The following is a 71494-nucleotide window of genomic DNA, read 5'->3' as shown; positions in this document are numbered from 1 at the left end:
TTTCCTACTTCATATACATTATCTAATTTAGTTTACATACTAATTCTTGCAGAAGAGGTATTCTTATTCCTAAATTATGAGGCATAGAGAATTAGTAAGAAACTTGAGATCTAAGATTAAGTCTGCAAGAAATTATTAAATAATAAGTGAATGGTTCTTTAGGTTGTCATATTTAGTTTCTAAAATGGTGTTTTCTGTAGATTGTGGACAAAGCCCTAGAAGAGCCAAAGTATAGCTCATTGTATGCTCAGCTATGTCTGCGATTGGCAGAAGATGCACCAAACTTTGATGGCCCAGCAGCAGAGGGTCAGCCAGGACAGAAGCAAAGCACAGTAAGTGGTAGTGCTTGCTTTGCCTATTTTAAAGTTGATTTGAAAGATTTCATTAATAAAACTTGCTAAATGTCTTTTATTTCTAATAGACATTCAGACGCCTCCTAATTTCCAAATTACAAGATGAATTTGAAAACCGAACCAGAAATGTTGATGGTAAGAATTATATTTGGTGCTAAGTAGTTCTGTACATTTTCAACTTAATTTTGAATGTTAACTTTACTCTTTCCTGTTTTTTTCCAGTCTATGATAAACGTGAAAACCCCCTCCTCCCTGAGGAGGAGGAACAGAGAGCCATTGCTAAGATCAAGATGTTGGGGAACATCAAATTCATTGGAGAACTTGGAAAGCTTGATCTTATTCATGAATCTATCCTTCATAAGTGCATCAAAACAGTAAGTGTACTTGGGAGTTTAGGCTTAGATAATAACTGGGTACACATAATTATTTGGGAGAAATGAGTTATCTTTTGCTATCTGAGAGAGGTAGTAGGCTAACTGAAGTATTTTAGATGGTCAGCAAAACTTGTTTCAGTGTTCTGAATATGGAAGTATGCAGTATAGTAAGGTAGGGGTAGAACTGATTACCTACCTATATAATTGCTTGATTTGGAAGGATTTTTTCAACACAGACCAAATAGAAAGGACTATGTTAGATACTGTGGGAACCGTAAGTCAGTGCAGACATATAAAACATTTAAATATAAGATTTTCATCATCATGGGTTATTTCCCTTGGTAGCTTTTGGAAAAGAAGAAGAGAGTCCAACTCAAAGATATGGGAGAAGATTTGGAATGCCTCTGTCAGATAATGAGGACAGTGGGACCTAGATTAGACCATGAACGAGCCAAGGTATGCATGTTACTAATAGATGATTTAAGTAGTGTGTATTAATATTCTAATCAGATGACTTTTGGGATATAGGGGATTGTCATATTTAGTCATTAACCTTGATTATAATCTAGAAGTCTTAAAATCCTTAAGTAGTATACATTTGCCATATTATTTCGTTTTGACTATTTTCTTTTTCTTTTATTAGTCCTTAATGGATCAGTACTTTGCCCGAATGTGCTCCTTGATGTTAAGTAAGGAATTGCCAGCAAGGATTCGTTTCCTGCTGCAGGTAAAACTGGTTTCTTTAATAATGTTTGTGAGCTCACTTTTTCTGTTCAGATTACTAAAAGTAAATTTATTATTTAATTTAAGGATACAGTAGAGTTGCGAGAACACCACTGGGTTCCTCGCAAGGCTTTTCTTGACAATGGACCAAAGACGATCAATCAAATCCGTCAAGATGCAGTAAAAGTAAGATGATCTTTTTTTTTTTTTTTTTTTTTTTTTTTTAATCAAGTGTGCTTTAGGATTATAATGGCCAAAAGACTGTCCTAAAACTTGAGACTCTCATCGTACTTGGTGGAGCTCAGAAATTATATAAATAGCACTTTGATACTCGACAAGTATTTCTGTTTTCTTCCCCTGTTGTAAGAATTTTAGTTTTGCACACAATAATGTCTAAAACAAGTATTTTATTTACTTTGTTTCTAAAGGATCTAGGAGTGTTTATTCCAGCTCCTATGGCTCAAGGGATGAGGAGTGACTTCTTTCTGGAGGGACCTTTCATGCCACCCAGGATGAAAATGGATAGGGACCCACTTGGAGGACTTGCTGATATGTTTGGACAAATGCCAGGTGATTTTGAACAAAGTAGTGGTTTGGTTAAACTAAAAAATCAGCATAGCATAGTAGTAGATGTGTAAAAAGTTGTCCGTGTATATATTTATAGGTAGTGGAATTGGGACTGGTCCAGGAGTTATCCAGGATAGATTTTCACCCACCATGGGGCGTCATCGTTCAAATCAACTCTTCAATGGCCATGGGGGACACATCATGCCTCCCACACAGTCACAGTTTGGAGAGATGGGAGGCAAGTTTATGAAAAGCCAGGTAAGAAGACACTTAAGAATATTCAGGTAACAAGCACTAAATCCTGTAACGTTTGTTATTTAGTTTTGCTTCTTAAAAAAATGCAGATACTATAGGGTTGTATATGTTTTTCTAAACCAAATTTATATCTGTGGCACTTATTTTAAACTGGGTGGAATATTTAATCCTTAAGATTAGTAAAGTGTTAGTAAAATCACATTGTAAACTTTATTTGACAGTTAGGTTAGATTTTTATTCTTCCCTGTTTCATCTTGTACTTTCTCTGGGAAAATTCAGTTAAGCTTTTCTTATGTCTTGGCTCATCTTTTTGGTACTTTATTACCATAATTTGTGGACTCCTTTTTATCTGGACTTTCTTTCTCCCTTTCTGAAATAGGGGCTAAGCCAGCTCTACCATAACCAGAGTCAGGGACTCTTATCCCAGCTGCAAGGACAGTCGAAGGATATGCCACCTCGGTTTTCTAAGAAAGGACAGCTTAATGCAGATGAGGTACATTTGCCTATGTTACTTAATATGCAACAGTTTGTTGATTTAGAAGTCTATTGCCCAATGATTATAAAAAGATGCGTTAAGAGGACTTAATGCTGGAGTTCTTGTCTTTCTCTTTTTTCTGTACTACTTTTTCTTTTCTTTTCTTTGTATATCCAGCGTCCTGTGAGCAACGATTATGAGATATGAGGGCAAGTCTTTAGTGAGAGCAAGAAAAATGTCAAGGTTTTGATTGTGATTTCCCTCCAAATAGAATGACTTAATTAAGAACAAAGCAAGATATTTTCTAAACTAGTGCAATTTTATGGTTATTTAAGTGATGTTAATCCTAGGAGAGTTCTGATACAAATGCAAGATTTAACAATATCTTACTCTTGTGTGGATCAGATCTTTTAATTTTCTTCCCAGAAATTGAACCTGTTCACATGGAATACTTTTTTGGTTATTAAAATTATATTCCTATCTGAGATTATCACGTTTGTGTAGGCTGACTTAATTTTAGGATTTGAGAACGTTGCATTTAGATCTTACCCAACTGCATTTTGTTAACTTGGATATCTGTTTTAATTGGTTTGCAATTCTAGATTAGTCTGAGGCCTGCTCAGTCGTTCCTAATGAATAAAAATCAAGTGCCAAAGCTTCAGCCCCAGATAACTATGATTCCTCCTAGTGCGCAGCCACCGCGCACTCAGACACCTCCTCTGGGACAGGTATTTGACCATAGTTTGTCAACTTGCTCTATTTCAGTACTTTCTGAAGATTTTTAAAAAATTTGTTATTGAACATTCACACTTACGTTGCTTTTTTTTAGACACCTCAGCTTGGTCTCAAAACTAATCCACCACTTATTCAGGAAAAGCCTGCCAAGACCAGTAAAAAGCCGCCACCCTCAAAGGAAGAACTACTTAAACTAACTGTAAGTTTCAAATAATGCCGTAGTCTAATTCATGGAATACTTTTGAGTTTTTAGGAAAAACATTGAAGACACTTGGATTGTGTTCTTTTCAGGAAACTGTTGTGACTGAATATCTGAACAGTGGAAATGCAAATGAAGCTGTCAGTGGTGTAAGAGAAATGCGGGCTCCTAAACACTTTCTTCCTGAGATGTTAAGCAAAGTAATCATCCTGTCACTAGACAGAAGTGATGAAGATAAAGAAAAAGCCAGTTCTTTGATCAGTTTACTCAAACAGGAAGGAATAGCTACAAGTGACAACTTCATGCAGGTAGAAACAACACTTCCCTGATGCTGTGAGAATTCTTTTTATTCAAATTTGACAACTAATAACCTGACCCTGTATATATTCCTTTTAAGGCTTTTTTGAATGTATTGGACCAGTGCCCCAAACTGGAGGTTGACATCCCCTTGGTGAAATCATATTTAGCACAGTTCGCAGCTCGTGCCATCATTTCAGAGCTGGTGAGCATTTCCGAACTAGCGCAACCACTGGAAAGTGGCACCCATTTTCCTCTCTTCTTACTTTGTCTTCAGCAACTAGCTAAGTTACAAGATCGAGAATGGTTAACAGAACTTTTCCAACAAAGCAAGGTCAATATGCAGAAAATGCTCCCAGGTAAGAGAATGCTCAGAATTTTGCTACTTAAACAAAAAGTCTGGATTCCTTGATACCTGAGTGGATTTGTGTGGGTCATACATACAGTGTGATCGTCCTGTCCAGACAGTGACCTGCATGACCTCCCACAAGTAGATTGCACTTTCTTTAAAAGTTAGTTTTTACCTGCCTTGATTTGCTTTAACTGTCAAGAGTTTCATGAATCTTGAACATTTGTAGAATTACTACCTGATGATGCAAATGGTTTTGTCTCTACAGAAATTGATCAAAATAAGGATCGCATGTTGGAGATTTTGGAAGGAAAGGGACTTAGTTTCTTATTTCCACTCCTCAAATTGGAGAAGGAACTATTGAAGCAAATAAAGTTGGATCCATCCCCTCAGACCATATATAAGTGGATTAAAGACAACATCTCTCCCAAACTTCATGTAGATAAAGGATTTGTGAACATCTTAATGACTAGGTAAGATAAAGTTGGGTCTTCCACCAAAAAGTCTGTAGGGGAAAGGATCAAGATTATTTCTTAAAAGTAGAAAATTGGCTTTTGGGTTCTAATAAGACCTCTCTCTCTAGCTTCCTACAGTATATTTCTAGTGAAGTAAACCCACCCAGTGATGAAACAGATTCTTCCTCTGCTCCTTCCAAAGAACAGTTAGAGCAGGAAAAACAACTGCTTCTTTCTTTCAAGCCAGTAATGCAGAAATTCCTTCACGATCATGTTGATCTACAAGTAAGTGCCCTGTATGCTCTTCAGGTGCACTGCTACAACAGCAACTTCCCAAAAGGTGAGATGGCTTGTGTCAGAAAGAGTGGCAAGTGTGGGCTGCTTTTTTAAGCAGCATACGAAATAATGAAACTGCATTTTGTCTTTAGGCATGTTACTCCGCTTTTTTGTTCACTTCTATGACATGGAAATTATTGAAGAAGAAGCTTTCTTGGCTTGGAAGGAAGACATAACCCAAGAGTTTCCCGGGAAAGGCAAGGCTTTGTTCCAGGTAAATCTTTTGCGGGAGATACTCGGTCTGCTTTTTCCAGTTCACTTGGTATTACTTTAACGAAGAGCCTTTAAAACTGAAATACAAGCAAAGTCATTATAGTGGTTTGTACATACCATTCTGCACTGTTACACACCACACTAAAGGAGGTCACAACAGAACTGAGTGAAGCTGTGAATGAAAGGCTTTATCCTAGTGCTAAGTTACGTGTGTAAGACATTTGAGGTAGCTAATATTTTTTACTAAAGTCATTTACAAAGATTGGGTGATTGTGCAAGATTGGGTGTTTTTTATGCCAATAAAGAGGAGATTGCTCCTAGATTTCTTATGGCTCGATTTTCAAACTTATGAAGTGCAGTTTTGCCCTAGCGGTTTCTAAAATGGCAAAGCAGGTTCCAGTCCTAATCCCACAGATTCTGATTTAATAGTTCTGTGGTACAACATCCAGGTGATTATTAAGACCAGTTTTCCAGGGGACCAGGCTTTGAGAAACACTGATTTACTACAATGTCTTGTCTTTTACTTCTTCACAAACTAGTTTTAGTCACCCATGCAGCATTTATACGTAGCTCTGTTCTTAAGAGAATATGATTGTGCAGTTTTGGAATAGAGCTGGAAATCTATTTTGGAATCTTGCATTCTTACCCTGTCCTCCACAGTACTGCTATAACACACAGAGGTTTGGAAAGAGCCACTGTTGCATACGGAAATGATCCTGAAGTATATATAACTGGAGTGGTGTCAAAGAACAGCATCTGATAACATATACACAGCTTACATGTTATCCCATATCTAAATAGTGAATACTTTTAAAAAGTAACTTCAGGGCTAATATACAAGTAATATATTTGCAGTATGTCTCGGAGGCTACTTGCGATTATAAAATGCATAGAACTTGAGTGGGTTGCTAGTTTGGTTCTGAATCAAAGCTTCTGCTTTGAGGTTTTCTCTGTAAGTACTACCTATTTTTTTAAAATTACAAATTGATTTACAGGTGAATCAGTGGCTAACCTGGCTAGAAACTGCTGAGGAAGAAGAATCAGAGGAAGAAGCTGACTAAAGAACCAGCCAAAGCCTTAAATTGTGCAAAACATACTGTTGATATGGTGTAACTGCATTTGACCTAACCACTGCGAAAATTCATTCCGCCGTAATGTTTTCACAATATTTAAAGCAGAAGCACGTCAGTTAGGATTTCCTTCTGCATAAGGTTTTTTGTAGTGTAATGTCTTAATCATAGTCTACCATCAAATATTTTAGGAGTATCTTTAATGTTTAGATAGTATATTAGCAGCATGCAATACTTACATCATAAGTTCTCAAGCAGAAGGCAGTCTATTGCAAGGATCTTCTTTGCTGCCAGTTATCATAGGCTGTTTTAAGTTAGAAAACTGAATAGCAACACTGAATACTGTAGAAATGCACTTTGCTCAGTAATACTTGAGTTGTTGCAATATTTGATTATCCATTTGGTTGTTACAGAAAAATTCTTAACTGTAATTGATGGTTGTTGCCGTAATAGTATATTGCCTGTATTTCTACCTCTAGTAATGGGCTTTATGTGCTAGATTTTAATATCCTTGAGCCTGGGCAAGTGCACACGTCTTTTTAAAAGAAACATGGTTTACTTGCACAAAACTGATCAGTTTTGAGAGATCGTTTAATGCCCTTGAAGTGGTTTTTGTGGGTGTGAAACAAATGGTGAGAATTTGAATTGGTCCCTCTTATTATAGTATTGAAATTAAGTCTACTTAATTTATCAAGTCATGTTCATGCCCTGATTTTATATACTTGTATCTATCAATAAACATTGTGATACTTGATGTAGCTGAGTGTGACTAAACTAGCATCCACCAATCTATGGGCAAACAAGACTTGGAACGTTTAAAATCTTACCTATTCTAATTCCCTTTCCATGAGGAGAGGGAATTTCTCAGGTCAGATTGTTGGAAGTAACCAATAAACAAACAGCTCCTGTGACCAAAGGCAGTGCTGAGATCACAAGTCTTGTGAATTTGGAGTACATTGCTAATGCATAGCAACAAACTGGATGACATTTATCTTTTCATTGTCATGCTGAAATACATGGTAGCCTCAGAGAGGCTAATAGCCACCCTCATGGCCAAGACAGCACAGCTTCAACCTGCGGGTATTCCCAGCAGCAGCTGCTGTGGAGTCCTAGGTACCCTCTTAGGGGAGAGCCTCTCCAGACAAAGACAGGAAGAAACCATGCTGTACTGCTGTGCCTGACAGCTTTGATGTGTGAAAGGTCTATCAGGTTCATCTCCAAGACAAGTAGTGAGTGGAACCAATATGTCATCGATTCAGAAAAGCTAGTCCTCTCTATTTTAGCAGTCTTCCTCTTCGTGGAAGTTCTCACACAAGTAACATTCATAGTTTTTGGTGGATTATGCTGAGTACAATTCAGGCCAAGCAGACTGCTGCAAATACTTCATTTCAGATAAAAGAGAACTTTGGGGAAAGGGCTAGGTTGTGGAGATAAGCCATAAATTGCATTATTCCTAGCCTGCCCAACCACCCTATCAAGGAGGGGAACAGTTTAACCTAGCAAGTGCAGTCAGTATATGGTTAGAATTCTGTTTACAGCCAGAATTATTCCAATTCAGCTAAGAAATTGGGCCAGTCTTAGGCCAGATGTGCATTTGTCTCACTGGTTGCAGAAGCTAGGTTTTCACCAGTGCCCACCCCACGCTTCAAGAACAACTTAAATACGACCCCTGGAGTAGCATTCTCATCTTGTTTTAGACTCTGAACAGTGTATTTCACAACCTACCATAGTGTGGAAAGTTTGTTATGTACCTGACGAGCGCTTTGTATAAATAATAATGCCTTTAGCATCAGTATGGAAATTTGTAGTGACTTGTCATAAAAATAAGAGTCCACATCTTCAATGCCTCTTGGGAAGAGTTGCCTACTCACATTACCTGTTCGTTCTTCATTCTCAGACAAACTGTAAACTGAAGCTTTCTCAAGATCCATACCCAGTGCTGTAGCCATAGCTTTTCATTCTATTTGACAGTAAATCATTTCTTGAGACTTCTTTCCAGGACAACAAACTTCGTTTTCTTTCCACCTCATTGGCTGTTTCTTAGTCTCCAATGGCAGATGCCTCATCTCAAAAAACAAGACACTTCAGTTACTTAACTGTCAAAGTATGCCTAACCTAAAGTCAACTCTCCGTCCAGAACTAGAAATCAGCGTGTCCTCTCTCCAACTGCCACTCAGATACTACCATATCCTAAACTGGAACCTATGCTTAGCCCTTTGCTCTCCTTTCAACACAGCAGCCAGAGGAAGAGGAGTCCTTTAAAAAGAGAAACAACACAACCCAAGACCCACCAAATGGCTTTCCACCTAGTTAGATTTTTAAGAACATAGTTTGCCGTAGCCCGGTGGCTCAGTTGGAGTACCATCAAAAGGTTGTGGGTTCAAGCCCCATCAGGACACACACCTAGGCTTGCAGGTTCACTTCCTGGTTGGGGTGTGTAATGAAAGCAACCCAAGTTTCTCACATCAATACCTCTCCTACCCCCATCCCTGTCTCTAAAATCAAATATATTTGGTGAGGATAAAAAATGAAAAAATATGTTTGGTCTGCAGAGCTGTCCATTGATCTAGTCTTTCCCCACTCCTTGTCCTTATTCCACACCCCATTTCTCTGGGCTAATTTTCTGTGGCTCCCACCACACTGGCCTAGCCTCCATTTGGCTCCAAGCATTGACGGGTATACCAAGCATTGGAGGTTTTCTGTTCCTAGTTAACCCCCTGGATAACTGGATGACTGGCTACCTCTGCTCCAACAGGTCCTGGCTCACATGTCATATGTACTAGGAAGGTCCCCACTGTCCTATTTAAAATGTAACCCTCTCATCTGCTTTAGGAGTCTCCATGCCTACCATTACTACATGACATACTGCCATGTTTGTATCTGACCTCCTACAGAATGTGAAGAAGTTTAAATTTTTTATTGTTTACTACTGTACCCCCAACACCTAGAACAGTACCTAGCACACAATAAACTCAATATTTGTTAAACCCAATCACAAATTAATAAAATTATCCTACATGGCAGGATTTGCACATAGGAGAAGGAAGTGGTTGTCGAAAGAACCTGAGTTGCAGATAGATCAAGGATTCATCCCTACCACTTACTAGTAGCATGACGTTGGGCAAGATACTTCAGTGGAGTCTTGATTTGCTGTTAATGGGGCTGGTGGTTAAGGGTTGCCGGGAGAACTAAATAAAGCGGCATGTGGGTCACTCAGCTCAGAGCCTCGCCTCCAATGTCCAGTGTACAGGGTGGGGCAAAAGTAGGTGACAGTTGTTGGTATGAAAAAGAATACAATTAAAAAGAAGAATAAACTCTGTTTCATGTACTCACAACTGTAAACCTACTTTTTCCCCACCCAGTATGTAAATTCACACCTTCTCAGTTGGTTTTCCAAAATGTCTCTAAGAACTTCCATCTTGACCTTCCAATCACCAGCTAAGGTCTAATGGGCATTTCTTGGTCTTCCTGTTTGACTTCTCAGGGCTTCTGAGTCTCCTTTGAAGGCTCTCTTCTCCTGCCTGGCTTATGAATGTTCTGTTTTCCTCCTTTGGCTCTTCTCACTTAACTCTTGGAGCTCCAGTCACCGTCTGTATGGTGATGATGCCTGTGTCTTGGATCCAAACCTCTTTGCAGAATGTCCAACTTGCACATCCATCCAGGTCCTGGACATGCTCTGAATGTGCCGCCAGCACTTAAAACAACATGTCTCACGAAATGCTCTACCCAAAAACCATTTCCTCCTCTCCTGGTTCCCAACGATACCCTGATCCAAGCTCAAAACATGAGTCCTCCTTGTCCCTCTCAACCAATCACTGCATTCTACCTGTTTTATTTACATTGTAGCTATTGAAGCAACTTGCTCCATCTCTCCTCCACACCACCCCAGTCCCAGCACCATCATCTTGTGCCTGAATTACAGCAACGCACTTTGAGTTGGTCTCCTGCCTCTCATCTTGCTCTCCTAGCTCGTTCTCCACGTTGCAATCAGAGTGGCTATGCCCTTCAGTGGCTCCTGGTTTTCCTCAGAATAAAACTCAAGTTCCTTAATCTAACACGGCCTCGAGTCACCTGCTGTTTCCCACTTTTTACATTTTACTTTTTCTTCATCTCGTCTCTGGGCCTTTGCACAGGCTGTTTCCTCTGCCTGAATCATTGTTCTTCCTACTCTTCCCACCTCTTCACCCCACGTCTTCATCTAACTTATTCTTACTCACCTTCAGATGTTAGCATAGATGTTCTACACTTGGAAAGCTTGCCTTCCTCTGCCAAGGTTGAATTAGGAGTCTGTTCCAGTCAGGGTTCTGGTTGCCAAGAAGAGAAACGTACTCTGGGAAAACTAAGTAGAAGGGGAATTTATTGGAACGCCACTTAGGGATCCACGAGAAGCCCCGAGGTCCAGGTTCAGAAATGAACAGGGGTTAAGAGAAGCTGGAGAGCCTAGACCACAGAAATAACCCAGCTGGGACAGTGATGTAACCGACCACGCCACGAAATCCCAGAGCTTCCCCTGAGTGAGCTGTCCAGTGACATCAGGTCCAGGCTCAGAGTCCCAGGCAGAGGCCCACAGTTAACTGAGCGTACATTGTCACGTGTCCACCCCAGGCTGCCTTGCTTTTCTTCAGCGAGCACGGATCTGGACCTTTGGGCCCTTGCTGGATCCAGCAGGCCCAGGCTCCCACCAAGACTTACAACAAAATTAAAAAATTTCATAAGGGGTCTGAATGGACAACCCAAAAAAAAGATAATTGTCCACTGTGAGACTGCTGTGCCTCGCTTCCCCACCTGGCACCCCACTGTGCCAGGACCGCCTGCTCACTGCCCATCTCTCCGCGGCACTGAGAACAGTTCCGAGAGGGTCAGGAATGTCTCTTATTTGTGGCTCTATTCTCAGCACCTCGCACAGTGCTGGGCACATGTTAGGGGCCAATACACAGTAATTAAGGGCAACGGTGAATCCAGATTTTTGTGGAACCTGAATTTGATACCACTGGGGGAAGAAGGCGTGGCTCCTAAAGAACACAAAATTGGGTTTGGGGTCCAGAGAGTCCCGCGAAGGGGGTGGCCTTGACATTTTACCAACTTCATGGTAACTCTGAAAGACTGACCTTAGTAGATCCAGTACATTGTGAAAATTTGTGTACCTGCCTGCACCCGTGCACTAGATGGATGCTTGTCGATGTGACTTGAGTCTTTTCACTTATTTGTGCTGCCCCGGCCTTCCCATTTTCCAATGATTCCAATTCAGTCACAAAGCACCCAGTTTCCTACATTAAGTTAATTTATTCACTTGTACATGAAAACGTGCCAAGGGCTGGGACACAGCAAGGGTAAGACAGTGTCTCTTCTCCCAAGGAGCCCGCCCTTCAGCAGGGGAGACAGAAGCAGATCATGTGGACAGGGGGCAGGTGATGGGACGCACTAAGGTGTGAGCAAGGTGTCCGCTGAGCTGAGAGAAGGCAACATCCTGGAGGAGCGGAGACTTCAAGGAAGTCACTTTCCCAGCAAACATTCAAGGAAGAGCTTTCCAGGCAGTTAGGAACCCAGCTTGGCTTTCTCCTGGCTCCACAGAGCTCCTGTCCCCCTTCTGCTTTATACCAGAAACACAGGGTCCAAGTGAGGGGACATCCTTTGCCTTCCACTGGAGGTGGCTGGCTGTGCAGAGTAGCTTCGGATGCCAGCTGTGAAATGGGGCCAGGAGGACTTACGAAGTGTTTCCCACCTATCTCACTAGATTTAGAGACAGACTTCCAAAGGTAGTGGTCCTCCAAGGAAACAGAGCTCTGGCCAAGGATACGCCTGAGCACAGGGCAGAGAGGAACAGAAACAGGACACTGAAGTCCACCCGGGCTGCCCAGACCCACAGGCTGTCCTTCTCCCTACCTTGCTGGAGTAATTCCAAGAGGGTGGGGTGGTGTTTCTCTAGCGCCCTCTGCTGAGAACCCAGGAGCAGACACCCCCACCCCTTCTTGGCAGGAGAATACAAGGATATTTGTCGAATACATCCCAAGGGAAAAAAGACCAAGACCTATTGGGCATGCTCATCGCTGAGGGGAGAGGAAAGTGAGAATTTTGGCTTCAGCTCAATCCCCCTCTCCACTGTGCATGATGCAAAGATGTGATCAATAAACAGTGAATGTTTGAGGACTGCTCAGTTCTGCATGGGACATGCCAAGTCACAGACCAGAGCCCGAATCCCAGCTTCCCCATTACTCAGGGTTCCATGAGCTTAGGCCGATTGCTTCACCTGCCTGCACTTCATTTCCTTATCTGTGAAAGAACCCTTGGTTTGTCTACCTCCCAGGGTCATTGCAAGGAGTCAGCCAGACAAGTAATGAAAAACAGTGTTGGACAGGTGTGGGATTGCTTAACAAGTCCCCTCACCTCATAAATATTTACTGAGTGCCAACTACATGCCAGGCATCATGGCAGCACTAGGGATGTGGCAGTGAAGGAGACAAAGCTTTCTAATGGGGCGAACATTCTGTGTGATGGGAGGGAGAGAAGGAAAGAGAGAGGAGAATAAATACACAAATATAGGTAGTAAAAAGTGTCATATAAAACAATAAGAGAGTGGGAGAGATGTGAATGCCATTAGAAATGAGGTGTTCACAGATAGCCTTCGGAGGAAGTCTCGAGGAAGAGCCTTGGGGGCAGAGGGGGGCAGACAGAAACACGTGACTGTCTGAGGAACATGGGGGGGGGGGACGTGTGGCTGAGCAGAGAGGGGGGCCTCAGGCTGGTGAGTGGCAGGAGTGACAGGTAGAACTAGTTTGACATAGTAACGACTTGGGCTTTTTTTTTAATATATATTTTATCAGTTATGCTATTACCACTGTCCAATTTTTCCCCCTTTGCATACCTCCACCCAGCATCCTCCACTCCCTCAGGCAATCCCCCCACCATTGTTCATGTCCATGGGTCATGCATGTAAGTTCTGTATACTGTAAGTATACTGTATTTTACATCCCCGTGGCTATACTGTAACTACCTATTTGTACTTCTTAATCTGCTCACCTGTTCACCCATCCCCCACACCCCCTCCCATCTGGCAACCATCAAAACTCTCTTCATGTCCATGATTCTGTCTCTGTTCTTCTTGTTTGCTTAGTCTGTTTTTTAGATTCAAGTTGATAGGTGTGTATTTATTGCCATTTTATTGTTCATAGTTTTGATCCTTTTCTTAAATGAGTCCCTTTAACATTTCATATAATAATGGTTTGGTGATAATGAACTACTTCAGTTTTTTCTTCTCTGGGAAGCTCTTTATCTGCCTTTTGATTCTAAATGATAGCTTTGCTGGACAGAGCAATCTTGCTGTAGGTTCCTGCCTTTCATAACTGAGTATTTCTTGCCAGTCTCTTCTAGCCTGCAGAGTTTCTTTTGAGAAATAAGCGAATAGTCTTATGGGAACTCACTGTAGGTAATAATCTGGTTTCTCTTGCTGCTTTTAAGATTCCCTCTTTAACCTTTGGCATTTTAATTATGGTGTGTCTTATAGTGGGCCCCTTTGCATCCATCTTGTTCGGGACTCTCTGTGCTTCTGGGATGGGCACGTCTATTTCCTTCACCAAATTAGGGAAGCTGAGGCTACTGCTTAGTTGAGAGAATTTAGAAAGTCATGGAGCATGGGCCAAGACCAGCCATTCATATGGAAAAGCCACTATCAACAGCTTGGGTGGGTCTTTAAGTTGAGTGGAGCAAAGCTTCACAGGATCTCCAGGGCAATGTAAACAGTGTTAGCCAGGTTGAGGGAGTCTCAGGTATGGTTCTCACCTGCTAGCTCTGTGTCTCTGTGGGGGGAGGATTCAGAAAAGGAACAGTGGTCTCTGCCACCTTTCTGTCTCCAAGCTTCCACCTTGATGCCAGACACTTCACGTCTTCCCTGCACACCACTGGTGCCTTTCAAGCTGCTACCCCCGTGCTCAAGCTCAGAGGAAGTGAATCTGAATAAGTCCGTGTGCGGGTTGTTAAGAGGAACTGCTTGGAACTCCAGAAGTTTCTTCCACTAACTCAATCCCCACTGGTTTTTGCAGCCAGAGTTCTGGGGACTTATCTTCATGGCACTTGAAGCTGGGGCCTTGTGTGAGGCTGGAACTACTCACTCCGGAGATATCCCTCCTGAATTTTTATCCACCACATGTGGGTGTGAGACCAGCCTGTTTCATGTCTGCACCCCTCCCACCAGCCTGGATGGATGTGGCTTCTTTAATTCCATAGTTGTCAAACTTCTATTCAACTTGATTTCTGAAGATTTTGTGTGATGGTTGTTCTATAGCTTAGCTGTAATTTTGATGTGGTTGTGCAAGGAGTCAAGCCATGTTTAACAGTGTGCCTCCATCTTGACCAGAAGTCTCTTGGGCTTTTAGTCAAAGTGGAATGAACAGTCTTTGGAGGATTACAATGATTATCTATTAATCGTGTTAATCATTCATTTATCCAGTGCTTTGTTATCCCGTATTATTTTTATTATTCTAGCTAACATCTCCTGAGCATTTAGTACAAGCCAGGCTAGATTAATTACATTAGTTTAGTCATCTCATTTAATCTCCCCCCTCTCCTGGAGACAGGAACATTATCTCTATTTTACCAATAAGGATGCTGTGGCTCAGAGAAGTTAAGCACCTTGCTCAAGATCTTTCCTTTATTCAACAAGTAGTTATGAACACCTTTTGCATGTTCTTTTGAAGGCACATGGTTTCAGGTCATGGGGTCATGATTCAGACCCTGCACTGCATCTCAAGAGCCAGTACTCATCACCACTATGCCAAACTGCATGCTGGGGAGAGAGAAGGAGAGGGAAGGAAAGAAGGAAGGAAGGAACGAAAGAGAGGGAAAGAGAAAGACAGACTCAACCCAGAGGCAGTGAGCGCCTCCTGGGTGCTTGTTAGAAATACAAAGTATCTGGTGTCACTCCAGACTCACTGGATCAGAACCTAGGCTGTTCGTTAGCCCATTAAAGCTTGATGAGCCCTGATACAGGACCCCTTGCTGACCACCAAGGATTGCACTGTGGACCCAGCCACAATGTCCTGGGACTCAGCTTCCATTTCATCAAGAATTAGTTCTATCCCCTTCGTTTCTTCCTACCATCGAAACTACCAACTTGCCAACAATTCCCCTGATGTGTGACTTCCCTCTATTTTCTGTGGATGAGAGGTCCTAGCTCTTTCCAAAGACCGGGTTCACTGGGACTGAAAAACTGTAAGGCACGTGCCACCCCCGCTGCCAGAAACACAGTGCCACTGGCTAGAGCATGACGGTCACTGGGAGCACACTGAAAGCTCAAGGGACAACTGAGAGCTTCAAAGTTGCCTTGAATAGGGGCTGTGGCGATCAGCTGCTTGCAATGTGAAATTCCCAGCAGGAAGAATCCCTGAGTCCTCTTGGACGATCAGAGAGCGGAAACTTGATTTCTGTGGAAGGGAACACCTGGTTCCAATGCCAGCGAGTTCAGACTGGATCAGCAAGAGAGTCGCCGGTTGCTGAAGCAAGGTTACCCATACCCATTAAACTTCCGACCCTCGTGTAATTGCTCAAGGCCAAGAAATATAGTGGTACTCCCTTCTCCTACCTCCTTGGCCCAAGAGCGGTCCCTTGCATTGCTTCAGCTGCCACTCCAAGCAGCAGCAGGAGAGATAAGTGAGGAGTGTGTCTGCTGCACACAGGCACGAGCACACACACACGTGGGCCAAGACAATTCAGCAGCAGGCCGAGGCAGGAAATGAAGTCTCCACTTCTTTCCAGTTAAGGAAATTGAAGCACCAGCTCCCATTGGAGAAGTCAAAGCAGCATTGTTTCAAAGAACAAAACAGTCCAGCAGAGAACAAAGGTTTTGGCATTGATCCCTCTCTGGAGAAGATGCTATCGTAGAGACTCCACCCCACTCAGTTGAATCCAGCCTGTTTGGGACTGAAGACCAACTTACAAGTTTGTTTATTAGGATCATGCTCAAGAGTAGTGACCCTGTGGTAATTTGAGTAATGCTCACTGTCTTCACAGTTGTCAAAAGGAGAACAAAATCTGGTGAGCAGCAAGAATGGTTTCTAAGAAAGAGCAACCTGAAGATCTTGCAGCCACGTGGAGAGTCTGGCAGCACCTCTGAGTGTCACCATGCTTGCGACTCACCAAGTGGCCACATTGACACCAGTGTACCCATCACTCCAACAAAATGAATTTTCTCAAACACATTGGAGGCGAGAAGGACGGAGCTACCAGAGTCCGCAGTGTGGAGAAGCCAATCTTTTCCTGCAACCTCTATTTTTAGATAAGAAATTTGGTATTAAGAACAAAATACAAATTAACATCCACTTGCTTGCCAAGTCTTATGCTTGGCTGTTGAAAAATAGGTGAAAAAGATATAATCCATGTCCTTGAGCTCACTGTCTGGTGGGGACATAGGAATAGATCGCTTCAATCAATCCATAGTCTGGGGCCACTTAGGGCAGAGGCTCACACACCTCACTCTCTGCAGCACACACAGCAATAACCAGTGTCCCAGTTATGACCCTGAATCATCAAGAGAGGGTTAAATACTTCACTCAGAAGCATCATAGATGGGAATGGAGAGGGGTGCAACTGAGAAAGGGTACACGGGAAGCTTCTAGGGGGATAGGTGTTGCATTATTGTCACATTTTTAAAATTACATTTCATTGATTATGCTATTGCAGTTGTCCTGTTTTTCTCCCCTTGACTCCCCGCCACTGTCACATTTTATTACATCACATATTCTCCTATATGCGTGACAAAGAGAAGGAGTGAGCCAAACGTGACAATGCTGAGTCTTCGGACTGAGCTGTACCTCCTCTTCCCCAGCTGCCCCCCGCCCTCCGTGTCCAGTGCAGGATCTTTCCATGTTGTTAGCTCAGTTTGAGACAGTTTTCTGTGACTGCCACCCAAAGCATCTTAACTGTGATAGGGCTATAGAATACAGCATTTGTCTAACCCATTTGGCCATCACATTCTTTTTTTACGGAGTATCTTTTGGGACTAAGGTTTCAAAGACAACACTGGGGAGCCCTGGGTTAGAGATCTATTCAGGAGATAGAACTGACAAGAACTCGAAATTTAGCGATTTCTTGATAAGGAACTTGAACATCCAGCCGGATGTTTGCACCTTAATGTTCTCGTCACTACTTAGCTGTGGACAGAACAACACAGATTTGCTCCCAGAATGTCGGCGCAACAGCAGCCTGCGGTCGTTCAGCCAAGTCAAGGAAAACACAAAGTTGAGACATTTTCCAAAACCGAATATTCCCAACATGACAAATGTTACAATAACATTTTCACTGTAGTAAGCAAAATAAAGATAAGCAAAAGGCACGAGTAAATATATATATTTCATGAGCAAAAAATGTAACTTACCTGTATCTTTGAAAATACTAGGCCTCAAATAGCAGACATGGTTTTCAATTACCTGCAACAGGAAGACCTCGGGTTACTAATGCAGTTGAGACAGACCAGACAGTCCGTTTAAAATTCTCTGCTACAGAGACAACAGACTAAAACCGCAAGCCGTGCAGGGGAAGCAGGTGCGGAGGACAGAATGACCTCCAGCTGCACTGGAACCAAAGACCCTCCCCAGGCCCACCCATGGAACCAAGAGACTGGGACAGGAATGGATCTTGAACACCAGACCCTTTCAGAAACGAAGGGTCTGTTGTCGCAGGTGAATCCAGTGCTGACGCCCCCTCACCACGCACGGTACGTTCCCAAGTCCTGCCGGGAAACTCCCACAGCACCTGCGCACACCTGCTCCTCCTAAACCCTTAAAAACCCTGAACCCAGTCCAACGAGCAAGATGGGTTTGAGGCACTCTCTTCTCAGTTGGTGCCTTCTCGATCAATAAACCTTTCCTTACTCCCCCCAAATAAATAAGTAAAATAAAATAAAATAAAACTCTGCAATGACCCTGAAATGTATAACTTAAAAGCATCTCAAACAACCTGTTTTATAGACAAGAATACTGAGGTTGAAACGCGAAGCGTTTTGTCACTTCGGTGCGAGTGTCAGAGGCCAGGGCAGCCTTCCTATCACCAGGGCCTGTTGCAAAGTGAGACTCTGACGACAGGCTGCAGCCTGCTGCCTTGCCCCGCTCAAATCCGAGGACACACTGCGATCTGCGTGAACTTGACCTACCCTTTCCCCTGTTCCTGATATATGTGGCAAGCACCACGACTGAGGTGAATTACTGCTCTAACACATCCAAGAAACAAGAGCATCAGACACCTCCTTTAGGAAAAATCTGCACTGGCCTGTGCTCCACATTCTACTTTTAGGAGCTCAAACTAGTCTCCTTTAAAATGTCTTTCTTGCCTCTACTGGCTACTTACTCCCCCAGGAAAGAAATTGTTCATTAGTGGAATCAAAACAAAGGATGCTTAAAGAGCTCCAGGAAAGTTATATTGCTTGGAGATAAAAAGTACTTTTCTCCAGCCCTGGCAGAGTAGCTCAGTTGGTTAGAGCATTGCCCCAGAAACGCCAAGGTCGCGGGTTTGACCTCCCATCAGGGCACACAAAAGAAGCAACCAACAAAGGCATAAATAAGTGGGATCAAATCAATGTTTCTCTCTCTCCCCCTTCCTCTCTCTCTCTAAAATCAATCAGTAACTTTTTTTTCTTAAGGGGAAATAGGAAGAAGCAAGGGTTTTTAAAAGAAGGACCTAGGAAGGAGTAACCGACCCAGTCCTCAGTTGGTCTGAACAAGACTCAGTGAGCTGGACGACCACTGCTGGACGTTCAGAACCGATTTGACCCGGGAGAGGACTTTTCTGGGAACTTGCCACATGCTCACCACTGAGTCTACCTTCACAATCCTCGCAACAACCCTATGAATTAGGCAGAGACTTCTGCTATAATGGAATAGTTGCTCGCTTAGGAAAACTTATGTTATAAAAATAGTTTAATGTCAGCGGAAGAAGTGATTTAGTTACAGAGTCAGAATAACAATGTGGTTTTTCTTGCCTAAATTTAGGCAAAATTTATTATAAAATTTAATAGTTCTAATTATGGTTGTGGTACGTGGTCTAGTTCTGAATTAACATCAAAGCCAATGCAATTCACATCCTCTAATTGTGACAGATCCAACTGAGGCTTTCAAAACTTACAGTGTAGTGCTCTTCTCAGCACAAATACGAAAATTGGAATGACATGAGAAGATTAGCATGGTCCCTGTGCAAGGAAGACATGCAAATTCGTTGTGTTCCATGTTTTTAGTAAGAAGCACAAACTGGTAGTTACAAAATAGCCATGGGGAAGTAAGTAAAGCATAGGAAATATAGTCAATAATACTGCAGTAAATATATACGGTGCCTGTAGGGGTACTGAAAGTATCAGGGGCACACTACGTATATGATTGTCTAAGCACTAAGCTGTACACCTGAAACCAATACAAAATAAAAGGGAAAAAAACGTACAGTGTAGGAGAAATGGCTTGTTTTAGATGAGGAAGTGACTTGTCCAAGGTCACATCGATGCAGTGAGATCTGATCAGGTTATGGGGAGAAGTAGGGAGGGGCCATAGGAGGATTTTGCCTGAGCCAATGGTGAACACTCTAGGATAGGATTGGCTGAGAGCTCAAAGCCTCCAGAATGCATGGGAATAAAACGAGGGCCGGCTCTCTGGCTCTCTCCAGTGTGGATGATTGTGCTACAGCTGCCTGCATTTCCCAGAGGGTAGTATTTGAGTGGGAAGGAACTCCAGGTGCAGCCTAGGACTGGGCTGGCCTGGCAGAGGGTGGCAGGGTTATTCTTCTCTGGGTGTCCTAGAGGGGACAAACTCTGAGGCAGAAGCCTTCTGTTTTTCCAAAATTGTGTAGCATTTGTACCTTCTATTGTTTTAGTTTGTAAGCTAACCCTATAGAAATAAGATAATTAAAACGTATAAGGGGAAAATGCTAGAACAACTCAGGTGTTAAAGCTTTAGCTTTTAATTGATAGGTTTAAGTGATTAAAGCTGTAACTAAAGAATTACAGAGTTTAGCTTTAATTCATAAGCTTAAGGGATTAGTGCATATGGAGAGCAGTTATTCCAAAATTGTGAAGCTTTTGAATAAAGACGCCTTTATCACTAAAACTTTGCCTCTGGAACTTTGCCTAGAGGGATGGTGGTGGGCAGCAGGCCCCCACCTGTGTTCAGTAACAACAGGGCTTATCGGCATCACAAAGTGAGATTTTTGGGACGATTCCAGGGACTTCTGGATTCCAGTGTGTCTGCTCTTAACCAGCTATTCAGGTGTGGCCGCCTTCTCCTGCTCACACTAACCCCACGGAGAAGGGGAAGGCTGAGGTTTTGAGTCAAAATGGTGACAAGATCCTGAACTCAAGTCCTTGGAGGAGGTACCAAAACTACAGCTATGTGTGGAACAATTTCCCCTAACAAAAACAAACAAACAAACCCGTCCTAAAACTGACTCCTTCAGTTCAGGCAAATGAAGGGGAAAAAGCACATCAAAGCTGGTAGGAAAGACTGGCATAACCTTCCCATAAACCCCACTCCCACCCACAATCAGGAGGGAACTCACAGCCCAGAGCTTCTCCGAGGAGCAGAGTTTATACCCCACGTAGGACACCCCAACTTTTAAGACTTGCACCTGAAAGACAAGCCCCCATAACAGGTAGCTGTGAGAACCAGTGGGGCTGGTGCCCAAAGACCCGTGGGCCATGGCGAACTGAGAGACAGGCTCGCGGGCACTCGCTCACCCAGCGTCCAGTGCAGAAGCAGCCTCGGAAAAGTGCTGGCTCTAGCCCTGACCTGTGTGGCTCAGTTAGCTGAGTGCGTCCCACGCAGCGAAAGGTCACCTGTTGGATCCCAGTCAGGGCAATGTGCCTGGGTCTGGGCTGGGTCCAGAGGATTCGTAGGGTAGTTCTCTCTTTCCCTGTACTCCTCTCTCCGAAATAAATAAATAAACAAAATCTTTTTAAAAAAAGAAAGAAAAGTGCTTACTTTAAGTGAAAGAGGCTCAGTTACTAACTTTAAACCCTCGGAGGAGGGGAGACTGTCCTGCAAGCTGGCCCACAGGTGCCATCTTCTTCTCCTGGGGCTGCCGTCTTCATGCTCCAGCCAGCTGGTGCCATCTTGCTGCTCTCTGCCTTTCCGAAGCCAAAAGGCTTTTCCCGTTCTTTTTATTTTCACCTTTTGGGGTGGGTGCCATTTTTGCCTTCACCATTTTCATGTGCCCTCAGCCCATCACTGCCCTCCGGAGCCCCAGTATCTTCCAGACGGCCGGGAGCTTCTCTGTGGCTAGTGCCCTGGTTCTTACATTTGATGGCCCAGTTTTTGTGGTTGCTGTGCAGGGGACACCCCCTGATCTCCTGGCTCTGAGAGAGGGGCTATTTTCCTTGGTTTCACAGAACTGTAATGTCAGAGATAGTTCTTGGCCAGCTAGCAACCCCTGGGCACTGCATGGATAGCAGGACCCCTCACTCCCTCACCCCGCCCCAACCCCTTCTTCCTGTGAAAAAGGCCTGTTTGCTAGTCTGGAGCCTTGACCTGAGGGGAAGGCTTCTGGTTTGGCACACCTCTAGGGCTCCATGGAGCTGGTCTCTGAGAAGAGGCTGGTGCGTGCAATCTCTGCATCCTCCCTCTGACTTGACCCAGGGGTGTCTCACATAGCTGTCACCCTCAGGGCACAGCAAGGGGTAATAGGCCAGGACCTCAGTCTTTCTGTGGAAGAAGCCTATTAGCTTATCACCGTTAGTGCTGCATGAGTCTGCCTGCCAATGTGTCTCTCGTTTTCTTTAGCCAGCCCACCCTCCACAAGCATTTAGGTTTCCATTATTTAGATTGTAAACAATGCTGCAGTAAACACAGGGGTGTAGATAGATATCTTTTTGAGTTAGTGTTTTCTTTCTATCTGATAAATCCCCAGAAGGGGAATTGCCCAGTCCTATGGTAGTTCTGTTTTTAATTTTTGGAGGAAACTCTGCATTGTTTTCCATTTTTGTAACTGGTGACGGATGTTATTTAGACTTAATGTGATCATTTTGCATTATATACAAATATCAAATCATGTTGTGTAACCTGAAACTGTTCTACATCAATTATACTTAAAAAAATCAAGGAAGGCTAATCCTGGCGTGCAGGCTCCAGGGCAATGAAGCTCCTCTGAGTTCCTGAGGGCAAGTGGCAGCAGAGCTAACAGGTCAGTCAGGTTTCCTTAGCCAGACAAGGGACCTTCCCTTCCTTAGTGGGACATCGCCCATCCCCATATCCATGGTATCTGTCATCTCGTTTGCCAAACTCTGGCCAGAGGGGAGCTGCAACCATGTGACTGGGGAAGACCACTGCTGTTCTGCTAACCCGAGGGCACGCCTGAGAGAAATACCCATAGTGATGTGGAACTGCCTCCGAGGTTGCAAGTGAGGACATGCACTCAAAACACCTTTGTAGCCCAACCTGGAGCAGGCAGTGAAACGCTAAATTACTATTGGCATCAGGTTAAATCCCTCCGTAAGTACCTCTCCAAGGGACCATCTACCAGTGAACTTTTGTTTAGAAAAGAACGTTTGTTCAAAAGAACTCAGTTCAAAAATGCTTTTTAACTTTGATAGAGTTTTGTTATTTGGGTATGAACTAATTTCTCTGTGACACTGGAAAAAGCAGGTTGTTTGAACCTCACCTTTCACAGCTGCACGAACTTCTGAATCTCAGGCTCTTCCCCTCTCAAAGCCTTGCCTCCCTCAGTTATTCCCGTTCCTAGAGCCGCACACGCGACTACCATGGCCTATAACACCTCCCTTAATTCTCCACGTGGCCGGTCCTTTGAGTCATCTCAGGCCTCCCGCCCATCAGGAAACTTGGTCTTGACCTCATCCTCCCTTGTGATCCCTCAACCTGTGCAAACATTACCCCATTTTTCACACCATAGGGATAATGAACTTATCGTCCCCATAAGATTTTTCAGGACAGGAAAGATTTTTTACCTCTCCATTCCCAATACCTAATAATGTATTCAATACTTATTGACTACATTAATTATAGCTTTTATAAACGGTAATAGTGCTAAATAAAAATTTTGCTCCTAAATTGTTAATGACTAAATTATTGAAAATAAAACTCATACTAGTACCTTTGTTTTCTTGTATCTTTAAAAAAACTCCACAAATCTACAAAGAATTACAAATGTTTTGAGTAAACAACCTTTAGCATAGTTCAATTTCTTCCAAATAATTTGTGTAGTTTATTTATGCTAAATTTTCATATACAAATGTACTGAGGAAAAAAAAACAGAGTTACCCAAAAAAGTTGGTAAAAGAATTTTATTACGTAGCTTAGGTAGCTTTTTGCATTCTACTACCAGAAAAGCATTTTTCTACATCTTATCCAACCCAATGAAGTATACATTTGCAATTTATCTACATGGCTGCAGGATTACACTACTGAAGAGAACCTTCCTTTCATTTGTACTTTGGTACAATTATACAGTAGATACCGCTTCCTCCAGCAAATAAAATTCTCTCAATCTAAGAGTAAAATGGTACACAGACATTAATGCCAAGTTTCTTGCACCACTTGGGAAAAGATAGCAACGAAAGTCAAAACTGGATGCTGCCTAATACACAAAGAAGTTGAGACTTCTGCCACAGGTTCAAACCTCTGTAGGAATGATTTAGCAGCTGGGTTTATCTTTACTGCAGTTTTCACATATGATAGGTGGAACTGTACCATAATGAAGAAGAGTCACATTCTTCATCTGCACAAGAGATTCAAATATTGGATTCTAGCACAGGAAATGTCTCGTGGGGGCTCAGTAATATACAAACGGATAGAAAAAAAACTGCCTTAGGAAAAATGTCACAACTGTCTGACTAAACATTTGAAACGTTTATCACAGCTTTCATATATTAAAAAAGTTTCCTCCAGAGATGAGGCTTACGTATGAAATACAGCCTAGTCACTATCGTCTGAGCCGTGCTCTGAGCCCCGATCTGAGGCCTCGTTGTTGGATCCCTCTGGCTCCGACTCGTTCCCAGAGCCTGGCCCAGAGCCCTCGTTATCAGACCCTCTCTCCGACTCCCGATCGGACTCGGCGCTCGGGGAGGCCGGACGCGAGTCAGCCTCAGAGCCGCCAGAGCGGCTTCGGCCGGACTGCAGCGACTCGTTGTCGGACTGCTCAGAACCCGAGGGCCTTCTCTTCCTGGACGCCTGGTCACTGTCCGAGTCCTCGTCTGACCCCTGTCTCCGGGGCGTCCCGGGACTGCCGGCCTCGCTGCCAGACTTGTTCTGGTTGTCATCTGAATCGCTCTCCGAGGAGGCTCGTTTCTCCCGCGGTTCGCCCTCATCGGAGTCGCTGTTGCTGTTGCGGGGGTGTCTGGGGAAAAGATGGACACTGGTTAGACGCCAGGGCTCCGGCCCACGGACAACTCGACCAGCAGAGAGCGCGCTTGTAAGAAATAATGGCATTTGACGTTCCATTTCTTGACCCGAATGTTCATTTTGTGATATTTGTTTTGTGTACTTTTTAAAATGAATGTGATATAGTTCATAATAAAAAAGTATTAAAAGGAAAAAAGTATAAGGCACTTTAGCTATAACACAATTAAACAGTGAAGGACGATTTTCACTAGGCTTTACTAGGTATCTTTCAAGAGAATGAAGAATTTCTCAATTTTATATATAATATTATGAAAAAGAAAGGATGTTTCCATTTATCTTCGTAAACAAATTCATGGCAGCAAAGGTGAAACCCGGGATCTCACTTGGCTGTAGAAGCTGTGAGGACCTGACTTGCTCAACCTCGGGCTCAGAGCTCTGCAGCTGCTGGCCTTTGCTCCGAGCCCCCCGCTTCTCGGTGGTTAGATGGAAGGGAAGGTGCTCGTGCTTACGCCTGAAATGGTGCTGGCACCCAGGGAACCCTGGCTTCCTGGATGCTCCGGAGGAAAGAATATTCCTTTAACCACTCACCCCCCAAACTTTGGAGAGGAGGACATACTTCTCCTCCAGCATATTCTTCAGTTTTGGTTCCCAAGACAGACACTCCAAGAAAGGAATACTGAATCCTGTAGGGTCCAGTCTCAGAAGGTGAGGGGGTAAATATATGACTTTCTTCTGAAACCTACATTACGTAACTCAGCTCACTCTGAGAGACTACGAAGAGTGACTAGGAAGAGGACACTATATATTCACTCTGTATATACACTGAAGGCCAGTGGAGCCCCTGGGATCCCACTCTCTCCATTCCATCTGAATTCTCTCCATTCCATCTGCCCAAATAAGCAAGTACTTCACAAATGTCAGAACAAAGTTTAACTGATGAAGGTGGCTCAAACCGACTTGGCCTTGGCCTTGGTCTCAGCCTCAGGTGTAGGTTCTGCAGCAGCTCAGGCTCTCACACTGGACCTTTCTGGCTACACATATCAACAACGCCCATTCTACACCCACGCATTTCACTGCTCCCGTCACATACGCCTCTAACCAAGGGACCAGGGCAACACTGGGCGAGGGCAGAACGGTGCTGCAGGTAAGGGCGTAAGGGCGACCTCACTTTGTGTCAGCCGGTGCCTTCAGAGAAAGGGGAACTGCGAATCCTCACAAGGCTCCCCAGAGAGCTCTGCCCCAGGCCAGCCTCTCACCACACCCTAGCCCCGCAGCGCGCTGACCTCTCACTTCTGCTTCACCTCTAACCAACCAGGACTATCTTCTTGTAACACTCAACTCAAAGAGCTGCTCTTTCAAAAAGACACCTCCTACGACTTCCCCACCAGGCCAACCTCAGATTAGATGGTCCCTGGAGAACAATAAATGCAAAATCTAAATGATAAAACTTAACCTATTATAATATGTTTTTTAGTTTATCTGTGATTCTCCACTTCTTCTAAAGCACACATTCCTTGGAGGCAGGGCCTATGTCTTTTTCCTCTCTATCCCAAGCCCTTAGCCACTACCTCCTACAGCGGTTGTTCAAATGTCTGTTGGATGGATGAGTGAAATGATCGCCTTCAGAAGGACACGGTGTAGTATAGCGTTATGAGTCCTATTCTTCTGATTCCAAATAGGGGCACCTCAAGCTTGATCAAACACTACGGCACTGGCGGGCTGTCAGGAGAGTGCTGGACAAGCAGGCAGGGCTGAGTCACCCCTGCCCAACTCGGGAGGAAAGGTCAAGCAAGTCCCTAGCTCCGCGTGACGAGGATCGGGCTACTCATAATCCTTTTAGCCAGTCAACACGAGTGTAGCAAAATAATATATTTAGGAGAGTGCCATGCAGAAGCTTTCAGGTAATATTCACAAAGAAACGAGGTTACAAAATAGGTGTTCTTCCTTCGGGTACATATAGTGGGACAAAATCACAGGGTTGGAATCAGGTGGGTGTGAAGGTTTCTTCCGATTATAAGGTTCTAAGAGAAGACATTTTGGTAGTGACCCCTCACTTTTCATTCCCTCCCTACCTCCTTCTTTCCCTTCCAGCCTTTTTATTACTTAAACAAACTGCATTTTTTTAAATTAGTTTTCTGACTCTGTGCTCGTGCCTGCAACACCGTCACACGATGTCCTGCTCCTCAAAGAGAAAAGCAGCCTGACCCAGGCATGGGCAGAGCTTAGCACACACGGCCGCTCAGGCCCTGCCGACGTGGTTTTTCATTTCAGACAACCACCTCGTCAGGGCTTCAGGCCTCACAGCGTGGACTAGGCTGTGTGCCTGGGCACACACCGCATGTGGATTTTGGTGTTTTTCCATCCTTTTTGGTATAAAGATAAACAACTCCATTACCAGGGGTCTGGACCAGCCTGCGACGGTGTGTCAGACGCTGGCCCATTCCGAGTGCCTGCAGACACCACCCCTGGAAGACTCTGGTTTTCTTTCACTCGAGGAATGTACCAAGGGAAAATTTCCTACCCTTCATCAGCAATCTTCAGTTTATCCTCATCCGAAGAATCATCACTCGATGATATTATGGCTTTGGATTTTATTTTTCCCTTCATTGAAGGAGGCAGACGTTCGGGCTTGGGCTAGAGAAAGAAGAGCAAATGTAGCAGATTAGTCAAGACTCTTGTGTCAGAACAGCTTGTTCGGCTGGGTGTGCTCTACGAGGACATAGTCGAACAGCAACAAATAAATTTCAAAAATAGACTCTGTGCTCGAAGAAACTGCGGGGAAAGAAGGTACTCTAGTGTATACGACCTTTATGTGGTCACTGAAGACCCTGTGCAGGGACAAGACGCCCAGAGCACTACACACGTACCGTCTTCTTCTTCTCCGCTCTTGGTGGCCGGCGCTTTTTCGGTTTGGGGCCATTTTCCGTTTCTTCATCATCGGACCCTTCTTCTCCCTTTGGAGGTCTTAAGTAGTGAACACCAAGGAAAGGTTTTGTCAAGATTCATTTATACACATAAAAGTCTAAGACTACCTGCCAATAAAATGTTATTCCTCCGAATATCCTTTACAGGTGCTGCCCTCACCTGTAACAGAAGTCGTAACTTACTCTGCCGCAGGTGGGTCAGGGGTCTGTGAAACCCACGTATTTATTTATGCAGCGTCTGCGAACGCAGTTGTGAGCCCTCTCACTAATCAAAAACAAGTCTGAACCCTGCATTTGGTACAGTGATACAAGGAGGCGAGAAAAGGCCCAGGTTTCAGACCTCAACATCACCTCCTCCTGCTTCCTTCCCAACTACTCTTGGCAGGTGTCCTATTAGCTTCAGTTCTACAGGTTTGTATTTGAATAAATTCATCAGGTTCTTTCCCAAGCACAGTCGTCCAAGGGTCGGGAAGAACAGGCCCAGGTAAGACAGCCCACTGTATGTTCCTGGACAGGGAAACACCACGGGGAGGGAACAGCTTATGGGCGCCTCCAGGTGAAAGATGGGCAGGGCACCACTTATCTTAGTGGTGGACGGTACCGGGAGGATTAAAAAGTCCTTCTTTCATATAACTCACTTTGCAAACAGCCAGCAAATCCATGAGGTGGGTGTCACTGTGGCCAGTACAGAGCGGAAGCAGGCGTAGTGACTCACCATAGAACCTCACATGGACCGGCAGCATGGACAGACCGGATTTTCTCACTCTACACTGCACACCTCTTCCAACATACATTACAGTTTTAAAGACATGAAAACCCCGTTAGTTCTGACTAACTCTCAGAAGGAAAGCTGTGGAGATCTGTGGTGATTCCGGTGTGCAGGGGTCTTTGTAGTGGGGTCTATCTTAAGATTAAAGTAAGAAGTGGGGTATCAAGGGGCTTTACTATCTGAAAGAGCAAGTGATTTCTGTGAGTTTGCAAATTCTAAACATAAGCAAGGTTCAGAAAATGAAAGGTCTTCTGCCACCTTTCTAAGGCTACTTATGACACATTTATGATACCTTCTCCTCTTCTTCTTCTTTCTCTCGCCACCCTCCTCTTCTTCACCTTCTTGCTCACTACCACTGCCCTTTCTTCTTTTCTTCTTTTTGGATATTGGCAGGTCTTCATCAGAGTCATCATTGACAAATTCATCAAACTCTCCTCCCTTCTTAGAACGCTGAAATCCAAATAAGACTACAGTCAGCTCTTTCCTGGCTGATGGAATGTGGCTGGAATTCTAAGGTGTAGAAAGAGGCCATATCCTCTCAGCCCGTGACAAATGGAGGATCTTATTATATACCAGGTCACCCGGAAGAGGTGCTTGGTGAGGCCCATATTTTAAAGACTTTTAATTAGGATAAATGTCTCAAAAGGAAAAATCATCAACTATAATACTTAGGTACCCACAAGGTAAACTGTACTGGACTAACGCTGAGACGCCTTTCTAAACACTGGATGCCATTTAAAGAATCCATGCTCAGAGACTGTCTTTAGCTAAGGACTAACTAAGTGCAGAGACAATGTGATCATCTCCGTCTTCATTCCTGAAAGTCAAAGACGGGGCCCAGGCCCGCAGTGTCAGCGGGAGGCGTTTCTTACCCGCCCACCACCTCCACCTCGTTTCTTTTCTTTTGTTGCTTCAGTCTCTCCAGTAAACATAAGAATGTTTTTGGTCTTCTCAACATACTGGGCCCGCTGTTCTAGAAGTTTCTTTTGCTCTTCCTTCTCTTTGAGACGTTTCTCTTCCTATGAGAAAAGAAGGGCAGAACAAACCCTCGTCAGAGTGTTCTCATCACAAAACAGACCACAACCATTGTCAGGTGTTCTCTCTGCCACCGCGCACAGCACAGGCACGCACACACCGTGATTCTTTCATTCTCGCGGACGTGAACAGACAATGAATACCTGTTCTTTGAGAAGTTTTTGCCTTAACAGTTCTTTTTCTTGCTCTTGCTTGGCCCGTAACTCCCTCTCTTCTTCGTCCTGCTTGCGTGCCCGGGCCACGTGGTACTGAGCCTGGCTCAGTAAGTCCGAGCACTGCCTAGAACAGTTCAGATCGCAGAGACACATGAGTGCAGCCAGTGTACTTTCTGTTCAGAAATGGAGAGCATCTGTTTTCCTTACACACACTGAAAAGTCTGAAGCAGGATCATTAGCTGATATCTACGGGAAGTGTTACTTAGCAAAATTAACTTCATTTCTAATAAGCCAGTACTGTCAACAATGTTGTTCCAAAATTAAAGACGTCCACCCAAGGCAAAGCTATAAGGTTTCCAATATTATCTTCACACATGACTCAAAAAGTCGGTAATCATATCTTGATTCTGGTGACACAGCTGATGTAGTTTCCTAAACAATCTGAAGAGGACCCTGAAGGAACCCTTTGCAAAAAGCCTTGGCCCAAGCTGGATATGTGAGCGAGGAGTGAGAAAGACTGACCCCCGGGAGACCAGGACCCCATTCACCACTGGGTCCCTCTCCCAGCCCACATCGCTGCCGCTGCCTCACCCCAAGTCGCCATTCACAAACAGTAATTACCTGGCTTCTGTGGCGGCCAGGGCCAGATCAAATCTCATTTTATCTCCCACTTTACTCAAGTAACTGAAGTATCTAAAGAAAATGGAAAGATAAAATACTTAAATTTTTTTAATGAAACAGGCTTTTTAGATTTGTTACCGTTGTACAAAAACAGTCTGAGAAAGGCTTCTATATTAACTGACTTACATGCACATATTCAATACACGAAGGGCTAGCATCTCAATAGGAAAATTACATATGCAACTCACTTAGAAAAACTCTCATCAATATGCCACTCAATCTGTTTAGTAAAAAACAAGTTCATTAAGAAAAGCCAAGTTACATTTAGTTTTATCAGTAAATTAGCACATAACGAAAAGCCAGTTCAAACAACAAATACTTACTAAACACTAAATTTACCAACTATGTCAGCATGGAGGTTAGGAGGTTCAGGCCATAAAAGTGCTTATAATCTACCAAGCAAGGCAAGTAACACTTAAACAAGATTTCAAGTAAGGTTGGACAAAGCCTGAAGAGATGTCAGGTTTTAATTTGACTACACACAGAATTACTATAAAATTATATAAATTTTAAGCTGAATAAACCTATTCATTATTTAAGAGGGAAGGCCTTAATCTTAGCACAATGAAAATTAGTATCACATACAAAGAGACACTGGCATAACAAATAAAACCAACAAAAGTGGAATCTAAATGTTTTAGGTGTATAAAATGCTGGGTCATATTATTATCAGGTTAATGAAAAATCCAGGACAAGCTTGCAAAACTTCTTAGAATGGGGATCCATGATGCAAATCTGGCAGGATCCTTGCTACGGTTTAGCGCCACCTGGTGGCAATATCTGCTCTGGTTTAAAAATCGAGGGAACGGTGAGAATAGATTCCCTTTTGGGATTCCCTTTTTCTAATAGATTCACAAGGAAAGTGACTTTTGGCACTGTTTGAGACACATGAGTCTAAAGAAATAAAGCACTTCAAAGGTTGTTTCTATAAAATCTTTACCTATGTGCAAGTTCCAGTTCTTTCACAGCATTAAGTACTTCCTTCAGATTACTCTTCTCATCTTTGAGGACAGAGGTAGCTAATCTTTGTAGGACCAAAGCCACATTAAACATGAGAACTGTATCACTGGGTGCCACGTGTCTAGCCTGTAAATAAAATACAAGGTGAATACTGCATATGATCTAATGACATGAAAAGAATTTTAGTCAAATAGAGTGGCAAGTTTGTGAACATGCATAACTCAGAATAAAAGATATATGTAACAGAGCACAGAATTAAATGTGAAAAAAAAATGAATTCTTCTACCTTCAGCAAAGTCTGCTTGCACTCCTGCAGCTTGCCACACTTGAAGAGGGCGCGGGCCAGATAGAGCACAACTTCAGTGTTCTGGTGCTTATAGAACTTTCTGAGGCAGTTTTCATACTACAATAAAGGAGAAAGTTAAAACACAGCAAGGATTAAATAATATTGTTATTTTGTAACAAAATTTCAAGCAATTTAAAAGTTAGATAAAAAGGTATTTTATCCTCTGGATGGTTGATTTCAAAGAATCTGAGGATGATTTTTAATATTCACCAGGATACATTTTCACAACAGAAAAACCTGATCAAAAGAAAAATTATTACAATAGTTTTTCCATTTGAAATTTGGACCAACAAAGAAAGGCTAAGCAGATTGGAAGGCTGTTTTCATCTTTCGGCAACACTATCTAAAATCAAGCCACTGACTACTCATTGGAAGTCATATACCTAGCTCCTTTTGAGTTATACTCTCTACCATTTCTTTTAAGGATTGGTGGAACCTCCTGGCAAAGGGCACGAGAAGCCTCATACTTCTGGCTGTTACCTTTTTGGTAAAACCAATAATATAGCAATATCATGTTAATTCTACCATGAACATGTCACTTTTTGACCATGGAACATATCTTGCATAGGAAAGATCTTTTTCATTAGACAGTTTCCCCCTGAATATCACTAGTAATTAATTTGCATTTTAAAAGGCCACATTATCATTGTATGGCTCAGGAAGGCTCTTCTGCAAAAATACAACTCTGAGACTATCATATGGAACTTGGGTCCTGTAAGCCCTTGTGACTAGAGCCTTTCTTAATATTCTATAATATAGTAATAGTATCTACCTTTCTCATCTACCTTTAGTATTAATAAGCTTGCTTTTTCTGACCCTAATATTTCTTTTTTTTTTTAAGAGGGGAAACTTTTTAAATTTATCTTCAGAGGGGAAGGGAAGGAGAGAGGGAGAGAAACATCAATGTATGGTTGCCTTTTGTGCATTTCCTGCTGGGAATTGGCCTGCAGGGAACAGGTCTGCAACCCAGGCATGTGCCCTGACTGGGAATCGAACCGCGATTGTCTGGTTCGCAGGCCCGTGCTCAATCCACTGCTAATATTTCTTATATAGTCCAAAAGTCTTTTAACTTTTTATAGTAGTACGACTCTTTTACTTCAAGTTTAAACACTCAACAAATATGAGGTAATTACTGGTGGACCCAGGACCCATATCTCTGAACACCAAAGACAGGCCTTAACATTATACAATTATAAACCTCTGACACAGTAAGTATTATAAGAGATAGCATATCACTCCATGACAGACCCAGAGTGGTTAAGAGACTATCTGCTCAACAATAAACAAGACATATGAATATCTTGAGAGACAAAGCGTTACCATCTGAACAGCACTGATATACTGCTTCTGCTCCACGTAGATGTGAGCTAGGTTCAACCACACATCACTGATATCTGCTGTTGCTTCTCTCACTTGGGCAAATACATCACGAGCTTCACGGAAATACCCTTTGTGGGCCAAAACAGCTCCTAAAGTTAGAAAAAGGTTCACAGTGAAGAATTTTCTAATTGTGGCCAGAAAAACAAAAGTCCATTTGAAAACAACCGACTTCATTATATTTAAGGGAAAATTCTGATCTACAAACATCCTTCCAAAAGCATTCATTTCACAAATACAGATACCCAAAGCTTATAATCACCTATTCCATTAGCAGCATACAGATTCTTGGCATCATTTCTGAGTACTTGCTTGTAGATGGCCAGAGCACGATCTTGATGACGCTTTTCCTATCGAAAAACCCCAAACATTATTTTAAAAATTCAAACAAGAATAAAACGAGTATCAGTTTTGTGTTAAAGAGACAAGAAGAAATTACCTTTTCTCGGTCTCGAGTGGGCTGATGCAAAGTTTGGAGCCAGACATTGCCGAGGGCCAACATAGAGTAAGTGTCGCTCTGCGTAGATGGTTGTTTCAATATCCTCTCAAATTTCTTCTGGCCTGGACCCCATTCTTGCTTCGCCAAATGAAGATTACCAATCAAAGACCAAGCATCTGGATGGTCCTGGAAACACACATACAAACAAAAAGAAGCAAAATCTGTCATTTAGAATCAGAAACCAATCATCTTTCCATAATAGCTGATTACTGAAGAGGTTTACAACCTACATTTATTTACAAGTGTTGTTCAAACTGAGAGTTGAGATGGACTAGTGAATCGTAAAATCAATTTCGTGTGTAATTATCAGTAAAAGTAATGCAATAGAGTGGGATACAATAAAAGTATCAGTATCATTCACATGGCAGAAGCACAGAATGGTTTCTAAAACTTTCATTTGTTTATACACACACGTGCATGTACTAAGCTATGATGTGAAACCTATTTCTTTTATTTATTGTTGTTCAGTTACAGTTGTCCCACCTTTTCCCCCATTGCTCTCCCCTGCGCCATCCCCCCATCCACCCAGTCAATCCCCCCACTGAAACCTACTTCTTACTATAATAATCAAAAAGTATGAATGAATTCTGTACTCTTTAATATCTTCAACAAGAAAATGAAAAAAAAATCAGGGAGATGCCAAGATATTAGAAATAGGATAGCCATTGAAAGGAAAAACTGATTACTCAAGGGGGGGGGAGATGAAATAATTATTTTTCTTTAAAAAAATTTTTTTGTTTAGGCTTTTACAGTTGTCCCAATTTTTCTCCTTTTGCCTCCCTCCACCCCATGCCGCCCTCACCATAGTCAGTCCCCACACCATTTCCCATGTCCGGTGTCCTGTGACTTACCCCTTCCCCTTCTTTTCACCATTATCTCCCTCCCCTCTCCCCTCTTACGGTCCTCAGACTGTTCCATGTTCCCATGCCTCTGGTTCTATTTTGCTCATTAGTTTACTTTGTTCATTAGATTCCTCTTATAAGTGAGATCATACGCTACTTGTTTTTCACACGTAAGAGTTAATATTACCAACCTGATTGATCTGAAGAGCTTCCTTAAACCAATCTGAAGCCTCATAAAAGTTTCCTTTGTCTCTAGCCATGGCTCCTAGGCGCAGATAGCCTAAAAATATACATGTAAGAGTTGGTGTTTAAAATATTAGCTACAAAGGTCATAATTTTAAAGTCCTACTTTGACACAATTGTTTTTTGTTAATACGTACATACAATGAACAGAGAAAAGTCCCACAGGTGAAAACATATTAAGTATCAATATAAATAATTAATAGTCTAACGAGGTACGGGAACTCAGCCGCCATGAGTCTCACTGTTGGGAGTCCTGGCTGCCCGTCCTCCACTCCACCCCAGCACTAGCACCCTCTTCCCAGTGCTCATGTCAAGCTGCATTATTTTAAAGGCTTAGGGCTATTCTGTTTCCAGTTTCTGATGCATAGCACTGTCAAGTTACTTTTTCTTAAAAATCTGCTTGTCATACAGCTAAGTACATAGACTACTAAAGACTGCTCGCCAGAAAACCTGGGCTCTCACTATGGCTTTTTCTCAAATAACAATAAAAAAGTGCCAAATAAATGTAAGTTATTTTCTCCAGAAAATGTCACTCCTCAAGAAACCAGCCATGGCTTACTACTGCCTGTCAAATCAATTCAAGTTCAATCTGACATCGACTAAACTCTCTCTTATTTATTACTGCATCTATTACATGACGTCAGGGGCCAAGTTTATAGCTCCATATTTGACCTGAGTCAAAATACCAGTTTTAGATTCTTTTAAGGGAAGTACAGTAAGCAAACAATTTTTAATTAAAAACTTTCCAAACTGTACAATGTTTAGGTTGTAAAAATTCATGGTGGAACATTTTTAGTAAAGATTATTTCAAGAAAAAACACTGCTCTTTGTCACTATTATAAATATTGCAAATATATATCTATGTATGTATGTGTATATATATATATTTGTATGTATGTATATATATGTGTGTGTGTGTATATACATGTATATGAATGATACAAAAGCAGGACCATAATTAAGATAAATCCATCACCAAGGCACTGTTAAACGTCTAATAAAGGTAGCTCACCTACTTCAAGTAGCTACGTCTATGAAGTATGGTCTGATTAATTTTTAGTTGTTTCAGTTTCTAGCATAAATTTAAGTAAAGCTGCATCTTTTTTTTTTAGGCCACAAATTTGCCTTAAAGAAAAGGGGACATGATAACCTTCAAAACTTTTTTACTATTGGTTCTAAGAAAGATTTTTTTAGGCTATATTTTTGTTGCTGTTGTGGGAATTTTAATACATTAAAAGTTTTAAATTCTTACAGTCAACATAGTTAGGGTGTTCTCGTAAGATGTTTTTATAAAGTTTTTCTGCTTCATGGAATTCACACATCGCCTCATACAGCCTGGCTAAATTGTATGATGTTGTAACAGAAATGGCATTATAATAATGTTCATCATGCTCAGCTTCTGCCTTTGCACGATCCAATGATGCCAAAAAATATTTCTGTAAAAAAAGAAAATTATTTTGTTAAGGGACTTAGTTGATACATCTAAAAACGTGTGCATTCAACTTAATAGCATAAAAGATGGAAACTTATATTTTCCTACCTTTGCCTCTCCTAGATTTCCAAGTCTAAAATGGAGGGCACCCACATTGTTCAGAATCTCTGGGGGGACATCAGCCTGTACTTTTTCCTGAAGGATCCGTGTTGCTGTTCCATAGGCTGAAAGGGCACCCTGTAGTTTCAAGGTGGACAGAATAAGGTATAAGTGAAAGTGAGAGAAAGACACAGGGCACCAGGCTTACAAAAAACATATTAGGCAGATGAAAACAATGCTGAAATACCTGTATATCAGTCTGTTCTAAGATTTGTGCCAGTTCAATCCAAGCTTCCACATCATCAGGATACTGTTCTGTGACCTTTTTCAAATGGCCCTGGGGAAACAGAGATCATGAAGCTAAAGCATTCCAACCACAAGCTGTCAGAGTAGAAAGGGGTGGCCACTCCACCCTGTTTAATATAAGTCAACTGTTATTTCAACTGAAGCTAGTTGGGCTAACAAAAACCACTTTCATCATATCTCTACTAGCAATAACAAGAACTAAGGAATGAGAGTCCAGGTAGGAATAGCTAACAGAAAGATTTTTTTAAAGTACCTTGGCAATATCTCGCTTTTCTTGATCTTCTGAGGCAGCATACAGAGAGCCAAGAATTTTCATAGTTTCATAATTATTAGGATAAGCTTTCAAAACTTTCTCAAAGCACTGAGATGCATTTTCTTTGTCACCTCGATAAATGTACATTTGTCCCAAACCAAAAAATGGCAGCACAAAAGAGGATGAGGCAAACTGTGTGGCCTGATAGTAGTATTGGAAAGCTTGGTCGTAATCTTCCTAAAAAAGGAAAATCAAACAAGACCAACAATACATACAAAGTTGTTCAAAGACTTGAAAAACTATAAAATGATCCAACATTTAGAGAAGGATCCAACATTTAGAGAAGGCTGACAACGATCTTACCTGAACGTGGAATGACCTAGCCAGCTGGTAGCAACTTTCGGCTTGCATGGCCTCCACTTCGGTGTTATGGAACGCGTGCAGGGCCAGGTGCTGGACTTTACTATAATCCTGAGCAGTGAGGATCAGAACTCAGTTGAATGGATTCAGACAACTCTAAGAGTCTCAACTCCAACGCTTCTTTTAAAATGTTAACTGAATTAACAATAACAGCTCTGTATCCAGAATTACTAATCATTTTTCTCAGTTCCCTTGCTGATAAATTTGGGGCAGATAGGAACTAACATTTACCCAGTATTTACCATTTGCCCATTATATCTATTACTTTGTTAAATCCCTACAACAATCCTTTGCAGTGATCAGCCCTGTTTTTGTGATAAGGAGACCTAATAGAATTTCAGTCCCTTATTAACAGTAATGGGAGCAGTTAGAAATTATTAAGAACTACTAAATGCCAAGCCTACACTGGGTATGCTACTTACATTAGTTCCAAGTATACACAAAACCCTCCAAAGATTATCATTATTATCCTTTTATGATGGGGAAGTGGAGGCTTAAAGAGATAAAGTGTGTTGTCTCAAGTGGAGTTAGAATCTGAATTCAGGTGTTTCTGACTATAAGGAAATGTATCACAGGAGAATAGCCACTGCTGAGTTGGATTTGAATTCAGTTCTATTTGAATGCACAGGTCATGATGCTCCTGATAGAACCAACTTTCATTTGGATTATCCAACTAATCTCCTTAAGAGTCCCAGAGTCAGAGTTTCTACTTCAGGGGTAGGAAAACCACCTTCTGCTTTTAATAGAAATGTATTTTATTCACTCAACTAGAAATCGGGTCTAAGTACAGCTTTTGTTTGATCAATGGCCAGTTTTGACCTTTTTTAAACATTAGGAATAATAATGTGATTGCAGTCTTTAACAGCAACTGAGTGCTTCCCATTAGATAAGTATTTAATGTGTATATTACATTTAATTCTAACTCCCATCCTCAAATGCTACAAAGTATTATTACTGTTTTAGAAATGAGAAAATTAAAGTTTAAGGGAGTTAATTTGTTCCTCCAAAGCCACATAACTATATAATGGTGATGCCTGAATTTGAACAAAGTGATTCAAATGCCACACTTTAATTATGTTATATAGTCTTTTAGCTAAATTTATACATTTATTGTTCAGCTGAAATGAGGGTATGGGCTAAATGTCGGGTTTGTCTTGCTATGGAATCTACTAAAATTTTCCTATTTTTTATTATTCCATGACTCATGACACATTTTTAGAGAATAAAATAGTTCTATTTGAACTATTAAAGATTAGATTCTATTTTAAATCCTTATTCATATCTTTTTTTGCAAAACTGATACTTCTCTTTTTTAGTGCCCCCTTGCCTCAATTTTTGTGTATAATCCACTTTGTATTCTAGCTGTTTCTCTTTCCAATCAAAAGATCTAGCTCAAGTCTCAGCTCTTCCTGAGGAGGTCTGTGTTAACTGCTCCAGGAGTCATGGTAGCTCTTATCAATAAACCCAATATACCATCCAATTATTGATATGTCTGTGATATTAGTTAATAATATCTTTTCATCCAGGTAAATTATTCTTCTGTATGGGAGGCAACGTAGTGTGATGGGCAGAGAAGTAAAAGATGACATAACAACTGCAGTATCTGCTAGCTGAGTCAATTTGGCAAGTGATATTATTTTACTTTGCGGAGTCTCCATCTTCTCATCTATAGAAAGGAAAATAGAAACAGCCTGCCTACCTCCTAAGGCTGCTAAAATGACGAACTGAGAAAACATACATTAACATGCTCTGTAAACCTTCAAGAAATACATTCAGTGCAAGATGACCTCACATCACCTTGCACAATGCTGATCACAGACCAAGGATCCAGTAACACTTGGACTGGCTTGATTTACCTATTTCACTTAGGAAATCTGTGAGGTTATGTATGTACTGACTATGTTAAATATAAGCAATTTTTTTAGTCCTCACCTGAGGATATGGTTTAATTGATTTTTTTTTAAGAGAGAGGGAGAGGGAGAGAGAAAGAAAGAAACACCAACCAGTTGCCTCATATACGTGCCCTGACTGGGGATCAAACCCACACCTTTTTGGCGTATAGAAAGATGTTCCAACCAACTGGGCTACGGGGCCAGGGTTGAATACAAGCAGTTCTTTATCTTCAGCAGTGGAAGGTGACTAGCAATGAAGATGAAAAACTGAATAATTCTCTTTTCGTTCAAGGAACCTGTCCTAACAGCTGAGAGCACTGTTATTATTAGATATGCACTCAAATATTTAGAATCTATCCTTTGTTTTTTCCCAGTAAAAACCAAACTAACACGTGCAATTGTTTTGTATTAAACAGTATACTTCATTTGTTTATAAGATACATTTCCATCTTCTCCCTAAATAGTTGCCTTTTAGTACCATTACGATGATGGCATAAAGCTTCATTAATAATTCGTTACAAAAGCGCAGTATGCTTCCATAGCCAGAGGAAGTAAAGCATCATGGTTAATAGCTGTGTGACCTTAGGTTATCAACTGTCTCAATTATTCATCCATGAAATGGGGATAATGCTACCCTACACTTCATAGAATTGTTGTGAATATGATATAAATTAATGGAATGTACTTTTAACAATGTTTGGCATTTAGCGAGCATCGAATGCCTATTAATAGCAACAATAACAGTAACAGTATTTACTAATGAGGAGCAATACAGTTTTGTAAACTTTTTACCTAAACTGCTATTTAACTAGTTTAAAGTTCTTAGTATAATTTAGTACCTGGTTTCCATACGGCAGATTTCATGCTTATGGTGTAACTTTGCCAATGAAATCTTGGCTTTAGTACCTAAGAAACCTAAAATACTACCATTTCTATAGTCTTAGTGGTAGCTTTAAAAATTGTATCATAATCAATATGCAAAAATTCCAATGAGTTTTGTTGCCTACATAAGGAGGCACGAGCTCCGTACATTACACAAGCGCCCACTCTCGATCCCATGCATCACCTATCATGAGCCTGCTGTACGCTTATGTGGTTACGAACTGAACTGCTAGGACTATTTCACAGATCTGCGCCTTTCCTCTTTTAGCTTCCTCGTGACCTCCTCGTAAAAACCCAATTCAAGAGATTTTCCTTCTTGGTGAGAACCCTCTTTTAACCAGGTGATCACTTCTTTCAGTTCTCTACCACAGTAGGGTAAACACCTTTAGTTTTACATTTACATTACTTCACATGGCGGTTTTCTACAAAACTAAACTCCTCGAGTGCAGAAACCACGTCTTACGACTTCTACATCCCTATCAGGGTTGGGTACCACATAAACAGTCAGTAAACGATAAATGAATAAATAAATTAACAAATGTACCCACCCCAGATACAAATCCTAGTTTGAAGCAACTTCTATGGAAAACAGCATGGAGGTTCCTCAAAAAATTGAAATAGAATTACATACAACCCAGCAATCCCACTTCCGAATATTTATCTGAAGAAATACAAAACACTAACATGAAAAAATATATGCACCCCTATGTTCATTACAGCATTATTTACAATAGCCAAGATATGAAAGCAATTTAAGTGTCTACCAATAGACAATTGGATAAAGAAGATGTGCGACATATATGCAATGGAATATTACGTGGCCCCAAAATAAAATACCATTTGTGACAACACGGATGAACCTAGAGGGTATTATGCTAACGAAAAAAGTCAGAGAGGAAAAAAACAAATACCATTTAGATTTCATTTATATATAAAATCTAAAAAACAAATGAACAAACAAAACAGAAATAAACTCGTAGGTACAGAAAAAAAGCTAACGGTTGTCAGATAGGAAGGGCCCTGGGGAGCTGGGTGAAAAAGGTGACGGAATTAAAAAGTACAAGTTGCAGTTGCAAAACAGTCATGGGGACATAAAGTACAGCATATGGAATATAGTCAATGATATAATAACTATGTATGGTGTCAGGTGGGTATGAGACTTATGGGGAATCATTTCCTAAGTTATATAAATGTCTAACCACTATGCTATACACCTGAAACTAATACAATATTGAATTTCAAATGAAAATTAAATTTTTCTTTTTTTTAAATTAAATGTATTGAGGTGAAATTGGTTAATAAAATCATATGGGTTTCAAGTGAGTAATTCTGTAATATATCATCTGTACATTACATTGCGTGTTTATCAGCCAACATCCGATCTCCTCTTGTTGCCATATATTTGACCCTTTTACCCTTCACTGTCTCGCTACCCCCTTTCCCTCTGGTAACAACCATACTGTTGTCTATGTCTCTAAGTTGAATAAAAATTTTTTTTAATGTAAAGAACTTGAGAAAGGACTTTTCCTACCTTTTTGAAGAAAAAGTGATTTGCCAAGTGGTTCAATACCATAGGGTTGCTAGGATCAATAGTATAGGCTCTGGAAAGAAGCTGGACCCCATTTTTGATGGAATCAGCCTAAAAGAAAACCAATGATGTCAGGTTTGAGTGAAAATATTACTTAATTAGACCTTTTCTGTTTTCTTTCTTTATAATCTGAAGAAATAAGGTTATACAAATCCAAGTTCAGTACCAAAATATAGCTCTTGTTTTAGTTGACCTTCACCAGGGATAAAACATTTCAAGCAGTGAGTTAAATTCTGAGAAATTAGTTTTCTTAAAATTAATTGCATAAGCACCTCCACTGGAAGCCCTGTCTAGGCAATCCCACACAGGGGAAGCATGATGGAGAACTTCGTTCTCAATGCAGGATAGAACTTCTCTAATAGGAAGCGCTTTATTCTCTCCCTTTCCTTCCTCCTTACAAGGATGAAGTAATGAAATGCCTGGAGATGTGACAGCTATCTTGCAACTATGAGGTGACGGACAGGAGCAGGAAAGGCCATGTATTAAGGGAGGAGAGAAAAATATAAAACCCTGAGTTTGATGACACTGGGGTACCAAATCCAAGTTTAGCTGGTATAGTATACTAAGTTGCTTATAGTGCGTGCTTTTTGTTTGTTACTCGCAATAGAAAGCACCCCAAACTGATACACATTCTACAATCCCCTATCTGAGATTCTGAAATCCAAAACTCTCTAATAAATAAGGGTTTTTTTGTTATCTTGGAGCAAGCTCACTTGGTGGCAAACTTTACCTGAATTGTGGGTAAAGTTTCCTGTTAATGTAACTCACTCATTTTGCCACAGAAATATAAGTCTGCATGGGGCTTATGTCCTAATAACTGAGTGCTCTACATTATGCAGTGCAGGCACCACATTACATTTCTGTAACCTGAACTTGATTTCTAAAACACTCTGGCCTCAAGAGTTTTACATAAGGGACTGTGAGCCTGACAAATCAGCCAGGATTATTTCACTCCCGTACCTCTTTATTGTTGAGCTCTAGCACAGCCAGTCCAACCAATGCTCCCACACATTTGGAGTTGAGTTCCAGTGCTCTGCTGAATGCGAGACGAGCTTTCTCCAATTTGTTAAGTTTCACAAAGCAATGGCCCATTCCTAAACGAACTTCCGCTAAAAAAATAAAATCAAACTTGAGCATTTTTAGGATTTAAATATTTTTAAAATGCTGTGCTTAAACATCCTCCATTTATGAGTTGCAAAAATTCCAAAATTAGCCTCAGTGTAACTACATTGTGAATCTTGTAGTATATCATAAACTTGATTTCACTGAAGGTTACTATTCTTGCTGTCTCCCCAAACCTGACCCTTCTTCATGTACACACCCTTATCACCATAGAACAAAACATCTATAACACAGGTGCTTTTCTTGTCTTCCAACACTACTGGCTACACTGGATCTTCAATATCCTAATTTTTGAAGAGCAGTTTTAAAATAGAGAACAAAAAAACTTTCTTAAGACCTTAAATAGTGTGACGAACTACATGCACATACTATCATTCCCTTCATAGCTGTACTTATACACGCTACCCAATTTCAAGGCCATGCCAAAACACACATGTGCCAACCTATGGAACCTCTCCTCTGGTCATTAGATCCTACCCCTTCTCATCTATTTAAGGACACTGCTCCAGCAACCCTCCCCTATTTTTCCTTCATCATCAAATTTCCCTTCTCTACTAGATCAGCCTGATAAACATCCACCCATCTTTTAAAAAATCCTTTCTTGATTCTATTTCCCTTTCCAGTTGTCAACCCTCCCCTTTCCTATTCTTCCCTTAATAGCAAAACTTGAGATCTATCTACCTTGCTACCTCTAATTCGTTTCCTTCCTTTTTTTCTTGAATCCACTCTGAGGTCTCACCCCTACCATTCCAGTAAAAGTGCTCTTTTTAAAAACTTTAATTTAATTATTGTTCAAGTACAGTTTTCTTTTACTCCCATCCCAGCCCCCCCCATTGCTCCCCACCTCCCTCCCATTTCCACCCACCTTAGTTGTTGTCCATTTGTCCTTTATACTTATTCCTGTAAATCCTTCCCCTTTTCTCCTGAAATTCCCTCCCCTCTCTCTCCCCTCTGGTCCCTGTCAGCCTGTTCTGTATTTCAGTGTCTTTGGTCATATTTTGCTTGCTTGTTTGTTTTGTTGTTTAGGTTCCTGTTAAAGGTGAGATCATATGGTATCTGTCTTTCACCACCTGGCTTATTTTACTAAAAGTGCTCTTTTCAAGGTCACTAATAATTTGTATGCAGCAAAATCCAATGATCAATTCTCAATCTCTATTTTACTTTGCCTAACATCAGACACTGTCTGACACGTTCTTCTCCTGAAAACATTTAAAAAATCTTTCTATTTTTGGCCCTGACAACCATGGCTCAGTGGGCAAACCGAATGGTTGTCAGTTCAATTCCCAGTCAGGGCATATGCCTGGGTTACAGACCAGGTCTCCGGTTGGGGGAGGGTGAGAGGCAACCAATCAACGTTTCTCTTGCATGCTGATGATTCTCTCCCTCTTTTTCTCCCTCCTTTTCCCTCTCTCTAAAAATAAATAAATAAAATCTTTAAAAAATAACTTATTTCAAAAGTTTTTACTTTTCAATTAAGCTGACATTAAATATTATATTAGTTTCAGGTACACAGCACAGTGGTAGACATTTACCTAACTTGCTAAGTGATCACCCTGATAAGTCTACTACTCATCTGGCACCACACGCTGTTATTACATTATTATTGACTATACTCCCTATGCTGTGCTTTACATCCCTGTCACTAACATCAACTGCCAATTTGTACTTTTTTAAAAAATTTATTTAATTTTAGAGAGAATAGAAGGGAGAAAGAGAGGTACAGAAACATCAATGTGTGAGAGAAACATTGACGGGTTGCCCCTTGGCCCGCACCCCAGGCATGTGCCCTGACTGGAATGCAAACCAGCAGCCCCTTGGTCCATAGGCCAGTGCTCAATTCACTGAGCCACACCAGCCAGGGCCAATTTGTACTTCCTAATCCCTTCACCCTCTTCACCTAGTGCCCCAGTCTCCTTCCCCTCTGGCAACCATCAGTTTTGTTTTCTGTACCCATGAGTTCATTTCTGCTTTGTTTGTTCATTTATTTTGATCTTTAGAGTCCACATATAACTGAAATTATATGGTATTCGCCTTTTTGTCTGACTTGTTTCACTTAGCATAATACACTGGTAGGTCCATCTATGCTGTTGCGAACGGTAAGATTTCATCCATTTTTGTGGCCAATACTCCATTATAAGTCTCATTTATTTTTTTTTCTTTTGTTTCCCTTGCCTGATGAAACATATCATAAAAAATATTGCTAGAGAAATGTAAGAGAGTTTACTGCCTATATTTTCTTCTAGGAGTTCTATGGTTTTGAGTCTTATGTTTAAGTTTTTAATCCATTTTGAGTTTATTCTTGCAAATGGTATAAGAAGGTGGTCTAGTTTCATTTTTTTGCATGTGTTACATTTAACTTTTTAATTCATTTTGAATTTATTGTAAATGGTTTAAGAAGGTGGTAAGTTCCATTTTTTGCATGTCTGTCCAAATTTCCTAATACCATTTATTGAATTTACTGTCTTTACCCTATTGTATATTCTTGCTTTCTGTCGTATATTAATTGTCTATACAGGGTGGGTTTATTTCTGGACTCTTTATTTGTTCCACTGACCTATGTATTTGTTTTTATGACAGTACCGTGTTTTGACTACTATAGTCTTGTATTTTGATATAGGTAGTGTTGACACCTCCAACTTTGTTCTTCTTTCTCAAGATTGCTGTGGCTATTCAGAGTCTTTTGTGGTTCCATATAAATATTTAATTTTAATCCTACCTGAGGATATGTTTACTGATTTTACAGAGAGAAAGAGAAACATCTACATAAAAGACAAACATTGATCAGTGGCTTCCCCTATGCACCCGAACCAGGGATTGAACCTGCAACCTTGTGGTGTATGGGACAATGCTCCAAGCAACCCAGCCAGGGCTAAGTTTTTGGATTATCTGTTCTAGTCCTGTGAAGGACACCACACCAATTGCTATTTTATTAGAAATTGTAGTGAACCTATAGGTTGCTTTGGGTAGTATGGACATTCTCACGCAGTCAATTCTTACTATACTTGAGCATGGTAAATGCTTCCGTTTATTTGTATCTTCTTCAATGCCTTACAATTTTGCAAGCATAGGTCTTTTACCTCCTCGGTTAAAATTACAGTTTTGTTGTTGTTGTCTGGAGTAACTGTAAATGGGATTGTTTTCTTAGTTTCTCTTTCCAATACTTCATTATTGGTGTATAAAAATGCAACTGATTTCTCAGTATTTATTTTGTATCCTGCTACTTTACTGAATTCATTTATCAGTTCTAGCAATTTTTCAGTGTAATCTTTAGGGTTCTTTCCATATAGTATCATGTCATTGGCAAATAATGATGATTTTACTTCTTCCTCTCCATTTGGATGCCTTTTCTTTATACAGAATTCTTTGGACTTCTTCATCTTGTCTGTTATTGCTAGGACTTCAAACACTGCATTGAATAAGAGTGGTGAAAGTGGACATCCCTCTTATCCCTGATCTTAAGAAAAACACTTTCACTTTTTCCCAGTTGCGTATGATAGCTGTGGGTTTATCATATATAGCCTTTCTCATGTTGAGATATGTTCTCTCTATTCCCACTTTGAGTTTTTATCATAAATGGGTGCTAGATTTTGTCAAATTAATTTTCTGCTTCTATTGATGCAATCGTATCACTTTTATCCTTCATTTTGTTTATGTGGTACATATATCATGCTGATTTCCAGATATTGAACTAAACTTGCATAGCAGGAATAAATCTCACCTGATCATAGTGTGTGATCTCAAACCAGCTGCTGAATCTGGTTTGCTTATATTTTGTTCAGGACTTTTGCATGTATGTTAATTAGGAATGCTGGCCTGTCATTTTCTTTTTTGTAATGTTTTTGTCAGGTTTTGGAATCAGGATACTGCTGGACTCACAAAATGAGCTCAGGAATCTTCCTTCCTCTTGATTTCTCCAGAATAGTGTGAGAAAGACAGGTGTTAGTTCTTTGAATGCTTGGTAAAATATATTTGTGAACCCATCCAGTCCAGGACTTTTGTTTGTTGGAGTTTTTTGATTACTGAATCAGTTTCATAGGTTATTATCAGTCTATGCAGATTTTGTTTCTTCTTGATTCAGTCTTGGAAGGTTGGATGTTTCTAGGAATTTATCTATTCCTTCCAGATTGTCCAACCTGATTGCATAAAATTGTTCGTAGTACTATCTTATACTACTTTGTTTTTCTGTGGTGTCAGTTGCTAATTCACTTTCTTTTCTGATTTTATTTGTGTCCTCTTTTTTCCTGAGCAATCTGGTTAAAGGTTTAGCGATTTAGTTTATCTGTTCAAAGAACCAGCTCTTGGTTTGATATTTTGTATGTTTTTTAGACTCTATTTTATTTTCACTCTGATCTTTATTATTTCCTTCCTTCTATTCACTTGGGGCTTTGTTTATTGTTCTCTCTCTAGTTCCTTTAGGTGTAAGGTTGTTGAGAGTTTTCCTGTTTCTTGAGGTATCCTGATGCTATGAATTCCTTCTTAGGACTACTTTCACTGTGTCCCATAGGTTTTAGGTTGTTTTCTTTACATTTTCATTTGTCTCAAGCAATCTTTTGATTTCTTCCTTGATCTCAGTTAATCCACTCACTGTTTAGTAATGTTATTTAGTCTCCATGTGTTCGTGCATTTTTCAGTTTTTTCCTTGTAATTGACTTCTAATTTTGTAACACTGTGTTCAAAGATGCTTAGATATAATTTTGATCTTCTTAAATTTATTGAAATTTGTTCTGTGGCCTAACATGTGGTCCATCCTGGAAAATGATCCATGTGCACTTGAAAAGAATGTATATTCTGCTGCTTTAAGATGTGAAATGCTCTAAAAATCTATCCAGTGTTTTCTTCAGGGTATTGAAGTCCCCTACTCTAACTGTACCACTGCTGCTCTCTCCCTTTATGTCCATAAATATTTCCTTTATATGTTTAGGTGCTCCTTTGATGGGTGCATAAATGTCTACAAGAGTTATATCACCCTGGCTGGTGTGGTTCAGTGGAATGAGTGCCGGCCTGTGAACCCAAAGGTTGCAAGTTTGATTCCGGGTTAGGTCCCATGCCTAGGTTGCAGGCCAGGTCCTTAGCTGGGGGCATGCAAGAAGCAACCAATCAATGTATCTCTCACACATGAATGTTTCTCCCCTTTCTTTCTCCCTCCCTTCCTCTCTTTAAAAATAAATATTTCTTTAAAAAAGGGTTAACTTAAAAAAAAATAAAGTTTATTTTGTCTAAGTATTGCTACCCAAGCTTTCTTCCCGTTTCCATTTGCATGAAATATCTTTTTCCCATCCCTTTTCTTTCAGTCTGTGCTTTTCAATCTGAAGTGGATCTCTTGTAGGCAGCATATATATGGGTCTTGTTTTCTTATCCATTCAGCTGCCCTATGTCTTTTGATTGGATCATTTAATACAGTTACATTTAAAGTGATTTTTGATAGGTACATAGTTATTGCCATTTTAATATTCATATTTATGTTCCTTTCGCTCACTTCTTCTTCTTAATAAAAATTCTTTTAATAGTTTTCATAAGATTGGTTTGGTAGTGAAGGACTCCTTTACTTTTTTCTTGTCTGTTCTATGAAGCTCTTTATGTCTCCTTCAATTTTAAATGTCATCTTTACTGGGTAAAGTAGTCTCAGTTTACTGGGCAAGGGTATAGGTCCTTTCCTTTCCTCACTTGAACATTTCATACCAATCCCTTCTAGCCTGCAAAGTTTCTGTTGAGAAATCAGCTGTCAGTCTTACAGGAGCTTCCTTGTAGATACCTTTCTCTTGCAGCTTTTAAGATTCTCTCTTTGTCTTTAACCTTCAGTATTGTAGTTATAATGTGTCTTGGTATGGGCCTGGCTGGGTTCATCTTGTTTGGGACTCTGCACTTCCTGGACTTGTGTATCTTTCTTTTTCATCAGGTTAGGGAAGTTTTCAGTCATAATTTCTTCAAATAGGTTCTCAATCCCTTTCTCTTTCTCTTCTCTTTCTGGTACCCCAAAGATGCTAATATTGTTATATCTGATGTTGTCCCAGAGGTCCCTTGAACTATCTTCATTTTTTAAAATTCTTTTTTTGCTTCATCTAATCTGTTATTGATTCTTTCTAAAGTATTCTTCATTTGTTATTGTACTCTTCCTTTCTGACTGGTTCTTTTTATGGCTTCTATGTCCTTTTTTATGCTTACTATCTCTCTGTTGAAGTTGAGTTCATCTACTCTCCCCATAAGTTCCATGAGCATCCTTATAGCCATTATCTTGAACTGTGTATCTGATAGAACACTTGCATCCATTTAATTTAGTTTTTTCTGGACATTTCTCCTGTTCTTTTTAGGGCATATTTTTTTTGTCCCCCCATTCAGGACGTATTTTTTTTGTCCCCCCATTCAGGGCGTATTTTTTTTTATCTCCCCATTTAGGTTGCCTCTTTGTGTTTGTTTCTGTGAATCAGGTAGGTCTGCTATGTCTCCCAGTCCTCACAGAGGAGACCTAAGTAGTGTCTTGTGGGACCCAGTGGCATTCTTCCTGATCACCTGAGCTGGATGCCCTGGGAATATACCTGCTGTGAATTATGTGTGCTCTCCTGTTGTAGTTGAGCCTTGATCACTGTTGGCACATCCACAAGGCAACTGACCCTCGGGCTGGCTTTAAGAATTGGCCATGCCCACAGTGAATGAGCTGCTATTTGGGGGCTTGCCCCATGTAGTGGAATTTGCCCCAGCAAGGGTCTTGGGTCTGCCAAGATTTCCCTTTGGGTGTGTCACTTGTGAAACCAATTGGTTGGTGCTCTGTGGTTGTCTAAAACCAGCCCCCTGGCATGTTTTTTCTGGGGTTTCTTGTGAAGGACTTGGTGCAAATTGATGTCAGATGCTGCATGTAACTGGCCCTGGGCTACATGTTAGGAGCTATTATTGAGTCAGAATTAGTGGCTGCCTCCACTGGGTCTTGGTGCGTACAGGAGAATCTGAGCTGTGAACCATGACTGGCCGCCACCAGTACTGGGCCTGGGGCAAGAGAGCAAAAGAGCCAAGGCAAACTGAGACCTACTACCACATCCAGCTGCCAATTAGCATAGCTACTCAAAGAGCCTCAGGGAGTAGGTGAGTATTCCCCAGGTAAGGGCAAATGGTGCTTACCAGGTTAATAAAGTTTCAAACTTGGCACCAGCGCTGTGTCTGAAGCCATTCAGCAAAGGTAGCAGAGTACATACAATGAAGCCAGCTGCCATCTGACTGGAGCCTTTGTGGTGGGGGCTGGGGGGCAGGGTTCGAAGGGAGTCGTCATGGTGGAGCTAACAGAGTTCATCAGGCTAAAGCAGATTAAGATCTGGCCAATGAAGGGAGGGTTCTGCACAGGAAAGGTGGTGCCTGTTGGCCATGTGGAAAGATGACACTTGCCCTAAAGTCACACAACTTAGTTTCTCCCTGTGTGTCTCTGGCACTCTATGAACTTGACTGGCATTTCTGGAGAGCTCTTCAGGAAAGACTGCAATACAGTACCAGGCTGGCTGCCTCTGACAAAGCCCCCAGCCATGAAGGAGTTGGCCAGGGTGGGGTCCCAGGGTGAAGCTAGTGTAGTTCACCAGGCTAATGCTATGTGAAGGGAGTGCTTAACCGAGGAAATATGGTGCCCATGGACCACGTGGTAGGGCTCAACACAGAAGCAACACAGAGGCTGTCCCTCTAAGCCTAACCCTAAAGCCACATAGCTCAGTCTCTTTCTGTGTGACTATGGCACTCCCTGAGCCACCATCCCTCCACTCAGGGTGAAACTCAGGGTAAATGGCTGAGAGAATGAGTTTGTGCATTGTCCCTTTAAGAGCACACCTGAGTTTCTGGAAAATTTTTTCCTTCTCTATTTCTGGCTGCTCCTTCCCAGGCTCCTTTGTCCACTCTTCCTCATTTCCATAACCTCTGAATCTCAGAGTGCCCATCCTTAGACCTCTTTTCTAGCTATTATCACTCCTCTGGGTACTGTTTCAATGATGCATTTCACTGGTTAACCTTTCTGTGCAACCCACCTTCAATGCTTCTCATATTCCTTTTCTGCTTTGTTTTTCTCTCTAGCTCTTACCAATATCTTATACAGTATGTATTTTACTCATGTTATATTCCTCACTGGAAAATACATTCTGTGAGTGCAGTGACTTCTGTCTCTTTGGTTCTTTGCTGTATTGCCTAGGTCTAGAATAGTGCCTGGCACATACTTGGTACTCAGTAAAATTTGCTAAAATAACAAGATTTTAGAAAGAAAAGTAGTATAGGGCAAAAAAGAGTATAACAGGATATACTATTCAGCTTTTAAATCAAATATAACATGTGTTTCAAAGTTTCAATTCTGCCATTTCAACAATCTTACAAGTATCCTATCACAACTAACTTTAAAAGCTATTGCCAAATCCTTAATATTTTAAGTCTAAAAACATTATTTTACATTTCAGACTTTTCTCTTACCTGGACATCCTGGGTTAGTACGCAATGCTTTCTTATAGTAAGCAAGAGCTCCTCTGTAATCCTTCTTGTTGAATGAAATGCAAGCTTTACCTGTAACAATTTTTAAACATAAACATGTACTAATTAAAGAACACAAGTCTCAGAGGCTCTACACTCACCTAAATCAAATACATGTCATTAAGAAATACCTGACAACAGTGAAAGTGATTTCCTATCAAATCTTGTTTTCCATAAGGGTATATTAATTTATGCCTATAAGCAGAAGTTCTGTCTTTATATTAAATGTTAATAATAATTAAAATAGCTTAGAGTTGTCCAAATAGAGAATGTTTATTGATGCTTTAGAAGTGGATAACAAATTGCTCTTAATTGGTATAATTTTATTTCTGTAATTTCAATAGAAACAATGATCTATTGCAGATCGTTACACTTTTAATAAGGTAAAGCTCTTCCACTCTGGTGCCCAGCCCATTACTTAAGGAGCTATTTATGGCAAAGAGATATATTTCAGGCTGAAAAACACAGGTTTATAAGGTGGTTGCTGAAAATGACTCACCAAGAAGGGCTGGAATATTATTTGGAGACTGGTTGAGCACAAAGTGGAACTGTGCATCGGCCTGATCCATTTTGTCGCCTTCAAGAAGGCAGAAGCAGGCTCTCCCCAGCAAGTGGTTCTGAAAAAGTAACACGTCGTCTTAGACTTGACTTTACCAAGGACTACCCATAATTTAACACGAATGTATAACACTAAAATGAAAAGCATATAGAAATGAGGTACAGTATCACCAAAATTCCTCTACCAACTGCAAAATATTTAAAATAGTAATAAGCAATTCTTAATAACAAACTGAGAAACTGTCCTGAAGTGCAACAAGACTTCTGTGCCAGGAACAATGACAAAAAGAAAAGTTCAAACTCTTTAAAATATGTTTGAAATTCACCTGGAGGTAGTGAAATTACTGACTAAACATGTGAATAAGTTTTATCTGCAAAATTACTTCCACAGTCCAAGGACCAAAGAAATTCCAATTTTAACAAGGAACCCCTCTTCATTTGGACTTTGTATCAAGCATGCTGTTGTAAGAAAAATTCTTTCAAAAAAAATGATTGCCTATCACACACACACTTTACTTTCATGTGGTATTTTTTCCTTTCATAAATTCAAAAAATATGACTTATTTTACCTGATCATACATAATAATTTTATCAGCCATTGTATACAACAGGGTTGCCTGTGTAATAAGATCTTTCTTATTGTCCTTATTCTTTTCCTTCCGAGCCTGTTGTACATAGTAGGCTGCCAATGTATCCAAGCAGGTCATCTGGTCTTTTTCATGGTCTCTGTAGTCCAAATTGCCATCTATACGTGCTGCTTCCAACAACTTTACAAACTCTTCTGTTTTTCCTTGCTTGTAGTATTCCAGCTATAAGGTGAAAGAATCAAATCAGAATTATTAAATCATGTGTCCATAGAAGAAGTTGTACACAAATCTTTATAGCAGTTTTATTTGTAATAGTCAAAAACAGGAAATAACATAATTATTGATCAATAAGTGAATGGACAAACAAGCTGTGGTTCAACTGTACAATGGCTACTGCTCACCAATAAAAAGGAAGGAACTGTTGATATATACTATAACATAAATAAATCTCAAAATAATTATTTTGCATGAAAGAAGCCAGGCCAAAAGGAGTACATACTATATGATTCCATTGATATAAAACTCCATAAAATGCAAACTACTCTTTAGCAACAAAAAGTAGATCAGTGGTTACCTGGGCACTGTTGGGGGAGGGGAGAGTTTGGAGGAAAGTTTTAGAGGCGATGGGTATATTCATTTCCTTGATTCTAATAAAGATTTCACAAATGTTGGCATATGCTGAAACTTCTCAAATGGTACATAAAAAGTATGTGCAGGTTATTATAGGTTAACTATTTCCAATTAAGCTGTTAAAAATTTAAAATTATTGCAAATGCTTCCAACTTCTTACCTAGCAATAGTTGATTTCAAACTAAATCAGAGCCCAGGAAAGAAAGCAATAATGAGAGATATAAAGAACTCCAAACAAAAAACTTGGGTTCTATAACTTTGGGCTTGTTGAATAACTTCTCTGGGCACGTGTAATTTATTAATAATAAAAGGAATATCAATCACTTATTAACCACCTACTATGGGCCACATGCTATGCTAGAAACTTCATATACTTTATACCTAATCTATACAACCATCCTTAAAGAGAATACTAACACCCTCACATTTTAGTTTTCAAGCCTCTCAATCCACTGAGCCACGCCAGCCAGGTTAACACCCTCATATTTTAAATGAGGAAACAGCCTCAGAGGGCAGATTATTTGTCTAAGGTCACAGGGCTAGTTAGCAGCCGTGTTGGAATCTGATCAAAGGATTCTCTAATCCCAAGCCTACATACTTTTCTATGTAACAATCTATAGCCCACAATGTTTCACCAATTTATTTGATCACAACATCATGTTAATTCCCCAACGCTCAAGTGTTTGTGTAAGTGCTGTTAAAGAAAACATTTGTACTACAAAAAAAAATCAAAGTTACCTTCTGGTTTTAAACAATGTGTGGCAAACATTAATGAATTATCCTGTATAGAGTAGGAAAATACAGCACTTCAAGCCAGCAAGTCACTGTTTATCACTGCAAGTACTTCTCTGTAAATCCGCATCTAAGAAACTCTTAGCGTTAGGCTTGGGCACTACACACAAGTCCAATCCCAGACCCACCTCTCTGAGCCTTTAAGGCAATATTAGAAGCCTCCTATGTATCTTTACATAAAAGTGACCTGTGGCACACTTGCTCAGGAATAACGAGTATAGTGTTTACTACATTATGATAATCATTTACTATAATGATCCCATAAAAAGGAAACATTATTATACAGCTGGTGCCAGGGAGGTTAGAGGGTGGTAGAATTTTAGGCTCTCTATGGTGATTTTTCCTGAGAATTTCCAGTGGCATTTATGTTAGAGAAGGGACCAAAGAGGACAACTAACTTAAGCCTGAGATAAACTTCATCTACAAGGGCTTTTGTGAGTTAGCCTGAAACCTAATCCCCTTCTAGAATATTTTATGGGAAGTATTTTATTGTTGTGGGAAACAATGTTAAAAAGTAATGTTTACATCCTGGCACTCACTTTTCTCAGTTTAGCCTTAAACATTACGCCAGTCTTCACTGAGTAATCAATCACTAAGTAATCAAATACTTAATATAGAATATTATTTAACTGAAATGAATTTGCTTTTACCAACAACAAACACTAATTTACCAGTGGAGTACCACATCATTTAGGAAACTGACCTTTTTGTTCCATAAACAGTAATACAGTTAACTTCCACACACAATGCAATTAACTTACCGTGCATCCAAACTGGTTTTTACTGCATGTGAAAACAGAAACCACATAGTTTTCCCAGTCAACATATAAAAAATATTTGTTGCATGAATACTGACCGCCAAAGCAATCCATATGTGCAGTTGTGTGTGTTCCTGTTTCAAAATACTGATAACTTCATCTCCCTCTGGTAATTGATCAAAGTCAAGTTCAATGACCTAAAACAAAAATACAGGTTTTTAACTTTTTTCTTTTCTTTTTAAAGATTTTATTTATTTATTTTTATAGAGAGGGAAAGGGAAGGAGCCAGAGAGCGGGAGAAACATCAATGTGTGGTTGCCTCTCACACGCCCCCTACTGGGGACCTGCCTGCAACCCAGGCATGTGCCATGGAATGGGAATTGAACTAGCGACCCTTCCGTTTGCAGACCCTTCCGTTTGCAGGCCGGCGCTCAATCCACTGAGCTACACCAGCCAAGGCACTTTTTCACTTTTTAAAAATATTTTTATTTATTTTTAGAGAGAAGGGACAGGAGGAAGGGAGAAAGAAAGAGAGAAACATCGTTGTGTGAAGAGAAACAGCGATCAGCTGCCTTCTCGCACTCCCCCAACTAGGGACCTGGCCTGAAGGATGTGCCCTGACAGGGAATCAACCGGCAACCTTTTGGTGCGCAGGCCAGGGCTCAATCCACTGAGCCACACCATTCAGGGCCTTTTTTCTTTTTTAAATTCCCATTTCTTTGCTGCTTTTTAAAAATATACATCAATATGGATATACATAGGGTTTGGGTCAGCTCTCAGAAGAGCTGACCAACCGTACATATTAAGTTTAAGTAGCACATGATTAGTAGGTTATATGGTAATATTAAAGAAAATGCATAGAGAAGCAAACAAATCCTATCAGCTATCTTCAAATCACCAGAAGTATAAAATACCTAAAAATGCTTTGCTTACTCAAAAATAACAAAACAAAACCCTGCTTAACACATAATGCGGGCAAAGTGCAGATAAGCTTTCCAGACAGGCTGATGTTATAGGTCTGACATTCCTAGGGGCAATGCAAAGTTGAATGCCACTGTACACATTAGTCTTGAAGACAGCAATTGTGTGTCACAGACACTTCTGAATGTGTGTACAAAAATAGTAGTACGAAGGTGTTCAGAATTAAATAATGATGATGGCTACACAACTTTGTGAATATTACTATAAAAAACCACTGGACCTTATAGTAGGTGTATTACATCTCAACCAACCAAAGGAACAAAAATAAGAATATGAGATATCCGGTAAGAGAACATCAGTGCTGAAAGCTTTACTCATACAAGCCACAGGCCACCATGAATGAGGCACCGGGAAGGGAAAGGAGATTAATTCTAACAGAACATAGAAGAGGCTATATCTTGAGGTCTCTATTTCGCTGATGGAGCCTGTGTAACGAACACAGTGCACCATGACAGAATCCAGTTTCCAAGGAAGAAAAGGACGACATTCTATATATTCCCAGGGAAAGATAGACAGTTTGAGCGGCAGAGCGATCACAGTGACATCAGCACCCACCTCTGCGAACTGGGAGGTGCTTTACAGTTTATTGAGCACTTTCACACCCCTGTGTCCCTGAATTAGGAAATGAGCAAGTGTCCTGTCAAATGAACACGTTGAAGAGGAACTTTCAAGAACTCCTTCTCGTGTGGTCCCTAGGCTGCAGGAACACAACGTTCTCAACCTGGGAGGGAGGGCGCAGAGGCTGGGGAAGGAGGTAAACACTGGTTCTGCGGGTGATTTTTACCTGGGCTCTTGGGGGAGTGCATTCTCTCGCTTCTGAAACAGGCCCGAGAGAAAGTGGGAAGAGGGGATCGTGCAAGTTCACTGCCCCAACCCTCCCCCCAAAGCGACACTTACCTCGTCAGTGTCCCGGAGGGGAATCTCGATGGAGCCCCGCGACATGATGAGATCAAAAGGCAAGCGGGCGCCTAGCCCCGCCGCTCCACAGCTGGTACTCCTGGCTTCTGGCTCGTCCAGAGGTTAGCAACAGTTCGAGGTCTAGTAATCCTGACTATCGCTCCGTGGAGCCGCCAGAGGTCTGGTTTCTCTTTCCTTCATCCGCTTAAACAAGGAGCAGCAGACGTCTCCGGCTACTTCCGGCAGCCCCGCCCCCTGCCCCGGAAGCAGTCTTGCAGGAAGGTTGACAGGCCTGCAGAGTCGGTAGCTTTCTTTAACTAGAACGCCCCTCCACTGACCAGCGTATTCTGAATCTGAGCCCCTCAATGCCGTAGGCCCACCCCGAAGGTGGACCGCCCCACCCTGGGGTTGGCGGGACGATGAATGAGGCGGGGTTCACGGCCTGGCTACTGATGACGTGTGACCTCCAGCCAACGCTGTAACGATCCTCTTCTCCGAGTCCAGGACTTGCGTCTGTGGAATGGGCGTGGCCAGTCTTGTTTTCTTCAGGTTGCTGTGAATATTTCAATCATTCATTCTCAACTCAATGTTTGGTTCCTCGCTTAGCAGCTATTATGAGCGAGTCATGCCTGTACTACTTTTGTAATCAGTTTAAAAAATATATGTTACGTGAATTAAGTTATTGTGATAGATCATGTATCTTTTGTGGGACTTTTTTTTATAATGCTTTGAAGCATATGAAAATCTGCTAGATTTGTGCCTTTAATAAAATTGTTGAATTTGATTAAAGTTGTACAATGTTTTGATTAAATTATAGAATTCGATTAAATACATTTTAATTACCGTTTTTATTAGTTATGGAACATGATTAAGTTAGTCCATAATCAATGTTTTGATTAAACCAGAAGGGAATCTGATTAAATAAATTTGTAAACAGTTTAGTTTTACTTCCCAAACTGTCTCTAGATGTGTGTATTCTCTTCATGTCCACCATCTCCATTCTAGCCCACAGGATTATCATCACTTTCCTGTCAGTATTACTGCAATAGCCAGCTTTTACCAATACTTCATTCATTCTGCCCTACAACTGCAATCAGCTTCATCATGTTACGCATTTATCTTTAAACAATAGCATTTTGATGTTTGTTTTTTCTTCCACCTCCCTCAAAACCTTTAAGTGGAAACTTTACTAAATTTATCTTTTGATTAGTTGCATAACTATTTCAGTGTTAGGAGCTGTGCTATCCAATACAAATGTAATGCTAGCCATGTGGGTCATTTGAAATTTACCAGTGGCCACATTGAAAAAGTTAAAAGAAATAGACGATTTTAGTCTATTTCAACGTGTAATCAATACATTGATTACATTTCATAATCATTTCAACGTGTAATCAATACAAAAATTAAGATAATTTACATTTTTTCATACTAAATTTTGGAAATCCAGTATATACTTACATACTTAATTAATTGTTTAATTTTAATTGGAAATACTGGATCTGTATTAATATTTTATAAAATTTACATTTGGAAAAAGAGATTCACATACTTGAGTTTTCCCAAACATATTTGAAAGTTTTCCAATAACTGAATCAGCTACCGGTTTAAAATTTAAAAATCAATAAAATTTAAAAATCCATTACACAGTTGCTTTAAGTATATTTCAAGTGCTCAATAGCCACATATGTTTAGTGGGTACTGTATCAGATAGCACAGCACAGTATTTCTAGGAAATACTGTTTAATACATTTTAAAGTTTATAAGGTGAGCATTAAACAAAGGTACACATAGTGATGAAAGTTATTCTCCATGCCCAAAGCCCCTGTCCCCCAAATCCCCATGCCTCAGAGACCCTAGCAATACCTTTGAGTTAGTCTTTCAGTTATCGGAAACTGAAGGCATCCTAAGTGATAATACTGCAAAATACTGCAATTAAATAACAGGAGAACTCAATTTAGAACAGAATTTAGAGAAAGTGACATAAAAGTTTCAACTGGGAAGACAAGAGACATTTGGCTAAGTAAGGGCTATAGGGGAGTGTGTACCAGACAGGGACAGTGCACTGGGGAAAGTTTTATAAACCTGAAAGAAGGTGTTCTATGTTCCATGGGGCTTCAACATAAAAAATGAGTGGGAGAGAAGCATGAGTTGAGGCTGAAGACATACCAAGTAGCCAAACAAATCATGCAGATTTACCCATGTGAAGCAAAACTGGCACCTTTGCCCTGCTTCCAATTTGAGTAAATATACACATTCCACAGTAAGAAAACACAAAATGCTCAGCACTCTGAGGTAAATCATACTACCCATAGTTTCCAAAGTGAACAAAACCTTCAGCATTTCCCATGTTACTGACTCCCTAACAACTTTTTTTTGTTTTATAATGATTTTTGCAATGCTAACTTTTGTTGAGTCTGAAGATATGCAATAATTTGGAGGAATATGGCAATTATATGACAAAATCGCTCTTTTTCCAGCATGAACCAACAAACTATAAACCTTATAACCTTGGTGGGGGGTGTGTTTGATGAACCAGTACTTCTAAGGTGTGAACTTTTGCAAGTGTTTTTCTAAGGAAAACTTTTTCAAAATGCTTTTGTCTCTGAGACTTCTTTTGACACAAGATATGTTAAGGAGTTTTGATTTTATCTTAGGTGCTATGTAACTGAAAAGTTTGCAATGATATGTCTGTGTATCAATGAGTATATGAGAGAAAGAGAAAGAGAATTGGTTTGTCATTTTAAAAGATTTTTCTGTCTTCAGTGTGAAGAATAGGAAGTGGGGAGACAATTTAGGAAGCTACAGGTGACACGTGATAAATAGCTAGGAATAAGTTTGGAGTATATATCATATATCCCTCCACTTGCACTACCATATATGAAACTATATATGATACACACAATATATTTTATGTATTTTAAGTATATGTGGAGGCTTTTAGTCAAGATGGCGACATAGGCAGACATGGCGCGCCTCTTCGCACAGCCGTATCAAAATTACAAGTAAAATATAAACCAACCATCACTCGGGAACATCAGAAATTGAGTTGAATGGAAGAGTGGCAACTAGAAAATCGAGTTAAATGGAAGTCTAACAACTATGGAATTGAAGAAACAACATCCATCCAGACTGGTAGGAGGGGCATGGATGTGGAATGGGCTGGCCCCACACCTACATGGATAAAAATTCAAGAGGAATATCTTGGGGGTGAGGAGTCCCAGACCCACACCAGGACCCCTAGCCCAGGATTCCAGTGACAGGAAGATAAGTCCCCACAACGTCTGGCTGTAAAAACCATTGGAGATTGAATCAGTGGAGAAGTCTGCTGGAGCCCTAAGCAGTTCCTCTTGGGAACCCACACATGGACTTACCTACTCAGACTTGCACCCTTTGAGCTCCAGCACTGAGGTTGCAGCTTGAAGGGCACCAGTGATATACAGGGAGAGACTGAAGTATCTGGCATCAGGGTGAGCAGAGGCCATTGCCCCAATAAGCTGGTGTCATATTTAAGACTACATCAACCTGGCTAACAGTGTGTGACCCACTTTGGAGATCCACAGAGTCTCTACCCCACCTAACTTACAGGCCCACCCAAGCTACTTTTCCATAAAATGGCTCATCTCTGCTCCTAAATCCTATCAAACAAGCAACAGCTGCTTCAGTGATCCCTAATTGCAGACAGCTTGCCTTCACTTGGGAATCTCCAAGCCCAGCACAAGTAGCAGCCATCCCAAATCACTCTATAGTTCAGGCAGGGTGCCCCAGGCCAAAACACTGATAGGGGCTGACCTTGGCCTGCACAACTTGGGAAACCCCAGGGCCAGGACACCCATCAGATAGCTACGGACCATGTTGGAGCACCACTACCCTGCCCCTTCACAGCTGATCCTCCGCAGAAGATGGAGGTTGGTGGTAGGTGGTCACAGCCAATCCTTGCAGCTGACTGGCTTTGGTAAATCCCTCCCACTGACTTGCCAACAGCAACCAAGGCTCAACTATAACAGGAGGATATACTCAGCCCACACAAAGAGCATATCTCAAGTACCCAGCTTGGGTGATGGGGTAGCTGTGCCACTGGGCACCTACTACATTAGGCCATGCTACCAAGACAGGGAGTCATAGCAGCTGTACCTAATACATAGAAACAAACACAGGGAGGATGCCAAAATGAAGAGACAAAGAAACATGGCCCAGATGAAAGAACAGATCAAAACTCCAGGAAAAAAGCTAAACAAAGTGGAGATAAGCAATCTATCAAATGCAGAGTTCAAAACACTGGTTATAAGGATGCGCAAGAAACTTAGTGAGGACCTCAGCAGCACAAAACAGACCCAGTCAGAGACAAAGGATGCACTAATTGGAATAAAGAACAACTTATAAGGAAACAACAATAGAATAGATGAGGCTGAGAATCAAATCAATGATTTGGAACATAAGAAAGCAAAAACAAATAAACAAAAACCCGTGCAGAACAACAAGAAGAAAAAGAGTCCAAAAATATGAGCATAGTATAAACAGCTTCTGGCACAAGTTTAAGAGATCCACATTCACCTCATAGGAATGCCAGGAGGGGAAGAGAAAGAGCAAGAAATTGAAAGTCTATCTGAAAAAATAGTGAAAGAAAACTTCCCTAATTTGGTGAAGGAAGTAGACACGCAAGTCCAGGGAGCACAGACAGTCCCAGTTATGATGGATGCAAAGAGACCCATACCAAGACAGAGCACTGTTAAAAGGCCAAAGTTTAAAGATAAAGAGAGACTCTTAAAAGCAAGAGAAAATATGTTACTGGAATGTTGCCAGATAGGAGGGGGAAGGGGGATAATGGATGGAGAGGTGAGGGGATTAAGAAGTACAAATAAGTACTTCATGGCCCATGCACATGAAAAATGGTAGGGGGATTGTCTGAGGGAGTAGGAGGCATTGGGTAAAAGGGGGAAAAGGAAGAAAAATCAGGACAACTGTAATAGCATAATCAGTGAAAATAATTTTAAAAATATATAATATATATTATAAACTATAAAATATATTCATAATATATTAGACATATATTATATGTAATATAAAACATAAATGTACATATTAATCACTAGGACTTGTTAATATATTGAAAAAGGAACTCATAGGACTCCCAGGTTTCCGGATGAACAACTGGGTGAATGGAGTGTCATTTTCTAAGACAGGAAGGATTAGTGGATGAGTATATCCAGTAGATCTGGAGCTCAGAAGAGAGTTTCTGAGCCGAATAAGTAAGTCTGAGAGCCACTGGCATATAGATGGAATTTTAAACTATGACTTTGGATGAGAGAGAGAATGTAGAGTGACAAAATAAGGGCCTAAGATAGAGCTCTGAGGGATTCTAGCAGGTGGGGGGCAGACAAAGGAGGAGGGTCTGCAAGGAATCAGGGGAAAGGATGGGGAAAAAAATCACCTGGCAACAGCTGGGACTTAAACTGCACCTCTTGACACAAGTAGCTACAAGCAGCTTTTTGTTTTTCCCTACCTGTAGCAGATAGTGGTTATAGGAGACAGTTTTAAGATGTAGATCCTAATAGGACAAAAGCCACTTTCTCAGGCCCCTTTTCCCAGAACTAGCTGGAACTAGCCTTAAAGCATGACTGACCCTAATTGTCTTATGAGCCTTTATCCTCTGGACTAGAAAATTACCCTGAATGTGCAAAGGCTCCAAGAACTTATGGAACAGAACATACCAGACCAAAAGGACCATTGGATCTTGCACCCAAAGATAACGTTAAAACAAGCTACAGCCTAACCAAACATCCTGCTCTACAACCACCCCATTACCCCATCAAACTCAAAGCACTAACCTCAGCACTGGTGCTACGGTACATATCTCTGCACCTGGCCCTTTCCCTCCCTTGGGAAAGTGAAAATAAAACCTTTACTCTCTGTACCTTCTTCTCTTTGTGAATTCTTTTGAAACAGGAAAAGCCAGCATTCATGCTGCCTGTCACTACCAGACCCAGTAAACAGAGACAGGGATTGAATCTTTATGGGTGCTTTACTCAGATGGCCTGGGATCTAAGAAGCATTCTAACAGACCATCTTAAATTCTATTTCAAACTGACACATTTTGTAAGAAGAAAAGTGTAGGTAGGGAGGTTGGAATTCAGGGGAAAAGTTAATCAGATAAAAGCTGTAGCACTTCTTCATCTGTGCCCTGGGCAGTGGGCCTCTCACCCTGGAGCACAAGGCTCAGATCCCATCCTGAGTTGCTTGCAGTCCTCCTGAGGCACAAAGGTGAAATGCTTCTGATGTCCTGGAGTCAGGGTGGGTCATATCTTCAGTTCCTGAAATAATAGCTTTTACATACATTGATTACTAAGGTTATTAGCTATTATCTGAAACTAAAACTTTTCCAACATCTGTGTCCCCCATCATTCCCCCACTGTTAGTTTAAACTATCTTACTTCTATAAGATCGGTTTCATAAGGAAGTACTCATTATGTTTTGAGCACGTACTTTAACATTAGACCATCTGGTAGGGGGCTTAGGAATACACTTAATTGCAGATCCATGTATAATAAAACACAAAGCAGTTTTTGGCACAGTTGGCAAAAGGTGCACCCTCTCCAGCTGGGGCTACATGACTGACTTTCAGGGAAAACATTTCCCTGTCCTTTAGAATTTCCACAGGTCCCCAGTGATAAATATCAGAGTAGGTTATTTCCTTGTTGATATGCTGAAACAAAGTATAATTTTGAAGGGTTTCCAAGGAGAGTACAAACTCCTATAAGACATGTAGTGAGAGTTTGTTCAATGTAAGTTCCTCCTGCAAGACAAAATTCAGAGATGTTTAGAATATTTTTGCTCAATATATCCAAATATTTTATCTCATTTGAAAGGAACAAGTTCTCCATAACATGGGGTTAAACAAAAAGTAATGAAAAGAATATGAATCATTGTTTTCCAAAGACGACTTTCAGGTCTTCTCGAGGTTCGGTGGTCCATTGTTCCCCAGTGCTTCCTTGACTCTGGTGTGATGAATCCAAGGTTTTACTGCCGCAGCTTTGCTGCAGTGGGGGTGGTGAGGAGTATGTCCTGAAGTTCAGCCTGCTTTTTTTCCAGTTGGCTTTCTGGAGATGTAGTCGTCCATGTCTTGAGTAGCTTATCTGCAGGATCAAAGGAATGTAGCCAAACCTGTGGGGGAGAGGTCTCTCATACTAGCAAATTCATTCATTACAGCTAAGGTCTGACTTATGTGTTGTACATTTTCTTTATCTTCACTTCTTGATCTATACACATATCTCCCACCCCAATCATAGCCTGCAGTTCTCACCCATACACAATTTCATGGGGACTGAACTGAATCCCACTTCAAGGAGCCATCCTTAGCTTGAGCAGGGTGATAGGTAAAACCTGATCCTAATGGAGATGAGTTTCTTGACACAGCGTGGCTATACTTTTCTTCAAGGTGTGATTTACCTTCTCTACCTTCCCAGAGGCCTGAGGTCTCCATGCCGTGTGGAATCTCCACTTGATTCCTACAAATTTACTGACATTCTGTGTAATTTCTGCAACAAAAGCAAGTCCATTATTGATGCTGCCAGGGAGGCAAAAGCAAGAAATTGTTTCCTTCAGTAGAGCTTTCACTATGTCCAAAGATCTCCCAGTTCTACCCTTGGACCTTTGGCATCTGGGTAAATTCTATTTGCCAGCCCTCAACTGGGCACTGTCATTGGTATTGTTTCCCTTCTTTCTTTTGATGGAGATCTGTCCCAGGGCTGTTCTTCTGGCACACAGCCCAGCTAGCAATTACTTTTCATACGGCTTTAGAAATTCCAGGACCTGCGAACTACAGTTTAATACATGTGGTTAATGAGCCCCCTACATAGTGAGTGGCCTCATGCAAATGCTTCATGATCGGCTCTACTAAATGTTCAGGAAGCAGTATAATAACTCCTTTCCTATCCTTTCTCCGCCCACTATCAGCCCCTTCCTCATCAAAACCTCAGTTCTCAGCTTTCTCTAACTCTGCAGTCGAAATATTCAGGGTCAAGTTGTGACAAGTGTAGAACAGGTACGAAAGGCATTTACAAATGTTCCTTTTGCAGCCTCTTTTGCTGCCTGATCACCCAGAGTACTTCCTCTAGCGGCTTCAGTGCCCTCCTTCTGATGTCCCGGGCAGTGCATAACTGCCACCTGTAAAGGTACCTGAACAGCCTCTAATTATTTCAGAATTTCTGCTGCATGCTTATTCTCCTATTTATTGGAGGTTAAGGGTTCTTTTTTCTTCCAGATGGAACCATGCGCATGCAAATTAGGAAATCTTACCTTGAGTCGATATACACATTCACTCTCTTTTTTGTCCAACAATTCCAGTGCCCTTGTCAATGCAATCAGTTCAGTTTTCTGAGCAGAGATTCCTGGTGGCAGACCTTGACCTCTACTATTCCTTCACGTATCACACCTATATAGCCCACCTTCCCCTGTCTGTATAATTTCTTCCACCTGCATGTAGAGTCCAGTCTGCCTCTTCTAGAGGATGGTCCTTTAATAAATCAATTCTGCTAGAATAAACTTCATCAATTATCTCAGCATAGTCATGTATTAGCACAGCCAAGTCAGGCTCTGGAAGAAGTGAGGCTGAATTTAACTTACAGTTTTGAGGGAGAGGTTGGGATTATCGAGAAGAATGGCTTGGTACCTGCCTGTTCTTCCAGCCGGGAGCCTCAAATTTCCCCTTTGCCCCAGCAGGCTCAACACTCGGTGGGGTGCTAGGCTGTCCCAAGGAAAATAAGAATTAGTATGTTTATATACCTTTCTCCATCAACACATCCAGACCTTCTTCATTCTCTCTAACTTCTTTACGATATTGTGTCACATGGATGATGAGTAATGTATTACTTTTTTATGTATTTATTTTTAGAGAGGAGAAGGGAAGAAGGAGGAGAAGGGAAGGAGAGAGAGAAGGACAGAAACATCTACCTGTGGTTGCCTCTCATGCGTCCCCAACTGGGGACCTGGCCCGCAATCCAGGCATGTGCCCTGACAGGGAATTAAACCGGTGATCCTTTGGTTTGCTGGCCAGTGCTCAGTCCACTGAGCCACACCAACCAGGGCAAATGTATATACTTTCAATGGACATTTTGGCTTTCTTTTATATAAAAATTCTGCCAAGAAGCTTCCTGTACATATTTATGCCTACATTTTTGTTTGTATAACCATTTATAAATTTTTTGATATAGAGAAAGATAGGTGCCTTTTCAATTTCGGTATTTATCAAATTAACCTGCAGTGATCATGCGTTAGTTTGTACCCCTCCCATCCAAGTGGGTAACAGTATTAATTCCCTCATCTCTACCAGCATCAGGGAAGCCTTGTACCAGTGTGATAAGTGAAAAGAAAGTTTTCTTACTATTTGGATGTGCATTTCTTTAATTTTACACAAAGCAGAGCATCTTTCTATATTTTTACCATCTTTTGAATTTATTTTTCTATAAACTATTTCTAACTTTTGCACATTTTTCTCTCTGGCTATTTTTTTCTTATTCAGTTCTATTTAAGTTACAAAAAGGAGTCCTTTGGCAAATGTCTTAAATATGTTTTCTTTGTTTTGGAACTTAGTCATTTGACTTACTTTTTAGTTGTTATTTTTTTCTTTCTTTTCACATACCAAAGTGACACTAGACAAATTTATTAGAAAAATTAATTTGTCTAATTTTTACTTAGACAAATTTATTAACTTTTCCCTTTTCAGCTTCTGGATTTTATAGCCTTTCAGAAACATAGAGATATAATAGTCTTATCTTTCTTATACTGGTACTAAATGAACTCACATTTTTAGATAATTTGTGATTTATGTTTACATTAAATATGTGATCCCCAGGGACTGATCTGGTTGTCAGGAGTGAGGTAGAAACCCAGCTCTGCTCTTTTCAGCAGCACTGACCGGCCGGGCTGTCTCCACTTATTTATTAACCTCTCTTTTCCCCAGTGATCTGAAATCTCACCTTTACACATTTACAATATGTTATATCCCTTGTGCATTAGAATCCAATTTCCGATTTCAGATTTTTCTTTGGTTGCATTATTCTCTTATATCAAGTTACTTTACTGATTGAAGTTTCCAAATACATTTTGTTATTAGATAGACTTAGAAGTGGACATGCTTTGCCTGGGGTTTGTGGAGATTTTGCTAACTGGTGACATTTAAGCTGTGATTTGAAGAATGAGAAGTAACCCGCTTCAACCCTAGCTGGTGAGGCTCAGTGGATTGAATGCTGGCCTTTGAACCAGAAGGTCACTGGTTCGATTCCCAGTCAGGAAGGGCACATACCTGGGTTGTGGGCCAGGCCCCCAGCTGAGACATGAAAGAGGCAACCAATCAATGCATCTCTCTTACATTGATGTTTCTCACCTTCTCTTTCTCATTTCCTTACCTCCTGCAAATAAACAAACAAACAAACAAACAAATAAATAAAATCTTAAAAAAAAAAAGAAGTAGCCCGCTACATAAACATAGAATCAGGAGCATTCCAGGTACAGGAAGCTACTTATCCAAAAGTTGGGAGGCAGAAAACAGCTTTTTTTGTTCCTTGTTTGAAGGAGCTAAAAAAAGATCAGTACTGTGAGTAGACACGGGAGAGAAGGAAATGAGATGGCAGATTTTGCCGGGAGAGCTTGGTTTGTGTTGAGCACGAAGGGAAACAGTTGATAGATGTGAAGTAGGGAAGTGACACGGTCCAATAGACTATAGCATCATCCGTCACTCTGGCTTTTTTGTGGAGAATGGGCGGGCAGAGAGCAGAAGTTGCAGTGAAGAAGGCAATTAGGAGGTTGCTGCAGTGTTCCAGGCCGGGGGTGGTGATGGACAGGCTATAGCATGGGCAGTGCTGATGGGGAGAAAGGGGCAAATCCGAGGCACATGCTGGAAGTAGAAGTAGTAAGACTTGTTGACAGCGTGGATATAGGATGAGTAATAGAAAGGACTCATAGCTGAATCCCAGGGAACTTCTCTTAATTTTGTACCTTTCTCGATCATTTACGTTTACCCACCTTATGAATGCATAAATTTTAAAATAGAAAAATGGCAACAATGGGGAACGCCTAAGAAACTTCTAAAAATGTCATATTCTGGCATATTTACATTGTAGTCTCAGTAAGTGGTACCATTTGCTGAGATGGAGAAGACTTAGCAGAGAAATAGATTTAGGAGTGAAGGGGAGCGGGTTAGGATTACATCAAGACTATAGGGCTGCGATGTTAAGTTTGAGACATTAGCAAAACCCAAAAGCAGGTAGCAAGTAGGCAGTTTGTTACATGGACCTGGAGCCAGGAGGAGAGCTCCAAGGGAAGACACATACCCACATATGTATGTTATTTAGAATCATAAGAATGGGTGAGACGATGGAGAGAGGAGAGAAGAAAAGAGACGCCAGAACTGAGTCATGAGAAACACCAGCAGTTGGAGGTGGGGGAAGTAGCAGCAAGAGATTGGGGAGCAGGCAGAGGCTGGCAGGAAGAATGGGAGGGTGCAGTCTCAGAAACCCATTGTGCCAGTCTTCTATGGTTTCCACTCACTACGAGTGAAGTCTTTCCAGCCTGTCCAAGGCTCTGCCCTCTCTGGTCAGTGTCTGCTCCCACCTCCATCCAGGTCAGCTCTGGCTACTCTCAACCTCAGTCACTTTCTTTCAGACCTTCATAATGGTCTTCTTGCCTTTCTGCTTGGAAGACTCAGTCCCCGACCCTAATCCTGTTCTGAGTGTGACTCCTATTCTGCTCAAGTTTTACTTCCTCCTCATCCAAGTAGCTTCCCTTGTTATAGTCTGTCCCAGCATCTTACCATTCTTGTAGGAGATAGTGTTTTAAAATTCCTTCATGCCAACAAGGTGTCTAGCAAACAGTAGTTATGCAATAAACATTTGATTCATGAATGAATAAGCCCTTGTAATCTTCACCTTGAGGTTAGGGTTTTAAATCCCTTCCACCTCTAATAATTTTTTATTTTATAATTGAGCACCTGAGTAGCAATGGGCGGGTTAAAATATTGTTCCAGCAGCCATACTGAGGGGAACTCTGAAAAACTTGGGGAAGAGGGCCCCCAACCTGGTCCCCAGTTGCTGGTGAACTGCAGGGCTGTTTAAGCAAAGCACCAGCAGAGGGCAGCAGAGGGCTGCACAGGCCTGAGTGTTTGCGTGTGTGCGTGTGTGTGTGTGTGTGTGTGTGTGTGTGTGTGTGTGCGTGTGTGTGTGTGTGAAGGAGGGGCTGAGCCGCTCGCCAGGCAGCTAGAATCGGCACTAGACTAGGGTGACCTTCCGTCTAGCAGACCCTTTGTAAGAGTGTAAAATGCTTTGATGGAGACCGCGAGGTCATCTTTCTATTCGTGTTTAGACTGTGCTGATTCTTACCACACAGAGTAGAACGAAGCCGTTTTCCTGTGAGTCTCTCGGGGAGGGCTGAGAGTCTCCTGGAACAGTGATGAGGGCAGGGGGATGTCCAAGGTGAAATGGTGAGTACAGACAGGATTTTTGGTCTTGGCTGCAAGAAACAAGTCTCTTGGAGACTGTTCTGCAAAACAGGGAGTAAGGCAGTGTCAGTCAGTTAAAGCCAGGCAGGAGCTGGGAAGGCTCAAAGGCAAGAAAGCACTTCGGGGAAGGCAGGAGGTAATTATCGGTTCAGCGACATATATTGTAAGCAGTAACTTTGTAAGTTTCTTACTCTCTCTGAATTGAAATCATTTCTGTTCTCCTTTTGTTAGTCAAGTTGTTTTTAAAATTTCCAACTTATCATATGTGCTTAGGAGAAAAGGGATTTTGTACACACATTACCTAGACTAGAGGGTCAAAAAGGGAGCGGCAAGGGTCAAGGTGAAGGGCTCCAACTGGAAGGGACATTAGTTTGGGCACATGGTCTTCTCCACTAACACACACACACAATATACATAACATATACATACATCTCCCACACAGCATATACACCCATCTCACACACATGCTCACTCAGATATATCACATACACATACCATACACACATATGCACACATCTCACACGTAACACATCACACTTACATACACTGATACACACAACACACCCACACTGATAAAGAGGTTTTACAATGGATATTAGTTTAGGAGCAAATCAACTCTTGGCTTCAGGGGGAGGTCCCAACTGACCCAAGTCATCAACATAACTCCAACCCCCTTGGCATTCCCATGGCCATTGCGATTGCTTTGGGAGTGGGCCTGAAACCACGTGAGTCCATCATATGTGAATGAGGAAGGCGTAGCTCTGGTGGCTGCCAGCAGCCATCCTTACCACAAGAAAGGGACTGTTTACAAAAAGCTAATGGGGGGGAGGAGGTGAGAGTTCCCAGCCATAGCCCCCCAAACACAGGGACCTTCCAAACATTCTGTGCCAGAGAAGCCCACACCACCTCTGAACTTCAGATATTGTGAAACAATGAATTGTCTTAGTTGTTTAAGACCTCAGGTTGGGTTTCTTAAATCAGAAAACCTTATCAGATCAAAGGCAGAACTCCTCCATGGGTGGTCTGGGAGGCACCCAGCCTCTACTGTGGTAGGGAGGGCTGCTCCTTCCCAGCCCTCCTTCGGCCTCTTGGCCCTCCAAGTGACCACAGTAGACCTGGTACAGCGCTCAAACTGTGACATATATAACAGAGAAGAAGAAAATAATATTTAAAACTGAGACCAACTGTAGCCCTTTTGCCTAATAAGGAAAGTGATACAATTCCAATCTGCAGAGGAGTAAATCTCTAAATGGATCTGGTCCCTTGCAGAGGCTAAGATGAGATTGGAGCCTGTGGCTTTAAATTTCAAAAGGCAGGCAACCTTGGCTGACATGGGAGATTTTATACTTATACAGTTGACCCTTGCATGACATGGATTTGAACTGTACGAGTCCACTTACACGCAGATTTTTTTCAATAAATACAACTGTGGATAGAAAAGAGTATTTTTGCATTCTCAACCACGGATTCCTAATGGAGAATCAAAAGTACTGTTTGCAATTTAGGACTGGTTAATCTGTGGGTGCAAAGGGCTAACTATAGAATCAAAAGTTATATGCAGATTCTCAATTTGAGAGGGGTTTGGCACCCCTAACCCTTGCCGTTCAAGGATCAACTGTGTAACTCATTTAATGGGTGAGGGGTAAGCATTACTTACCTCCTTTTCCCAGACAAGGAAAGAGGGTCAGAGAAGCGTCACCTGCTCAGTGTCAGACAGCTATGCAGGGTGAGTTTGGTCCCCCACTCTGGGCTCTTTGGCTCTCCTGCTCATTCACACACTCCCTTCTGGGATAGCTCGCCCCCTTCCACATCCACGCTGCCTCTTGGGTGTGATTCAGTCTGGCTGGGTTTTTTGAGATGCGGGTGGGGAAGAGGTATAAAGTTTTCCTTGTATGTACACTTAACATTTCATGGGGGTAGAGGTGGGAATGGGGAGGACAGAGAACCCCTCCCACAGAGTTCTGATTGGGGCACAAAGCAGAAGCTACGTGGACTTTCAAAAGTCAGCCCCTGACAGGGGGAAGGGTGGCACTGTGGCTGGCACACAGCCTCAAAGCTCAACTGCACCTGGCCAGGTTCAGGTCCCAGGGCCACACTGTATTAGCTCTGAAACCACAGGCAAGTTACTTAACCTGTTGAAGCCTGAGTTTCATCTTCGTGAATGACACCTACTTCCTGTGGTCTTCGTGTAGGAAGAAACTAGTAAAGAACTTAGCACAGGGCCTGCGTCCCCCCGGGGGGTAGCTGTTATCACACTATATCCAAACACACGGTGCTCTGCAGACTCCTGGGAGACGTTCTGAAGGCCCCCTCGGGTCCGAGGACATCATACAGAGACAGCAGAGTTCGGCAGTTTAAGCCCAATGCTTTTCTTTTGGTAAAATTTGTAGTTGTGGCAAGATACACATAATGAAATCTATCACTTTATTTTAAAGTGTATTTGCTCAGTAATGTTAAGTACATTCACAGTGTTGTGTAACCAATCTCCAGAACTCTTTTCTTCTTGCAAAACTGAAGTTTTATACCCGTTAAACTCCCTATTTGTCCTTCCTCGGCCCCTGGCAACCACCATTCTACTCTCTGTCTCCATGACTTTGACTACTCTAGATAAGGGGAACCAGTATTTGTTTTTTTGTGACCGGCTAAGTTTGCTCAGTGTGATGTCCTCAAATGTCATCCATGTGATGTGTCAGAATTTCCTTCCTGTTTTAAGCATGAATACCTTTTCGTTGTTATGTATAGACCACATTTTGTTTGTCCATTCATCCACCAATGGC

General features: G+C 41.3%; 2 protein-coding genes, 1 non-coding gene and 1 pseudogene across 3 annotated transcripts in view; 3 read left to right on the top strand and 1 right to left on the bottom strand.

The window, feature by feature from the left end:
* Positions 1 to 8196, top strand: part of EIF4G2 (eukaryotic translation initiation factor 4 gamma 2) — a 12100-nt gene extending 3904 nt beyond the window's left edge. Inside the window, exons 7-23 of the mRNA XM_053673147.1 lie at positions 201 to 332; positions 422 to 488; positions 576 to 727; positions 1073 to 1183; positions 1371 to 1454; positions 1538 to 1636; positions 1879 to 2020; positions 2115 to 2275; positions 2652 to 2765; positions 3350 to 3475; positions 3577 to 3681; positions 3774 to 3989; positions 4079 to 4337; positions 4596 to 4800; positions 4911 to 5122; positions 5211 to 5332; positions 6327 to 8196. Of these exons, the coding sequence (XP_053529122.1) occupies positions 201 to 332; positions 422 to 488; positions 576 to 727; positions 1073 to 1183; positions 1371 to 1454; positions 1538 to 1636; positions 1879 to 2020; positions 2115 to 2275; positions 2652 to 2765; positions 3350 to 3475; positions 3577 to 3681; positions 3774 to 3989; positions 4079 to 4337; positions 4596 to 4800; positions 4911 to 5122; positions 5211 to 5332; positions 6327 to 6392 (2373 nt within the window). The 3' untranslated portion in view covers positions 6393 to 8196. The remainder of the gene's footprint in view (positions 1 to 200; positions 333 to 421; positions 489 to 575; positions 728 to 1072; positions 1184 to 1370; positions 1455 to 1537; positions 1637 to 1878; positions 2021 to 2114; positions 2276 to 2651; positions 2766 to 3349; positions 3476 to 3576; positions 3682 to 3773; positions 3990 to 4078; positions 4338 to 4595; positions 4801 to 4910; positions 5123 to 5210; positions 5333 to 6326) is intronic.
* LOC119040787 (small nucleolar RNA SNORD97) lies at positions 2819 to 2960 on the top strand. Its single transcript, XR_005080929.2, has one exon. It is a non-coding gene; the product is annotated as a small nucleolar RNA SNORD97 (small nucleolar RNA).
* Positions 8197 to 19514: 11318 nt separating the features above from the next.
* LOC119040779 (uncharacterized) lies at positions 19515 to 19615 on the top strand (annotated as a pseudogene).
* Positions 19616 to 23646: 4031 nt separating this feature from the next.
* Positions 23647 to 56507, bottom strand: CTR9 (CTR9 homolog, Paf1/RNA polymerase II complex component). Its single transcript, XM_037133819.2, has 25 exons — positions 56231 to 56507; positions 54451 to 54549; positions 52155 to 52394; positions 51527 to 51644; positions 50971 to 51060; positions 42382 to 42530; positions 41365 to 41472; positions 37003 to 37110; positions 36640 to 36876; positions 36328 to 36417; positions 36090 to 36218; positions 35802 to 35985; positions 34498 to 34586; positions 33405 to 33590; positions 33228 to 33315; positions 32909 to 33057; positions 31529 to 31645; positions 31223 to 31368; positions 30223 to 30294; positions 29590 to 29725; positions 29284 to 29430; positions 28704 to 28861; positions 27586 to 27682; positions 27240 to 27352; positions 23647 to 24713 (listed from the first exon to the last, which is right to left on the bottom strand). Exons 1-25 carry the CDS (start codon positions 56273 to 56275, stop codon positions 24293 to 24295), a joined length of 3516 nt encoding a protein of 1171 aa, XP_036989714.1. The 5' UTR covers positions 56276 to 56507; the 3' UTR covers positions 23647 to 24292.
* Positions 56508 to 71494: the final 14987 nt, after the last annotated feature.

This window comes from Artibeus jamaicensis, unplaced genomic scaffold (assembly GCF_021234435.1).
Source record: "Artibeus jamaicensis isolate MK-2021 breed Jamaican fruit bat unplaced genomic scaffold, CSHL_Jam_final contig_797, whole genome shotgun sequence".
In the NCBI taxonomy this organism is placed as follows: domain Eukaryota; kingdom Metazoa; phylum Chordata; class Mammalia; order Chiroptera; family Phyllostomidae; genus Artibeus; species Artibeus jamaicensis.
The sequence above is the reverse complement of the archived record's forward strand: the minus strand, read 5'-3'. Positions and strand labels throughout refer to the sequence as shown.

Excerpts from the sequence above, each read along its gene's own strand:
- CTR9 (XM_037133819.2), bottom strand. The coding sequence starts at position 56,275 with ATGTCGCGGGGCTCCATCGAGATTCCCCTCCGGGACACTGACGAG. Across the intron at positions 42,531-50,970 it reads TACTAACCCAGGATGTCCAG|CGGAAGTTCGTTTAGGAATG; the intron begins GTAAGAGAAAAG and ends TTATTTTTTTAG. Across the intron at positions 28,862-29,283 it reads GAGGTGGAGGTGGTGGGCGG|CGTTCTAAGAAGGGAGGAGA; the intron begins GTAAGAAACGCC and ends TTTGGATTTCAG.